Genomic DNA, 72089 nt, shown 5'->3' with positions numbered 1-72089 from the left:
CCTCACACCCCCGTTTTTCAATTTCACGTATTTTTTTTCTCTTCTAAATCTAGAACTGCTCAAAAATCTCTAGTGAGTCCAGGCTGGATATATTTTTATTTTAAGAAATTTATCAGATGAATTATAATTTATTACTGTTTACCTCCAGGGTATTTAAGCATAGTCTGGTCTTTTTTAATCTTACAAGTACGTATCCTGTATCACTGGGACACACAAAGATGCAGCTTGTTTTGTGGATAGTTTATATTTTCCACTAATTTTGACTTCCTATTGGTGTCTTAGTTTTTAAAAATAGACTTATTTGGAACCCATTTTAATAAATCCTGCCTTCTAAACATGTCTTGCTTGTGCTCAATTCCGAGGGCCATTTTACTGTTCTCTTTTTGCTTTTTAACATTCATTTCGTGTCACTGAATAGCAAACTCAAAAAAGGAAAAAACCTTTTGCTATCAGGATAGTAGAAAGAACATTAGGTTCAGAATCAGGAGTCCACTCTTAAGCTTTTTGCCTCATACGTTATTTTTTTGGATTAAGGCTTTGCCTATCCCTCATTCCCCATCTAGAATCAATCATCTCTCCTCTTTTCTTATCTAATACTGAGAAAATGCATAAGACATTTTGCAAAGCACTATGAATGCCTGTGAAAAAGGGCATTATGTAAATGTCCGGTCTTATTATGCTGGAATTTTGCCATTACCCTGTATGCAAAAGGATAAGACTTAGAATAATATTAGCTTCCTTCAACTACCGGTGCAAGGATCTTCAGTTCCAAAATACTAGGAGTATGGTATCTTGCTTTTTTTGGTTCTTGTATGGTAGGACCACAGCAAAGCTCCAAGACACTATTAGATTTATGCCGTTATTTTTGAATGGTGATTATTGTCATTATTATTATGTTTCCCCTCTTTGGAGAGGCATGGCAATAAAGAGAATTGAGGACAGGATCTTCTGTCTTTGCTTATTTTACTTTGATTAACGAAAAGGCAGTGGAGGAATGGATCCTGACTGAGGTCCAAATGGTCCAAATAGCTCAGTTTATTAATGGGGAGGGGGGCGGAGATGCAAAGATGTTGCATAATGCAAATGGAACTTATATAAGCATCAACACTGTGTAAGATATAAGGATGTATACTGCCTCCAGAATCACTAGAAGGTACAAGGTGGTGCTAAACATTCCTAGGCATAAAGGAGTCAGCAACCTACATCAAGCAACTTAAGGGCACATGAAAACCCAGTCAGTCTCAGAATACCTCTTGCTTCTTTAGTGCCACAGTCGGAAATCTTCATTTTGAGACCCATTCCATTAAATTGCATTTACAGTGGATTATTCTATTCAAAACCCCTGCATAAGACTGGGCATCCCTACATAAGACTAGATGCTTATGTTGAATTGAATTTGCAACTAACTTACTGTAAGTATGAATTGATTCTCAAATCTTTGTAGAAAAGATGACTTTTAGATGGGGTCTTGAAGGACAAGTAGGGGATCACAATCTCTAGTGCTCTTTGCGATAAATATATACAAGTAAAGTAGACTAGATACATCGCAGTAGGTGCTAAGATGCTTTTGCAACTGGGTAAGAGTAATGTCTACCTCATTAGTTGTTACAGGCCTGATGAAATGGCCAAACAAAACTTATCTAAGGTCCTGTAGAAATCCTCGGCCACCAGTTTGAGACCCTTGGTTTAAATAGATGGAATAGTAAGGTATTACAGATTGAAGGAATAATATGGGGGGGGGGAAGTTAATGTGAGTTGCATGCTGCGTAAGAGAACTCTATTGGCATTGATTAATTTATCGCAGGAATTGGCAATATTTCAGAAGCAGCAATAGAAGAAATGACCTCTCTCCTTTTGAAGAGATAGAGCAAGATCTTATAACCTAGAGTGAGCAAAGGGCATCTTAATGGCTCAAGGTTTCAGAAATATGTCCCATAAATATTTCACTATTAATGCTAATACATTCTTCTTTAAAACGCAGATGTCAATCAGAAAAAAATTAAATCAGATCACCTTGTATAACAGAGCTGATGTTAACCCCAAAGAGGGAACAGAAAATTATATGGGGGAGGGAGAAGAGGGAAGTTTAGAGCTTGAGGCTTGGGTGGAAGTCAAAACTGTAGGTGTGTGCGAGAACTCTGGCAGGGTGAAGGCAGTTGAGGAAGCCTGCAGGTAGTGGGGGTGGATACTGCAGAGAGGGAGGAGGCAGGCTTTGCCTACTGTGCAGTTTTGCCTAGGGCAGCTAATTGCTTGTGCCCAGAAAATTGCCTCTGGAAGCCTTGGGCAATATGCAGTAACTTTTCCCTGATGCCTAGTTTATCAGGTTAAGTTGAAATTTGGTGGGGAGGAGAGGGGTAATAATGAGCTAAAAATTCCTGAGCTGAAAGAAACCTCAGAGGTCACCAACTTTTCCAGCAAACTATCTCTGATGATAAGAGAGGGAAGTTGAATTCTCAGAAATCTCGGGCCTTAGTCCAAAGTAACCCACCACAAGTGGAAATATCTTTGAAATCTCTTGGTTTATCTTAAAACTTTGCATAGATTTTGTTTTGATTAAGCATAAACATGTTTGTCTTAACACAAAAAGATTTTAAATTGCCATACCTAACTCACCAATCTCTAAATAAAATTGTCTAAAGTCATACCCCTGGTATGTCAAACGGCTTGCCAAGACGTATAACTAGTGAGGGCCAAAGACAGAATATGAATTCAGGTCTCCTGACCTATCTCAGCCATGTTACCAAGGATGATGATTAATAACAGTGTAACCAAGGGTGATGATTAATTACAGTGCAAGATGAGTGTCTGGGGTCTTTGCTTTATAATTTTTTCTAGGATTGATTCTGATATGAAGAATAGAGTAAGGGAAGGGATCTAACATTCACTGAGTCCCTATTATGTGCCCACACTTTGTACTGGACACATTGTCTTTATTTTCTCTCAATTTTATAGCAACCGTGGATTAAGTTATTCTCATCATACAATATAGGAAGAATAAATCCTGAAACTAACAAATTTGCCTATGGCTAGCGGTAAGAGGTAGTGTTAGAATTTGAATCCAGGTGTGTCTGACTAGGCCACAGTGCCTCTCTCCCACTGATGTTTATCAAATGTCTACTACATGCAAGGTACTATGCTAGTTACTTTAAGGATATAAACAAGGAGCTCTTGATTATCCTTTTTTTCAGAATTTGTAGTCTAAAGAAGGAACCCAATAAATTAGCTGGTCATCTTTGCTTTCTATTTAATGTGTCAATTTGATTTTTAAAAAGTAGATGAGATCACTCACAGCCACAAAAATTGGAAGATATTCTGCATGTTCATAAATTTTTTTAAAAATTAGGTGGTGTACTACACATGGCCAAAGGCTTTTTTATTAATATAACTTTGTATGGCATACAGAGCAATATTCCCTACTGTCCTAAGATATTAATACGTTCAGCAAAACAAAACAAAAACCAGGTGTTAGCAATATTTTCTTCAAAAATGCATTAAAAAATATATATGTACGAAAAATACTAAGCACATTTCTCTTGTTCTTATTATGCAAAAGTCTGTCTGTCTTTTAGGAATGGTAGGCTATTCTAAGAGCAAAAGAATTTGCATGTTACCTGAAGGATAAATGCCTGGTGCTCAATTTTTTGGTCAGTGCAGAGCATAGTTTTATCATCTTACCAACTTATTCTAAACTTTGATGTATGTCGACTATTTTATGATCTTCAGTCTTTATTATGCATATTTGTGGTATAGATCAAATTTTGATTATGTTTTATAGCAGTTACATTTTCCTTGAGACTATTTTTATTGTCTACTCTAATATAGATGTCTATTATATTTCATGAGCTCATGTTGATCTTTCATCACCACAATTATAGTGTGTTTTGAGGTCAACTTGTTTTGGAAATGTTGGCCTAGAACTTGCTGCCAAACTAATTAGTACCACATTCTGATTGCCAGTTTCTCAAAGGATATTCTGATCTTTGTTATTTGGTTTCCTTCTTTTTGAATTTTGGGTACGTGATCAGATGGATTTACGGTATCCAATGCATATAAGTCTACAATGTTAAATGCACATAAATTCAATGCACATAGATACACTTACATACTTGATAACAAGAAATATATAACAAGAGTTTTTAAAGAAATAAATTGTATGTAATACGTATTTAACTACAAGAAAAACTACTCAATGGGATGATAATGGTAAGAACATAAACCTATAAATTGCAAAAATATTTTTGGTGTTATAATAATATATAAAACAATAAATAATAATATTTTATTGGTATGAGAAAAAACACAACCAGAAGCTAAATATTCCATAGGATATAAGCAAAAATAAACTCGTGAGAATATTTATATAGAATTAAGTACAAAACTGGACTATAATTTTCATGAGGCAATTGTTCATTGGTGTGTTCTCAGCACTTGGTATAGTGTCTGACACATAGTAGGTGTTCCAGATATATTTTTTGGGTAGATAACAAGATTATTTCAACTCTGAAGTTCTTTCTCTAGTTGTCCATTTCACCTGCTAACTTCTTAGGTAAATTATATAACTTATACCCTTGGAACATAGTGAGGCTAAACCTGTGTATTATAAAACTCTTGGTAATACCACATTTAAAAACAAAATGTCATATGTAATAAATATATCTGGGTAAAAAATATTTTTAGAAAGTTTTATTTAAAATATTTTATATATGTTTATTGCCATATTTCAATAAATCATATGAAATTGCCATTCTTGGAGGTTAAAAATTGAAAATTTCCTATGATTTGATCTTAGTTTATGAATTACTGACTAGTGTGTATCTCCAGTTTCAAATGACGGAACATTGAAACTTGGAGAAAATATACTTTAATGTTCAATAAAAGCGTTCTTTGCTTCCAAATGCCAGGGACTGAAAAGTGATTTCAGAAATCAGAACAAATATTGTAGCACTTTCATTAAAATAAGTGAAGCTGACACCTTTACTACTAACTTTTATGGTTAATCACAAATCTTCTGCCAGGGACAGTGGAATGACCATCTGAATGGTCAGAAAGAAACCTTAATGACCTTAAATATTGATTACATTAATACATAGCGTTCCCTTCCATTTCTGACATTAAAACAAACATTATCAATTATTATGGTCAAAAGAGTGGTAGTCATTTATTTCATAACTTAAAATATAAAAACAAAGTGGATCTATAATATGTTTTTAAACACATTGCCAGTAATGATAAAAGGCAGTGAAATTAATTTTGATCATTGATTATTTGAATAATTTTACATCCCTAAATGATTACAATTATTTGTAAGACCCCCAGAGCCACAGTAGTGACTATGGGCAAAGTCCAACATAGGAAATGTAATAACTCCTTGCTTCTGTTGTCATATATGTCATACATAGCTACTTGTGGACATTGTCACAAGAAAGACCTCAGGGGAAAAAACTGTCAAAGATGAAAAATACAAGGGAGATAATTAAAGAGGTGCAGACTGCTACTCCTACCTTTTAGCTTGTAACCAACGTTCCTCCTTTCTTCTTCCAGTCTCTGGTTAGCAAGGGAGGGTTTAGGCTGAGATGACGCAAGAAGGATCAGTTACCTATACTTGCTAGTAAACCATTCCAGTGTTAGTGGGAAGAGTGAGTGGGTGATGCTCTATATTTTGGTCACTGTAAAACCTTGCAGACATTATCTATGCTTCTATTTACATCTACATTTTTAAAAATAGGGCCATATGATATATCCTGCATCATACCCTGCTTTTTAAAAATTAAAAATATATATATTATGAACTTCCTTCTTCATCGTTATTTTTATACAGCATTCTTTTTAGAGTTTCTTAAAATTCGATTGCGCATGTAGTACTCCACAATTTATCCAACCAGTCCTATATTATTAGTCACTAAAAGTTTTTCCTAATTCACTTTTTTGCTATTAAAAACATTGCAGTTAAATCTGAGCATAAATCATTAATTCTTTATTTAGGGTAAAATCCTAGGAGTGGAATTTGCTGGTTGACAATGGGGATATTGAATGATTTCCTGGAGAAAATATTTAGCTCCCAAGAGCAGAGATATGAATGAGATCAGAGGCAGTAGGAGGCACCATTTCATTCTACGGGAGCTTCTAAAGAAAGTCTAACCTAGGCTGCTTAGGAATATGAACCAGAGTACCACCTTGGTGACAAAATCAAGTACACAGGGCCCTCTGACTCACAGGAGGAAAAAAAAAAAGAAATATTAACTGGATATTAAAGCATATATTTGTCACCTTGTACTTCAATAATTATTTCAAACTAAGGCTAGAAAAATAGGTAGGTGAGGAAATCTGGAAATGGTTAACATGTTTTGAGTATTTATTAAATGTCAGGCAATGCTCTAAACACTTTCTGTGTCTTATTTCACTTTAGACCTGCCATAATTCTTAGAAGTAGGTAAGGAATGGAAACAAGAAAAGTTAGAAAACTTTTTCAAGGTCCCACATCTAGTACTGTATGTGGCAGGGTCTGGAGTCTCTTAATACCCATAAATGACTGCCTCCCGTCCCACTCATGGGCTGTCTTAGGCAGACAAGCTGGGACTTATCAGTATACAGAACATATGATATCTTTCTGAACCCTCCTACTTTTCTCTTTTTTAAAAATTTTAAGCTTCTATCAATTTTTAATTTTCTTGCTAGTAAGTACAGTGATTATAACCTTAAGTATTTTAACTATTTGCCACTAATTATGGATGTCATTTAAAAATGTATCTGTATTAATTTTAAGGTACTACATCAACTGTTGCTATGATTTAATTACTAAATTCTGAGAGTTGGTGTAAGTAAACAATTCTTTGTATATGATTGTACTTGATCGGGACACTGCTTGCTGATCATTGAATAAATTACTTATGTTCCAATTAGTCTGGAAGTCTATCAGAGATGCAAAGGCCCAACAGGGAAGACTATGGAACTGTCTATTCTAGGAAGTTAATACTGCAACAGGTTTTGATTTCACATTATATACAAATTTTTATTATAAATAAGTACCTGGGAGTGTTCAGGTCAACATTTTTAAGTAAATAAATTCTGGAGCTTTTTTTGGGTCCCTTCCATGTATTTATGGCGTCTGTTGTTATCCCTCAATACACCCACACACCTCCACATACTTGTGCTCTTACCACACTGTCACTATCCAAAAAGGTAGCCACTAGCCACATACAGCTATTTAAATATTAATTGAAATTACTTGAAATTAAACAAAATTTAAAAATACAGTTTACAAGTTGCAATCACCACACTTTTTAGTGCTCAATAGTCACATGTGGTTAGTGGCTACTGTAGTGGATTGTATGTAGGACATTTCCATCATCCCAGAAGCTTCCATTGTGTGTTGCTCTAGAATATAAGCTGCAGAAAAAGAGGAATCTTGTATCCTCAGTACTTTGAATTTGTCTGGTACATAATAGATGTCAACTAAATATGTCTTGAATGAAGAATGAATGAGCTTTCAAGAGTAACACTGAGATTAATATGAATGAACTTTGTAAAAGTAAATGGCCATTACGGCTACTGGAAAGCAATATGGCTTTCAGAGGGAGGATGACTTCTGTTCATCTGGGTAGAGTTTTTACCCCCGTTTGTGATTTATTATTCATTTTGTTTGTTTACTCAATAAACACTCAAAAATAGGTCTAGTTGTAAAGAGGATTTCAACAAATTCTCTCATCTTGAGAGATGGCTTCTTTGGCTTATAAACAAAAACTTTTAGTAGGGATTCATTGAGAAGTGGGAGGAGGGTAGGTAGTGGATGTGGGTTGGATATTATCTTCTATGCATATAGCATGTGCTCTAGATGTCTAAAGAGACAGTGTTATCAATCTCACATCTTTAGTAATCATTTCTCTATGCTTTGATTAATGTAGGTGTAAAATGTGCCTGATGTAGGAGCATGTGTCTGAAACATTCTGAGACAAGAAGAGTCAAAAAGTATTTTAATTTTAAAACGAACTTTCAGTCGGCTAAAAAGGAATACAATTATATAATATAATAGGTAAAATATGCTACTGCATTAGAAAAGAAACTATGGAAATATATCTTTGTTAGATTTGTAGAACAGAGTCAGTATGTTTTAAAACCATTACATCTTGGCCATAAGTGTCCTGTTCTGTTTTTCGGTCATCACAATGAGGTTAAGATGAAAACTCATGAGTGTCTAGTACTTTGCTTAGTATATGAGAAAAGTAAATGTTCATGTCTTTTCTCCATCTCATTCCTGTTTTAATACTCAGATATATGTCACAGCTCTTACAAGAAAGCTTATTACTGGTACTAGAACAGGCACATAGACCAATGGAACAGGATAGAGATTCTGGAAGCAAAACCTCAATTTCTCAACCAACTCATCTTCGACAAAACCTCCACTAACAACCACTGGGGACAGAAGAACTTATTCAATAAATTGTACTGGGAAAACTGGCTGACCACAAGTAGAAGATTAAAACAAGACCATTATCTTATCATCATACACAAAACTCAATGCTAAATGGATCAAAGACCTAAATGTAAAACCTCAAACTATAAGAACCTTAGAAAATACAGGGGACACCCTTATGGAAATTGGAACTGGCAACCAATTCCTGATCAAGCCCTAAATGTCCATACCATAAGAGATAAGATAGATAAGTGGGACCTCATCAAACTAAGAAGCTTCTGCAAAGCAAAATAAACCATTAAGAGAGTGGGGAGACAGCTCATAGAATGAGAAAAAAAATTTGCCAAATGTATATCTGCCAAAGGCCTCACATCTAGGATCTACAAGGAACTCAAATGTTCCAAAAAGAAAAAAACAAATAGCCCTATTTTTTAAAAGTGGGCATAAGACATGAATAAACACTTCTCAAAAGAAGTCATACAAGCAACCAACTGATAAATAAAAAAATGCTCAGCCTCACTAATCATCAAAGAAATGCAAATTAAAACCACACTGAGATACCACCTAACTTCAGTCAGAATGGCCATCATAAATAACTCAAAAATAACAGATACTGGAGAGGATGTGGGGAAAAGGGAACACTTCTACACTGTTGGTGATAGTATAAACTAGCACAATCTCTGCGGAAAACAGTGTGGTGATTCCTAAAAGATCTAAAAATTGACCTTCCATACGACCCAGCAATCCCCCTTTTGGGAATACCCAGAGGAACTCAAATCACTCTATGAAAAAGATACCTGCACATGCATGTTTATTGCAGCATTATTCACAATAGCAAAAACATGGAACCAAACATTCTGCCCATCGAAAGTGGACTGGATAAAAAAATGTGGTACATGTACCTGATGGAATGTTACACAGCCATAAAGAAGGACAGAATTATGAACTTCACAGCAACTTGGATGAACTTAGAATCTATAGTACTGGGTGATCTATCACAGAAACAAGGTTCTGAGTACCACATGTTCTCACTCATAAGTGGGCCCTGAACAATTATCATAATACTATAAGAAAAAGATTGGCGGTAGTGGGAAATTGTGTGTGGGGGGCACAATTCATCAATAAGGGTACCTGATCTCAAACCAGGCAAAGTGGGACCAAAGGGAAGCCCAAACTTTACCTGTATAATGACCAATTGTATACCTAATCCTGAATTATACCCCACATCTTTAAAACAAAAATAAAAAATAAAAAGATAAAAAGAAATAAGGAAAGTTCATTGATTAGCTAATGGAAAATTATTATTGATTAGTTAATGGAGAATGATTCCTTCTGTGATTGAAAACCTATCTTTTCAATCTGACGAGTAATCTAAAGACCAGTTCTGAATGGGTGAACTTGAATAATATTTATGTTTATATACTTATAATAACATTTTCTATTATAAAATTGACCAGAGAGTGGGGTTATGACACTGCAGAACTACAGTAATCATAATTAGGTCTGATACACTGTATAGATGTCCTATGTACTATTACAAAATTGAAATATAGTATTTCCAAATCATAAACTTTATGGCTTTAGCATCATTGCTGTTATTTTTACATGTAATTAAAATGGATGAAAATATGATAAACTAAAAAGAATAAGACTTTGTTGCTGTAAATGCTATAAAATAGAATGAAAAGGGGTGAGAGAGAGAGAGAGAGACAGAGACAGAGACAGAGAAATAAAGATTAGAAATGCTAGAAGTATGCCTGATTTTGGGAATAATAATAAAAAAAAGAACCTAGAGAGGGTTCAGAAGTTTGGTTAGACTCTAGATGAGTTTCTCTAATTTGTCAACACAGAGGGACATCTCAGCATTTCTGTGCTGTGTTCAATGGCCAGAAGCCAATGCCTGGGTGATAATGACGTTCTGGTAGGGGTGAGTTGCTTCATTCCCACTGGGTTCTGATGAGAAGCAAGAAAGGAGCATGAGGGTAGTAGCACGATGATTCTTGGATGAACAGTGCCTTGGTTAAAGTGACCTAATTCCAGTCTCACCAGTGTAGGAGAAAGGGAAGTTCTTTGGCCATGTCCAAAACAGTGAGGAGGTGGGAGTATTGTTTGGGGGTTTCCCTGCACAGTTCACCTTTTCCAGAAAGTGAGTCTTCTCCATTAGAGTCAACATTTCTTTGGAAAAGTCACCATATTCTCCCTTGTTCTGTGTGTTTTTCTGACATGAATGGGAGAAGACTGTGAGAAGAACAAAGCCAGGAAGAAAGGGTTGGGAAAAGAAAATGGACAAAAATGGCATTAAGGGACATTTATGAGAATTCCAGACAGGCCTGGAAATCAAGATTTCCCCCCCATGGTCCTGGTTATAAAAGGGAATCTGGTTTACATAATGAAGTAAACTTGAAAAATGTGCTCCCCATAAAAAAATCAGATGCCAGCCCCTTCTGTGTCCAATCAAAAGAACTTTCTTCCTTTCTCCTTTGAGAGAAAGGAGAAAGGAAGTGGGTGTGGATAAAAAAGAACTGGTTTTTGGCAAGGGAGGGGAGTTGGGATGAGGGTAATTAGAAAGGAGAGAAACAGAAGAGGAAGGAGAAGGAACCTGAAAATCATCTGAGTTCTGAGCAGAGATTGCAGTCTTATTAGAGCCTCCTTTATCTCCATTTTTCTTCCTCCCTTTTACTGCTTCTCCCTTTTTCGTTCCTAACTCCCTTAAGCATGTGTGCAGAGAGGGAAGTTGCTGTGGCAGCTCTCATCTAGATTCTTTCTGTCTTTGACCTCCAGATTCTCAACCTAGGAAAAGCTTTGAGGATCCTACAGGACTTCTGGCCCTATTTTTTCTCTGCCAGGCATGCAATGTGCCTTGAAACTGAAGAAAGGAAAAGGATTCATGACATTATTTTGCTGACCCTGTTTTACCTCAACACTTAACCAAAAGGTGGGTAGGAAGACAGCGAAGAAATAAAGGTTGTACATATAAACAACTATTCTGTTTTTGAGAAAATCTTCACATGACAATTTTCAAGTTGGATAAGTAGGATTAGCACTTTATATTGCATCAAGCCATCTGTCACTGTAGGTTCAGTAAATCAAATAGCAGATCTAAAAAATCTCTAAGTGATACATTATTCTACAAATGATAAGAGCAATATCTGTGATTTGGGGGTTTCAGAAATCAGAAATATGAGGTCAGAAGAGCCAATATCCTGATGGTCTAGTTACTTTGCCCTAAAATGTAGTCAATATGCCACTATCAGACCAATATCCCTTAAATTTCTTTTGTCACATAAGTTCCCTATTCTAGATATTTCAACTTACCTTTTTTTCAAATATTTTCTATCTTCCTACACAATTTCTTGAATTCTGACAGTTCTGCAAATTTTTTATTGGGCTTTCAAAGTCAACTGTGGTTTCCCACCATCCATCTATAAGCTCTGTTCCTATATAAGCATATGCCTATAGATACACGATGGTCTGCTTTTTAGTCTTATTGCCTTTTCTGGGCCTGATCTCTTTTCTCTAGAATCTGCTGCTTTACCTACTCCATAATAGCTCAATATCTTGGCTGAAATCCTTTAACTACAATGCAGCCATCCCTGAATGTAGCCTAACTGATACTTCTCTCCAACCTTCTATAGCTCTGAAAAGATTACATGTCCTAGATTTTAATTCTATATACTTGCTCACTCTTAAGTAATATAACCTGTAAAAGAGCCCTACAATCTAAAAAGTATAACTGTGTCTGGCATAGTTACCCAATAAATATTAATTCATTCATTTTTTCACTTGTTCTTTGTTGTTACTTCATAATGATTGCTTTCTCCCCAACAAGGGTGGCAGCTAATAGAAGAAAGTGACCATTTTGTTTCCTCTTCTGTCCACATCAGGGCCTGGTACCCTGGAGAGCACTCAGTAGATAATCAATAAGTACTTATTGACTAATCGATTGATTGATTGACTAATGCACTTTGCATTTGGATTCCAAGTACAGAAGCCCTTGAGGATGTCCTGGTTTTCTTCCAAATGATTTGAATTTGACCTCTACTGCACAGTAGAAAGTTCATTGGTCTTTTGCAGATGGGAAAGTTGAATTACAAAGAGAGGATTAAAATACTTTCAAAGTCAAACAGGAGATTAGTGATAGCTACAAACTAGAATTAGAGGCCAAGCATCCTGACTGACAGTCCATTGAATTTAGAGTCATTGAACTGTGCATTTTTTTCTGACAGAAATAGCTTTTGTCCATCTGTTAATCTTTGATATATAAACATAGTATGTTACTATCTGAGTCTGCTTCTCTTTCTTGTTTTGTTTATTTTTTAGTGACTCTTCTAGGTAAAAATATATCTAATTATCCATCATGGTGTGCTTTTTGTTTCTTAGTTGATGAACTGTGCCTATGTGCCCTTATGTTTCTGGTGTCCAGCACAGTTCCTGACATATAATAGATGGTTAATAAATACTGGTTGAACAAATAAATACTTATTTATTTCAGATAAAATCATCTTTTTAGAACACTGAACAATTAATGTGCCTAAATCTTCATTATAGCATTGAGGAGAGTTAAACATCTAAACTTATTTAATTCATAGCAACTTATTCTTAATGCTGAATCATAATTCCTTTGCCTAGTTATGGTCCTTTAGGAATTAAATAAGAAATTAAATCCACTTTAGCATCATTTTTTATTTGATTCCTAAACGATAGGTTAAACTAGGCCTTAATTTCCACAGGTAAGAATATAGCACTTACATATTTAGGGAAAGAAAATAACTTCTCCCAGCTGAAATAAGAGGTAATTTAAGGAGACAGAATTATTGGCCCCAAGTTAGCAAAAAGACATTTTAAACCTGACTCATCTGTGCCTTATGGATTTCGTAACTGATGATTAGCTTCTCTTAATCAGTTGAACATCCATTTAAGGACAAATTGATTAGCTCCTTGCATAATTAACAGAACATTAAGTACCATCACTTTGAATTGAAAAAAATTGTTTTGATTAACAGCAAATATGTACAATTTAACGTTAAGACATTAAATGGTGTTATCTCAAATCATTATTAATCTGGTATTTTTCAAAATGTTAAGGAGGCATTTGCAGCTAGCTCAATCACCAATGTTTGCAATTCCCCCCAAAAGTGCAATTTTTATTTCTCTGGTAGGCATTAAATTTAATATACCATTTCCACAGAGAATGAGAGCATAACACATAGATAATAACCAACATTACTATGTGATCAAGTAATCGATTTGTATTAACTCTTTGCTTAGTGAAACAGTAAACAATGTGGGTCTGAGTTACAGGACAAGAAAAATAATTAAATATCAAACTTTTACAAATCATTTCAAATGAATTGGTGAATTAGAAGAAGATTGCCAGGAATGTTAAAATGGAGAGAATGATTATTAAAGGCAACTAGAGCAATACAGGACAAGATTCATGAGCCAGAAGAAATTACAAAGTTGAACAATGTATAAATATAAAAGAGTGGAAACGAGCAAGACATTAGAGAAATGAAAGATGCAGAAGGCTCTCCCTGCTGAAGACAAGTCCAAGGAGCTATTCAAATGGGGAAGAACAACTGGGGAATGGATCTGACAATCCACAGGGGGATCAGTAATGCTGTTTAAAGATGTGCTATGTCAGTAGTCCATAGGAAATTGTATTAAATTACACAAACACATAATTAAAGCTAAACCTTCAGAATGTTAGCACCATTCTGAACCAGATGGTAGTTGATTCTGACTACACCTTGGGCACTGAGGACCTAATTAGTCTTTGCAAGAAAGTGTGCAGGTGCCAGTCAATTCTGAAGTTAGTGTTGGACAGGACAGGTTGTTAATGGATATACTGGAATATTTGAAATTGATGAGGCCTGAGACATGTTTCAAGCGCTATTTGCAGAATTTAAGGAAATTAGAGAATATGGAGGAAATTTGACTTAGGCCTGTTTCTGAAAGTAAAAGTATGTGTTATTTGTTTGCCTTTTTAATTTGTCATCTCAAATATCCCATTTCAGTAAAGATTAGTTTAAAAGAGAACTGTTTTGTAGGTGCCAATCAATAGGATACTGCACTATTAATCTAAAGTGACATGTGATTGTATGATATTATTATATGATACCCATTCACTGAGGGATGTTAGGAAATGGCAATGTAAACTTTACTTGAATGGTGGTAGAGACCTCATAATTCCTGAGAAACAGTCAAATAACTTGAGTTCCCCAATTTCTCAAAAGTTAGTGTTTAGAAGTTTTGTCTTGCTAACAAGTTGAAAATGCAGATTCTTAGGATCATCCTCAGTGATTCTGATTCAGTAATTTTGGAGTGGGAACTGGAAATCTGTGTATCTAACAAATACTGATAAGAGCTCCATGGATGATCCTTTGAAAATCACACACAAGCAAAGAATTCCTTCAGAGTAAGAACAATTTTTTATTTTTATAATTGCTTCAGGATCTAATGTGATGATGATTGGCAATGTTTAATAAAAATTTGTTGAGTGAATAAGTAAAAAATGGGTAAACTTTACGTCTTATGATTATTTCTCACTTAATATCAAGTTATTTTCACTTAATATCAAAGTATTTCCAGGTCCTGCATTGTTTGCCTAGAAATATAAGTCTTGAGTTCTTTACCCTAAACAACAGAATCATGTTTGGTAATTGATGTTCCTGTGCATTTAATCATTCAACATTTAAAAATATTCACTAAGTTCACACAACATCCTCAAGATTGGTCTAAACACTTGGGATGTATCAGTGAAATAGGCAAAGATCTCTCCCACATGGAGCTTACATTCTGGAAATCTGAAGTTTAAATTATTTTCTGGAAATATAATTATGTGCTATAAGTTCTTCACACCAAAGAGTTTCTTATAGAGTCTTGAATTAAGTAAAAAAAATTCATTTTGGCAACTTTTAAAGCTCACTGAGGAGAAGAGAGATTGGCTTAAAGCACCAGGGAGTTTTATTTTTGCACATAAATATTTATATGTGTAAAGGGGTGTGTGGTTAATTATAAGCGACGGGAGAAGAATGACAGATGCTTAGATCCTCTGTCCCCACGGAGAGACAGACCTTGCTTGTTGGAGTGTAGTGGCACATCGTGTGGTCTGTGTACTGAATCACTGATTTAAATATTGCAGCAGCTGGAGTGCAAAGTATATCAGCAAATACTACAGGAAGAGGAGTGTGTGTGTCCTGAATGCAAAGTAAGAATAAAATAGGTTTGCACAGTCACACTGAACAAGGTTGTGGATTGCCCTTTTTAAATATATATTTTTTATTTTCAAAGGAGAACTAGTGATGGGTAACTAGATTGTTCAGGAAACACAGGTTGGACACAGTCAGGTCAATGAGTAGAGGAACTGGTGTTGCTTCCTAAACCCTAAATTTCTATTCCCTGCAGAGAGGGAAAGGGAGAAAGAGGGAGAAAGGGGGAGAGAGGAAAAGAGGGGAAGAGAAAAAGAAGAGGGGGCGTGGGGGGGGAAGCTTTCCCTGGGAAAACCAATTCAGAGAATTCATCTTCATAATGAAAGCACCAAACCAAACAGGTGTTGTCTCTACTTCAGTGCTCATGAGGAAAATGAGAAGGAGAAACTACAGTTTTCTTTAGTAAATTTAATTTTATTGCCTCTACTTTTGATGTGATATGAGGTTCAAAATTCTCTTCCCAATTTTCCTTTAATAAATAATGCATATAAGAGTTTTCTCTTTTACACAGACCACTCCTTACATCATTTATTATTTTCTCTATTTTCTAGATTTGGAATCTGAAACATAGAATTCAAATGATGTTACACAGACTACTCATTTAGCAAGTAGCCGTATAAACACTGAATACAGGTTCTCTGACTACAGACTCATACTGCCCTTCTTACTCTTACTCCTTATGTGTGTGTGTGTGTGTGTTTGTTGTTGTTGTTGTTGTTGTTGTTGTTATTGTTGCTATTGTCTCTCCTTTCCCTTTATAACTTCCAAAGTCAGAAATGACAGAAAAGCTGGAGGAGTGTGACTGGGGGTGGGAGGTGAAAAATGGTTCATAATGATGGGTAGAGATTTTTCTACTTATAGAGATAGTGTTGAAAAGAAGGAGGAAAAAATAAAAAGCAGCTTTAGCAGAAGTGTGAATTCAAACAGTAAATGACTAGATCTATTTCATACTTAAAGCAATAAAATAGCTAAGAACCTTAACTCCTTGTCACAATAGTCTAGATCTCTACAGTGTTCCCTGTACTGAAGATTTCACATTATTTGGTGAACTTCTTGAAAGACCACCTGACTAAAAAGCGTTTCCCAAAGTTTCATATCACAAGAAGAGCCACATCAATCTCAAACTGAAAATGTACATGATGGTCATCAGAAATTCGGACCCAGGGTCATTCAACTTGAATTCCTCGCAAGTCTGATTCACAGCTCACCATCCATGTTGATGCCAGTGAGTTTTGTAACATTCATGTGGAAACAGCAGGGAACAGTGAGCTGGATCTCATCCTGCCTCATGCCTCATCAACCAGATGGTTGGCTGTATCCAAGCCAGTAATGCTGATGTCAGAGGCGAGAGAACACAGCTGGATTTTCAGGTTCAAGAGGAAAGAGGGAATCTATAATGCTTAAAGTTTGGGAGGAAATTGCCTTTGGACTAGTGGATAGAGCCAACTAGAACTGATGGAGAGTTTTTAATGTTAAGTCCTGCAGCAACATTTCTGTGTGTAATTGCTTTTTGGGCCATGGTAGGATTTGAATCCTCTTTATCGCACACCTGCTAACAGGCCTACGGGTGCCAGTCAGTAAGCTATTGTGTACCAGATCTAGAGGAGATTTTAGCACTGATATGTTAGACTCCCACCAACTCCTGGCTGCTACTACTACTGTGTATCTTCTGTTACCCCTGGGTTTCTAGCAACTAGCTTGAAACCAAAAAAGCACAAGGATGGAAAAACAGCTTAGAAGACCAGTTCCTAGGAACTTGATGAAGATTGTATTTCTATGAGTATATTGGTATAATTTTGTCTGTTGATTTGGATGTGAGAAAAGTAACGCATATCCTGTTTTTAGGCTTTACCATACTAGGGCTACCAGGAAACCTAATTGCTGGCATATGGGACAGGGGAAGGGGACAAGGCTATTTCCCCACCATGGCTTACACAATGTTGGAAAAAGGTCCTTGGGTATTTATTCTATCACAGTTACTGCTAAGATAGTCATTGTCCAAGCCTACCCGCTCCATTTGAATCTGAACAGTCCCTTATACAAATTTGGTCATGACTTCAAAGGCCATGGAATGGGGCATCCATGTGTTGCCATGTTATCACTTTTGGGCCCCTGCGTGGAAGTGGGGGTCCAACCTGAAAAAACAATATTCCCCGTCCTCTTCAAAAGCCTGCAACTCTGTAGGAATCTCTCTCTGTCTCTCTTCTCTCTCTCTCTCCCCCTCCCCCCTCCCTCTCCTTCTCCCTCTCCCTGTTTCTCACTGCCTCTCACTTCCTCCTCCCCTCCCTCCTTCCACCCCCGTCCCCACCCCAGAGTTCAGGCCATTAATTCCTTGTTTGTCAAGTACCAGATTCTTCCCAAATAAAGATATAGAATGAGATTGAGGTGATGGAAGGGGTTGCCTTCAAGAGTCTCTTCTAAAAAACAGATAAGCTTCTACAATAATTTCCACAAAGCAAGGGATACTAATCACAGGGACATGATTATTCTTCTTGGAAGGGAGGTAGAGGACGAAAATTTCCCTTTTATTCTTTGTATTCTCCTACAGCAGCAAGAACAAGGTAAAATTAATATCTCAATGAATCATTCTGCCACAGAGAAGTAGGTGACTTGTAGGTTATAGAGGTTCTGTAAAGACTTGTGGGCTATGCACACACTATCTGTGATTGAATCAGGTTTGGGAATGTAGGACCAGTGAATGATTGAGCAATGATTTGCAGATGAGTGCTTGATCCAGGAAGGTTCAGGCAATACTTCACTGGGGCAATAAATGTGGCATTGGATGTCAGGAGGGTAACAAATCCAGGGAGGGAGGATTATTCAGTCCTAAATGTGAAGGACCAATAAGCAGTATTTCTGTTGCCAGGAATGCCTGCATATAAGTGTGCATAAAATGCTTAAGCAGTAATCCCTTTGTGATGCTGCAAAAAGACAGTTTCTCCCACTGCTGCTGCAGCAAAAGGGGTGCCATGGATTTTAACCCCCAGGAATTAACCTATGTAAATGACTTCTGGGTAGCAGGGAAGATTTTTTCAAAAAGCACTCAGCCCAGAAGTAGCTCTTTTCTTGCCAACAATCTGGGTGATTTATACAACTGTTCTCACTGAAGAGTACAGAGAGAAGGAATTTTGCAGCAGAACGTGATGATAGAACTGGAGGCAAGAGATGTCCCCTGAAGTTGTAACAATTGCAGGGAAGCAGAGTGGAAAGATCAGTTGGAACATGACAAAGACATGTATTTTAGCTATTATCAGGGCACTGATGAGGTAGAGTTAACATTTCATATCTTGGCTACATAATTATTATTACTACCTATTATTTGTAAATAACAACTATATGCTTATTGTACTTAGAAATGCTTATTGTACAAAGACTTACTGTACAATAAAATAAAGAAAAAATAACAATTAAATGGTTATTCTTTTGCTAAGTACCTATTGTAGATTTTTAAAATGTTGATTTGTCCCCTCACTGTGTCTGTACCACTGACGGTGCCCTCCTACACTGACCCTAGGCCATGTGACTTGTATTGGTACATGAGAAAATAGCAAATGTGACATAGACTTGAAAAGTGCTTGACTGAGCCGGGCTTGGTGGCTCAGCCTGTAATCCTGTGCTTTGAGAGGCTGAGGTGAGTGGATTGCCTGGCCCCGCGGGTTCGAGACCCGCCTGGGCAACTTGGTGAGACCTCATCTCTACAATAAGTCAAAAAAATTAGCCGGGTGTGTAGTGCACACCTGTAGTTCCAGCTACTTGGAAGGCTGAGGCGGAAGGATTGCCAGAACCCAGCAGGCAGTCTGGGCAACAGAGTGAGACTCCAACTCAAATAAAAAAAAAAGAAAGAAAGAAAAGTGCTTGACCAGTGGAGTTGCACTGTTGCTGTTTTTTGATGCCTGACCAGTCATGTGAATGAACCCAAGCTATCCTGTGGGAGGACAAGAGACATATGGTTCACTTACCTCCATTATCAGAGCCAACAATGAATTGAACTCCAGAAGCAGGATGAACCAGCTGATCAGCAACTGACTGTATATACCGAAGAAGGCTGCGTTGAGACCAGTTGAAGAAACCCCAGGGAAGCCCAGCCCAAGTTGTGACCTACCCAATTTTGAGCAATTTTTGTTGTGCAGGTTTGTTACACAGTAATAGATAAGGATATAGCTCTTTACATACATATAGCTCATTTAATGTTCACAACAGTTTTATAACAGGTATGTTTATGATGCTCATTTTACAGATGAGGAAGCAGAGGCAAAGGGGAATGAGAACATAGACCAGTCCCACACAGCTTGTAAATGGTAGGACGGAGATCGAAACAGCCTAATTCTAATGTCCATGCACTTAACTGCTATGCATGATTAAACATTAGCTTAGGTCTTAGTTGTTTATTAAACCAGCAAAAAACACCCACCTTCAAAAAAAGTTATTTTCTTTTTAAAAAATCGCTTTATTATGTATGATTATTATATAAGTATGACTGGCACACAGGACATTTTGCTAACTGAAATACACCAAGGATGGACAAATTCTATGTGATGCCACTTACATGAGGAACTAAAGTAGTCAAACTCATAGAAACAAGGAGTAGAATGATGGTTACCGAATGATGGTGACACAAAAGCTATACATTTAATGTATACAACTTAATGAGCTTGAAGATAAGTATACACCTGTGAAACCCATGACCACAATCTATGCCATAAACATATCCATCACCTCAAAAAATTTCCTCTTGGATTCTTTATTTATTGTTATTATTTTGTGACAAAAACATGACATAATACACCCTCTTAGCAAATTTTTAAATGTCCATTACAGTATCATTTACTGTAGGTACTATGCTGTATTATAGATCTCTAGGATGTATTAATCTTGTATAACTGAAACTTTGTATGCTTGGACTAATACCTTCCCATTTCCCCCTCACTCCAGCCCCCAGCAACCATCATTCTACTCTTTGTTTCTATGCGTTTGACTACTTTAGATTCTTCCTGTAAGTGGTATCACATAGCCGGGCTCGGTGGCTAGCCTGTAATCCCGCACCGTGGGAGGCTGAGGTGAGCGGATTGCCTGAGCCCGTGGGTTCGAGACCTGCCTGGGCAACTTGGCGAGACCTCATGTCTACAATAAATCAAAAATCAGCCGGGCGTGGTAGCGCATGCCTGTAGTTCCAGCAACTTGGAAGGCTGAGGAGGAAGGATCACCGGAGCCCAGCGGGTCGAGGCTGCGGTGGCCGGGAGCGGCCACTGCACTCCAGTCTGGGTGACAGAGTGAGACTCCAACTCAAAAAACAAACAAACAAACAAACAAAACAACAACAACAAAAAAACAAGTGGTGTCACATAGTATTTGTCCTTCCTTGGCTTATTTCACTTAGCATAATGTCCTTCAGATTAACCCATGCTATTCAGTGGTTCCTTCTTTATTAAAGGTTGGGTAATATTCTAGTGTGTGTGTGTATGTGTGTGTGAACCCTTCAGGGAACTTCTGGCCACGATGGATTAACAAGTACCATATTCACTCACCTTCCTTAAACAACTATAAAACTGGACAAAATAGATGAAACAGTAAGTTTCAGGCAATGGACAACAGGTGGAACAGAACAGTGATCCCTGAGCTGAGGAAGACAAATGAGGTGAACCCTACAATTGTAACAGTTTATTACCTAGAGAGAGTTTCTAGAGTGTAGAACAGGGAAGGAGAACTCAGACCAAGATTAACAGACTGAGTTAAAAAGACAGAGTTTGGAGTTTAGGCAGACTATGGCTAGAATTCACAGGGCTAAAAACAGGAGCAGCTGCACAGAGAGAAGTCTTCAGGTATCTGCAAAGGGAACACTTGAGTCTTTTGGTTGAGAAATTATCTGCTTATGTGTGTAAGAAAATTACCTAAATTCTTGGAAATAATCCTGAAAAGGAGTAGATAGATCGCATAGGCCTGAAAATAATTGGTGTTCTCACTAGCCAGAGTAGTATGACCTCCTGATATAAAGGGCCTAAAGTAGAATTCTCAGAAAGGTACAACCTTAATTGTGGGACCAAATTAACCTTAGATGAAAGGGTGCTTAGCAGCTACACTAACAAAGAGAAAAATTTGAAATGATCAAACTGGTTTCAAGTAACTCAACTGTATCTCAGAGCAAAGCCTAGCAATAATGAAAGAAGCATGACAAATCTATCACCCAACAACATAAAATTCCAAAAGTTCCAAAAGTTCCACATTCAGTAAAAATCACCAGGTATCTGGAGAAGCAGAAAAACATGATCATAATCAGGAGAAAAATTAAAAGGTGCATACTCAGAAACAACAGAGATTATGGAATTACTCAACACAGATATTAAAATAACTATCTCCATATTTTTGAGAGAAGGGGAGAAAAAGTATTAAAATGATGAGAGAAAAGAAAGATAAAAAGACCCAAATTAACTTCTAGAAATAAAAAATACAGTATCAGAAATGAAAAGTAAATTAAATGGAATTAATGGGTAATTAGAAATTTGTAGAATAAAAGATCAGTGAAGATATCACAGTATAAATGTACCAAAATGCAACTTAAAGAAAAAAAAGTCAGTAACAAGAAAATCAGTGGTTCACAGAACACTATTGTTTTATTGTACATATAATTGAAGCCCAAGAAGGAGGGATAGATATATATTTACAGAAGTAGTAGCCAAAAATTTTCTAAATATGATGAACCCTGTAAGTCCACAGATCCAAGAAGTTCAGGGTATCTCAAACAGAAGAACAAAAGAAAAACCACACAGGCACTGTTGAAATTCAGTGATGAAGCAAAATCTTAAAGCAGCTACAGATAAAAGACTTATTAGATACAGAAGCATAAAGATGTTAATGATAACCTACTTGTTAAAAAATGCACATCAGCTGGGCTCGGTGGCTCAGCCTATAATCCCGCGCCTTTGGGAGGCTGAGGTGAGTGGATTGCCTGAGCCCGCGGGATCGAGACCCGCCTGGGCAGTGAGACCTCATCTCTACAATAAATCAAAAAATTAGCTGGGCATGGTAGCGCGCACCTGTAGTTCCAGCTACTTGGAAGGCTGAGGCAGAAGGATCGCCGGAGTTCAGCAGGTCGAGGCTGCGGTGGCTGGGAGCGGCCACTGCACTCCAGTCTGGGCGACAGAGTGAGACTCCAACTCAAAAAAAAAAAGCAAATCAAAAGAAGTGGAATAATATCTTTATAATATGAAAGGGGAAGAAAATCTGTCAACCTTGGATTGTATACCTAACAAAAATATCTTTCAAAAAATATAGGCCAAAATAAAAAGTTCTCATAAAGACAAAAAAACAGCAAATTCATCACCAAGAGACTACACTGCAAGAAATTTAAAATACAGTTATTTAGGCCAGGAGCAATGACTCACGCCTGTAATCCCACCATTTTGGGAGGCAGAGGCAAGAGGGTTACTTAAGCCCAGGGATTTGAAACCAGCCTGAGAAACTTGGTGAGACCTTGTCTCTACAATAAATCAAAAAAATTAGCCAGGTTTGATGGCACACACCTGTAGTTCCAGCTATTTGGAAGGCTAGGATGGAAGGATCGCCTGAGCCTAGCAGGTGGAGGCTGCAGGAGCTATGAGTGTGCCACTGCACTCCAGCCTGGGCGACAGGCAGAGTGAGACTCTGACTCCAATAAAAAAATAAAATAAACCGGGTTCGGTGGCTCAGCCTGTAATCCCGCGCTTTTGGGAGGCTGAGGTGAATGGATTACCTGAGCCCATGGGTTTGAGACTCACCTGGGCAACTTGGCGAGACCTCATCTCTACAATAAATCAAAAAATTAGCTGGGCATGGTAGCGCGCACCTGTAGTTCCAGCTACTTGGAAGGCTGAGGCAGAAGGATCGCCGGAGTTCAGCTAAGTTGAGGGTGCAGTGGCCGGGAGCGGCCACTGCACTCCAGTCTGGGCGACAGAGTGAGACTCCAACTCAAAAAAATAAAATAAATAAAATAGTAAAATAAAATAAAATAATTTAAGTAGAAGGAAAATAATACTAGATGGAAATATTAATCTTTGTGAAGATATGAAAAGAACTAGAAATGACAAATATATAAGTAAATAAAAGACCTTTTTCTTTTAAGGGTCTTTTTCTTTTACAGGGTTATACAAATCTCTCAAAAGATGATTATTTAAAAATGAGAACAATTTTGGGGGTATTAATAATTTATACAGAAGTAGACATAGCACCACAATACATAATAGACAAAAAGGGAGAAGTAAAAGTATACTATTAAGATTCTTATGATATACATTAAATGGTATAATATTATTTGAAGGTAGATGCGATTAATTATAGAGGTTTGGAACAAACAATTCTGCTCATCAAAAGTGGACTGGATAAAGAAAATGTGGTACATATACATGATGTAATATTATACAACTATAGAGAAAACAAGATTATGGACTTTGTAGCAACTTGGATGGATTTAGAATCTATAATATTCAATGATCTATCACAGAAACAAAGATCTGAATACCTCATGTAGTCACTATCAGCAGCCCCTGAACATTTATCATAATACTATAAAAAGGGATTGGCAGTAGTGGGACAGTGCTGGTGCCGGGGGTGGGGGGGTGGGGTGTGGGGCGGGACATAACATCAATAAGGATACCTGATCACAAACCAGGTGAAGTAGGGACCAAAGGGAGGCCCAAATTTTATCTGTATGATGACCACATATGCACCTAACCCTGAAGTGTGCCCCACATCTTTAAAATAAAAAAATAAAATAAGTGAAAAAAAGAAATTTAAATAAAAGCAATATCATTTGCAATAGTATCGAAAGGTATGTATATTTAGAAATATATTTAATAATATATATACTAAACCTGTACACTGAATACTAAAAAGCATAGTTGTGAACAATTTTTTTTTTTGTAGAAACAGATAAGTTCATTCTAAAATTTGTATAGAAACAAAAAAGACAAACAGCCCCTTTAAAAAGTGGGCAAAAGACATGAATAGACACTTCTCAAAAGAAGATATACGGGCAGCCAACAGACACATGAAAAGGTGTTCAGCCTCACTCATCATCAGAGCAATGCAAATCAAAATCACACTGAGATACCACTTAACAACTGTAAGAATGGCCATCATTAATAAAACAAACAACAACAGATGCTGGCGAGGATGTGGAGAAAAAGGAACGCTTCTACACTGCTGGTGGGAATGCAAACTTGTACAACCTCTCTGGAAAATAGTCTGGAAATTTCTGAAAGAACTAGAAATTGACCTTCCATATGACCCAGCAATTCCCCTATTGGGAATATACCCGGAGGAAGTCAAGTTATTTTACAAAGAAGATACCTGCACACGAATGTTTATTGCAGCTCTATTCACAATAGCAAAAACATGGAACTAATTGTGTTGCCCATTAAAGCTGGACTGGATACAAAAAATGTGGTACATATACACAATGGAGTATTGTGCAGCCATAGAGAACGACAATTATATGGACTTTGCAGTAACCTGGATAGATTTGTAGTCGATCATACTTAGTGATTTATCACAGAAACAAAGAAGAGAGTTCCATATGTTCTAACTAATAAGAGGACCGTGAACAATTGTAATGCTATAAGAAAGCGATTGGCAGTAATGGGAAACCGTTGGTGGGGGGGTGGGATTGGCAGTTGAGGGAAACTGCTAGGGTAGGGAGGGGCATTCTTCATTAACAGGGGGACCCACATGGTCAATGTTTGTGTACCTAACCCTGAATTGTATCCCACATCTTTACATTAAAAAAAGAGAAAGAAACAAAAAAGATATAGTTTAGACAATCAGTTTTGAAAATAGCCGGGCTCAGCCTGTAATCCCGTGCTTTGGGACGCTGAGGTGAGTGGACTGCCTGAGTCCACGGGTTCGAGACCCACCTGGTCAACTTGGCGAGACCTCATCTCTATGATAAATCAAAAAATTAGCCGGACGTGGTAGCGCACGCCTGTAGTTCCAGCTACTTGGAACTTGCCAGAGCACAGCGGGTCCAGGCTGCGGTGGCCGGGAGCGTGCCACTGCACTCCAGTCTGGGCGACAGAGAGAGACTCCAACTCAACAAAATAAATAAATAAATAAAATAAAGAGCAAAATTGGAGGAATTATAATCTGTTTTGTAGCCACCTCCCTCAATGGTCTTAGCTATATCTTCTGGATAACTTCTGCTGCTTGTACAACAGGACTTGTTATGGAGACAGTTTTTTTCTTCGAACTTCATGGGGCGACCCCTACTGGCTTCCAACTTTTCTTCTGTAACTTCCTCACCTCTCTTAGCCTTCATGGAATTGAAGAGTTTGGACCTTGCTCTGGATTAAGCTTCAACTTAACAGAATGTTGTGACCGGTTTGATCTTCTGTTCAACACACTAAAACTTTCTCCACATCAGCAATAAAACTGTTTGTCTTTCTTACTATTCTTGTGTTCACTGAAGTAACAATATTAATTTCCTTCAAAAATTTTTCCTTTGTATTAACAAGTTGGCTTACTTTTTGACACCAGAGGCCTAGCCTTTGGTCCATCTCAGTTTTCAAATTGCCTTCTTCACTAAGCGTAATCATTTTCAGCTTTTGATTTAAAGTGAGAGATGTATGACTCTTCCTTCCTTGAACACTTAGAGGCCATTGCAGGGTTATTAACTGGTTTAATTTCAGTGTTGTGTCTCAGGGAATAGGGAAGCCGGAGGAGAGGGAGGGAGATAGGGAACAGCTGGCTGGTGGAGCAGTCAAAGCATACACAACATTTACTGGTTAAGTTTTATGTCTTATTTGGTTGCAATTTGTGGTGTCCCAAAATAATTACAATAGTAACATCAGAGGTCAGATATCACAGATCATCATAATAGATATAATAATAATTTTAAAAGTTTGAAGTATTGTGAGAATTACCTGTATTGTAAGTATTGTGACACAGAGACATGAAATGAGCACAAACTATCTGAAAAATGGCACCAATAAATTTGCTTGACAAAGGGTTGCCACAAATCTTCAATTAGTATAAAATGCAGTATCTGTGAAGCACCCTAAAGTGAAGTGCGATAAAATGAGGTATTAAAACTAGGACTTTAGTATGGACTTATTTTTCCTTTATGGTACAGCCTTGTGATTCTACTTTATTTATTTATTTTTTAGATTAGAAAATATGGTTTATTTAGAAAGTAAATTAGAGCAGGAGAGAGAGAAAGAGAATAAGGAGATTCACCTCCCCAAGGTAGGTCAGGGGGCCAAAGCCAGGAAACATGGCAGTGGTCACAGCTCCAAGAGCATATGGCCACACCAGAGGCCAGTAAGGCAGTAGCCATAGTTCTACCTTAAGAAAAGTGTTCTGCATAAACCTAGACAAATTAAGAACCCTTTATTCATACTATAAAATCGTACTTATGTTATAGACAAATTTTCCTAAATAGCAGCATTTCTTTAAATTACAATTTCCTTGGCATATTTGGTTTATTGGTCATTAGTTACTTGATGGAGAGTCTGGGAACCACTGCCAAATGCTGATTAATCAGAAATGAAGATAAAAAATTTCCGAAATAATAAAATAAACCACTGGGAACATACAACTAAATATATTTCCTTTTCCATACACATATGTATTCTAGGAGTGGATTGATTTGCGCTGGAAAGGTATTCTTCCTTGATAGTTAGGAGATGTATTTTAGAAGTTCTTCATTTAAAAGGAACTTGTCAGATGTTATTAAGAGAGTCACTGAACTGAACTAAAAACCAGAGACAAGATTCTTATTTTTGAAATGGGCAGACCAGGTAAATAGGTTACACCAGATGCTGTAGAAAAAGAGATGCTACTAAAATTTGACCAAACAGTTGCAACAGTTATTTTTATTTTATTAGGATCTTCAAACTTGAATGAGTTCCATTTCAGATATTACACGTAGAATACCTGAGTACTACTCAAAGGGGCACACTGATTAGAACCACAGTAGATGATTTAACGTCACAGAACAATAGTGAGGGATTAGTGAAGAAGATGTGATGGAGTTCATAACAAGTATGTTTTGAGTAAACAAAAATTGGCATTCTTGAATAGGATTCTACAGAATGAGAAAGACAAGAAGAGCTGAAAATGATGTGAAGGGAAATTGGAAAATAAATTTCTGCTTTAATAAGCCCCTATGATTAAATAACAATATATGTACACGATTAAACAAGACCCAACCACCAAGATGTTAGACTGATTCAGGAAAGTAGTTTTTACTGAATACTCCATTTAAAATAATTTTCCAGCTTCTTCTGCTTCACCAATCTCTTATTTTGTATTGTGTCACTGCTTTTCAAATCTAAGCGTTTGGTTTTTATCATTACGTTTTTCTTAAGCACACTTCCTTCTTTCTTTTTTTATAGACTTCTCCACATTTTGATTACTCCATCCCTGTAAGATACTTCAGTAATTTTCTTTCATAACAGTAACATTATTAACAGCAATAACAATAATAGCACCTGCCATTTATGGGCTTCACTTTTGCTAGAGAGAGTGCTAAAAGTGCTAAATGCTTTATGTGCTTTATTCTCATTTAATCTCTCAACATTCTAATGAGAAACTGAGGTTTAGAGAGAGTATGTGATTTAAGTGGTAGAGGCAGAATTTTAATTCGAGGGTCTGCTTGACTTCAGAGTCTTTGCTCTTTACCATTACATAGCACCTGCTTTCCCTGCAGGTTTTTAAGGCTGTGACATTCTTTGCTGTAGTGGGTTCATAGTCCCGAGACCATGGGATCACCTCTCTTGGCTGTGGAGGAAGGGCTCTCCAAGAGACTTCAGGCTTCTGTCATCTGATAAATGGGCAGTAGCGGTTAGATCCCTTTGTCTTCTTCTATATGATTCTTTAATTCATGACTATTCTCAGAAGATCTTTGGAAGGGTAGGTAGACAGTATTATTTTAAATCTCAAAGTCAGGTCAAGAAAAATAACTAGTCAAAGATTAGATGACTTGCTAGGGGAATGGAGTTTAAAGGTACTGAGCAACTTCCTCTAGGCTAGGCTATGCAGGAGAGAGAAAAACAAACCAGATAGGGTAATTGCCCACACCCCAGGATTCTTGTCTAATGTAGTTCAGAGCTAGAGCAGCTGGTTCTCTCTCCCTTTCCACAATACTTTGTTTCTTTACCACTAATCTTTGCCCCAACAGAATTGTAGTATTTTGTTTATCTTAGGGTACCTTGGGACCACCCCTAAAAGGCTACTGTACATACCGACATGTAGTAAATCAAGGTCTATGTTTCCATAATGGATGGGAAGAGAAGCCACAAAACAAACAACTCATTATGAGTTAAATCTGATTTTAATTCTCCTTAAAAAAAAAAAAAAAAAAAAAAGCAAATGGCATGATATTTTGGCAGCTTTTTGACAGCACCCACATTTGATTTGATGAGATGTGTGCTCCTATTTGAGTTGTGTCCAAAAGAGGGCAGACAGATGGAAGGCTTTTACAAAAGAAAAAAAAATTCTGGTTAATGTGAGCCAGGAATTCCTGATTTGCTTTTCATTTTTTTCTTTTAAAAAGCGATAAATAGGTCTTAACAGATGGGCTAACACTTGAGTTAAAAGCATCCTTTGAAAAATTACAAGCAGTGAATGCCCGTATACAGATGTAGAGAGTTCAAACACATGCAAATCACAGCAAACCACATGGAGTGAGACTAGAGAAATGGAAACTCTCAGAAAGGAAGTTTAGAGAAACACACACTCAGAGCTATAACACAATCTGCAGTGACCCTCCAACATAGATTTTCAAACTGTGAGTCATGACCCATTAATAGGTCATGAAATCAGTGAAATCAGTTGTGATCAGAATTGGAAAAAAGAGGTAGTGGTGATGGTGGTGGTAGTGGTGGTGGTGGTGGTGGTAGGGACAGAAACAGGATCTATTCAGAGTGTATTACATGTGGTAAGAATAGATGCTATTTATTGATGGCTTGTTTCTACACACTGTATACTGCATCATGATGTATTACTTACTATAGGTCATAGTCGATATATATATATAAAATATATATATATTTAAAAGATGCTGGCTTAGCAGATGACTAATGCAACTATGTTGCAACATGACTACATTCATGAATGGCAAAGCTTTATTAAGTAATGTTAACACCTGAGTTGTGCTTCTGAGTATGCCAAGTACAGTCAAGGAAATTTTAGTTGACTTGAGCAGAGTTGGTTAAGGGTAGCCTGTGAAAATGCCAGAGATGTCCCTGGCAAGGATGCCTGGGGCAGATTCAGAAGCCTTGTGCCTGTTGGCGTGAGGTGAACACCCAGAGAGCAGGTGATAAATTGCCTTTCTTTTTTCAAACTCAGAATCTCACTCTTATTAGCTCTAAAAGGATGGTATAATTAAGCATGTGAAAAGAACAAGAAACCCCAAAATCAAACATAGTGGAGAACAAAAAAAGTGACAGCTTGTTTCCTTGTAAATAATTCTTAATGCAAATAATAACAATGGCAATCTAACATTTATTTAGCACTTTATTGACTACTACTACTATGTTGTGTTTTACATGAATTCTCTTGTGAGACTCCTAGGAGACAAACACAATTGTCACCACCTTATAGATGAGGAAATGCATGTGAAGAGATGTAGGAATATTTGTTTAAAGTTACACAGTCATCAGTGGTGGTACCAGAACTTAAATTTAGGTTTACCACCAAAGCTTGAATCCTTCCTAACTTTGTATACAGCCTCAGTTGCCCTGATTTACTGCATTCAATTGCCTAGGCATAAAGGTGTTCTTTTACACCAGAGTAGACAATGAGGTCTCAGCTCTATAAATTATCCTTGTGTTTCTTTTTGCTGTCACTCTCCACATCTGGTTCATTAGCTCTTCACCCAAAATATGGGATATGCCGTATCCATCCACTTCTTTCCATTTCCACTGCTTTCACCCTAATCTAAGCCACTATCATATCTCATTTGAGGCCATAGAACAGTCTCCTAACTGTTCTCTCGGCTGTCATCACGCCGCCCTGAAATCCATTCTTCATGTGGCACTACAGGAATCTTTCAAAAACATAAATCAAATAACTCTTCCACCCAACACTGCACTGGGTTACCTTTGAACTTAGAATAAAACCAAAACCTCTTAGCATGCTGAAATCTACACAGACTGGTCCCTGCCTGTCTCCAGTTTCATCTTCTGCTGTCTTTCCATAGACTCTGACTTGGCTTAGCCTCGGGGCCTTGTATCTGCTCTTCTCTTTACCTAGAAAGTGCTCTGCCCAGATCTTAGCCAAGCTGACTTCTTTCCCCAAGCAAGAGTCTCCTATGCTATGTAGATGGGGGTACATTTTCTGACCCACCTTCCTCATGACACTGAATATCCTCTCACATTCCCTGCACCAATTGCTTTCGATTTACTTTCTTTGTAGCACTTAACCACTGTCTGAAAGTATTTTATTTATTTATTTTATTGTCTGTTTTCTCCTCTAAGCACCAAAGCTTTGGGAATTTGTCTATGTTGTCCTCGGCTATATCCCCGGCATTTAGAACAAGGCTAGCCTGGTAACATTATGGACTAACAAATATTTGTGAATGAATGAATAAATGGATGAATGAATGAATTTGCTTCAGGATCTTCCAAAGGGCCATATTCTTTTTCTCCCAAATTTTTATTTTTAATTAACAGACAATAATCACATATGAGGGGGGAACCCCAAATCCCTGGAATTATTTTTGGGGAGGGTGGGTTGCTTATAGTGCAGGCTTCTCCACTACATGAGTGTTCTTGGAACCCAGGAGCATCAGTGTACCAGCTAGTGTTGTTGTGAGAGGCTGCGTTCAGTCAGTGAATTTTTTTTGGAGATTATTTCAATGTGCTTTCCCATTTATTTCATGATGGGTTTGCAAGTGCACCTGCCCAAAACTGACTGTCAGCAGTTTTTGACCAAAATGGCATGACTTCCATGCCCCACCCTCCCTATTCACCAGATCTTGCCCCAAGCAACTTTATTTTTTTGTTTCTCCAGATGAAAAAAGTCCTCAAAGGGAAACATTTTGCCAGTGTGGAAGAGGAGAAATAAAAAGTGGCAGAAGAACTAAAAGGCATCAAAATTGACAAGTTCAAAAACTGTTTTGAGCAGTGGAAAAAGCATGTTGGTAGGTGTATTGCATCAAATGGAAAGTACTTTGAAGGTGACTGAAGTTTAAATATGTAAGATTAAGTATACAGTTTTTAATATATATATTTTTTAAATTTAAAGATGTGGAGTACGCCAGGCTCGGTGGCTCAGCCTGTAATCCCACGCCTTTGGGAGGCTGAGATGAGTGGATTGCCTGAGTTCGAGACCCGCCTGGGAAACTTGGTGAGACCTCATCTCTACAATAAATCAAAAACTAGCCGGGCGTGGTAGCCCGCGCCTGTAGTTCCAGCTACTTGGAAGGCTGAGGCGGAAGGATCGCCGGAGCCCAGCAGGTCGAGGTGACAGAGTGAGACTCCAACTCAAAAAAAAAAAAAAAAAAGATGTGGGGTACAATTCAGGATTAGGTATAAAAGTGTATGTCGTATAGGTAAAGTTTGTGCCTCCCTTTGGTCTCCACTTTGTCTCGTTTGAGATCAGGTAGTACACAATTTTTAATAAATAAATTTCATTTTATTTGGGTCCCTCCCTCATATATTCATGGGACACAATGTGATGTTTTGATATATGTGTACATTGTAGAATGATTATATCAAACTAATTAACATATCTATTGCCTCACATGCTCAACATTTTGTAGTAAAAACATTTAAAATCTACTTTTTAAGCAATTAAAAAATATACAATGCATTATTATTATTATTATGAACTCTGGTTACCATGCTATGCAATAGATTTTGAAAGCTTATTCTTCCTGTCTTACTGAAAACTTTATACCTTCTGCTCAGTATCTCTTCACTCCATACCATCTGGTGACCAGCATTCTACCCTCTGCTTCCATAGTTTTGGCTTCTTTAGGTTCCACATATAAGTGAGATCAAGCAGTATTTCTGTGCCTGGCTATTTCACTTGGCATAATGTCCTCCATGTTCATCCATGTTGTTGCAAATGACAGAATTTCTTTTTAAAAAACACTGAATTCCATTGTGTATGTCATATTTTCTTTATCCCTTCATTTGTTGATGAACACTTAGATTGATTTTATATCTTGCCAAAGGCCTACATTCTGAGGGCACCAAACATAGACAAGCAATGAACAGAGTGAAACTGGAATGTTCTTCTCTGCTAGTTGCATGTGGCATTTTTAAGCCAACAGTCCCATTTGGACTTTAGACCGGAACTCCTCTGGATGTGGCCTCCTCACTCCTGCCATATTTGGTTCTCCTTCCCCATAAGGTTTGTCATGACCCTGACATACTTGAAAGTGCTCACAATGTGGTGTTAGGACACAAGTTCTGTGGCCTCTCTGAATCTCAATTCCTTTATCTTTAAAATAAAGATGAAGATACCTAGTTGGGATGTACAGAGGACTAAATAAGAAAGCGTGTATAAGAAACAAATATTTACTATTATTATGACCAATCTCTTCAGGTACTTTGAAGGAATGAGAAGTGGATGCGGAGTTTTTGTTGTTGTTGTTGTTGTTGTTATTGTCGTTAATTCCAAACTCAGGAAAATGCCTCCAGCCTCCAAATTGCTTGTCAGAAAGTGGGCCATCATGCTCAAGGACTCATTTTCCTTTATCCCCAATCTAATTTCCTCCCTGTTTCTATCAATACTTCCTTCTCTTTATAAAGTAGGGGCACCGCATTTGAACTCCTTTATCATTTGAGATCTGGCGTGGGACCAAGGAATTTGATTAGATGAACTATTATGCCTAGAGCACAGAGATATTTAAAAAATATGTCTCCTTCCTTTTCCTGAGGAAAATCCAACAACCTTTCCCCCAAGATGCCCCTGCTTTTTAGTGCCCCATAAGGCTCTCCTGCACTGTGTAGATCTGGTTGTTTTGGGGGACTTGTTGACCCTCAGTTGTTACCACCTTCTTGTAAAGATTCAGAATGAAAGAGTAAATCCTCCTACAGTCCTTCCCCACCCAGCATTCCTTGTATGATTTATTATTTTTAAGTTTTTTTTGTTTTTTGAGTTGGAGTCTCACTCTGTTGCCCAGGCTAGAATGCAGTGGCACAATCATGGTTCACCACAGCCTCCAACTCCTGGGCTCAAGTGATCCTCCTGCCTCAGCCTCCCTAGTAGCTGGAACTACAGGTATGCGCCACCATGCCTGGCTAATTTTTTGATTTTTTTGTAGAGATGAAATCTTGCTATGTTGCCTAGGCTGGTCTCGAACTTCTGGACTCAGCAATCCTCCCCATTTGGCCTTCCAAAGTACTGGGATTACAAGTGTGAGTCACAGCGCCCAGACCCTCATATGATTTCACAGTCATATGAAATCTCATATGACTCCACCTAGGTACATCAGCTGTTCTACTTTCTTCCTAACTTCTAACTGGCTGAAGTAATCACATGTTTTTCCCAAACCAGGAGTCCTCCTTCGTGCTCCTATCTGAAAAGGCACGTGTATTTTCCCTGGCTTGCTTTGCACTTTTGCTGGTAATAAACCACCTTCGTTCATTATGATTTTTTTTAATAAACTTAATTTTCCCATCCTTTCCTCCTTTCTCATCTAATTATTTATCAGCTGGACTACTGAAACGGCCACTCAGTGGTTTTCCTGCCTTTAATCTCACACCTCTCCAATCTCACTTGTTGTTATTGTTATTATCTCATCCCCCCAGAACCATCTCCCAAATTTCACAGTGATAATTAGACAGTCTGGGAAACAAATTAAAGCCAGAGCAATAGAGTTGGTGAGGCATGGCTCCTACCTTTCTCATCCATCTCAAAGGAGCTACTGTAAGTGTGCTAACCATAGACTGAATAAGAGGGTAGTGCTCCAGCAGACCAATTCCAGGTCTGACTGTATACTAAATTGCTGGTTAACCTGGGGAGCCCACATCATGTCTCTGAGCCTTAGTATGCACATCTGAAACAATGACAATAGCAATGGTTAAAATTTCTTTTGAATTTACTATGTGCTAGGCATTGCTTTTAGTGCTTTGAATGGATCTACTTATCATTCCAAATGCCCTTGCAAGTAAATCCTACTATTGTCTGCATTTTGACAGAGAGAAATACCCATCAAAGAGAGGTTAAGGAACTAGTCTAAAGACACACAGCTAGAAAGTGTTGGGACTATGATTCAAACCCAGGCAATGTTTCCAAAGTCTTCACTTGGATGCCATCAAAAGGAGTTGAGTTCAATGAGCTTCTGGGGTCTCTCTAGCTCTAAAAATACCTCAAGTTCATGTGCTGGAGAAGGCTGGTTCCCCCAACAAACAAAGGATAGGCGCAGAGCTATGTGAAGGTGTGACACTGCAGCCAGTACAGTTCATCCTCAGGCAGGGAACACTGTCTAAATATAGAACCTCCCTTAACACTGGAAGGTCTGAGTAAACTGGGTTAGTCGCTGGGTGAGGTGCTAGAGGCAGAGTGAGCAAAAAAGGTGCGCCAGCTGCGCAGTGGTGCTGCCTGACAATGTAGGGCAAGATTCCTCCCTGAGCTCTGCCCTCCGTGCATCACTGCTTTCACCACGTCCTTAGCAGGATTATATAACGCTGATTAAGGTAGATTACTTTATGAATCAATCTGCCTCTCAGAGAAACAAGGGCATTTTGCCAAACCGTGTTCCACTGGGATGACAATTTCATGCTTTTATCTCTTTCCAGTTGTTTGTCAGTTGCAAGAGAAACTCTGGCTTGCCTCTGATCCAGGCACAACTGGACAGTCTTTGGGCATATATACCTCCCAACCATGTTACCTTTCTCTACTGGCTTGCTCTTTGGAAGATGTTTCCAGATGCCTGAGATACTCTTGTGAGTTGAATTCTGTCCCACTCCCTCAAACGATATGTTGAAATCTGAACACCTGGTAGATGTGAAAGTGACCACATTTGGAAACAGGGTTTTTGGATATAGCTCTGGCTCTGCTACTTACTAGCTCTATGACTGAGGTGCAAATCATTTAAGCTTTCTGAGTTTTTTTTTAATTAAAGAAAAGGACTATTGTAAAAATATTGCCTTGTCTCCTGCATAAGATTGTTATGAGGATCAGTAATAATTTACGTTTACATAGCACTTAAATGTTTACAAGCACATTCAGGTAAAAACTATCTTATTTGTTCTTCCCAATCACCCTACAGGGTGGGTAATTTTCTTGCTCTAATGTTACTGATTAATGCAAAATTTAGAGAAGGTGTCTATTTGCCAAAGACAACACAACTAGTAAATATGGTAAATATTAATGTCAGGGGTTTTTTTTTTTGTTGTTGTTGTTCCCTGCTCTATCTGCTTCACTGTGTAGTGCTTAGGAAAACACTTGGTCCATAGTAAATGCTCAGTATGCATTTGTTAAATGAATAAAAGAAGGAGTTTCTGTTTTATGACACTAAAACATGTGAATCTTTGAGAATACTTCAGCTGAAAGAAGATTAATGTATTAAGTAAAGTATACAGTTCCAATTATTCATTTATGTACCAAAAAAATATTTGTTGAATGCTTGCTAGGTGCTGGGCATGAGTCTAGGTGTTGACGTATAGCAGTGGCAAAATAGACCAAATCTCTGTTCAGGTAAAGTTTATATTCTAGTTGAGAAGATAGTAAACAAACAAACTTCTGTCTTGACATGAAATTGCTATGGGGAGAAATTGCTGTTAAGCAGGGTAGTGGGGGTGGAATTATGGGATGAGAAGAGGGGAGGAAAGAGCTATTTTACATAGGGTAGGTAGTCAGGAAAGGCCCCTAAAAGAAAGTGACCTTTGAGCAGAGATGTGAAAGAAGTGATGGGTGTCTAGGGAAAGATTATTTCAGGCTAAGGAAATAGCAAATAAAAAGTGTGAAAGTTTGCTTGAGACTTTCAAAAAATAGCAAGGAAACCAGTGTGGGAGAGGGGGAGAGTTGAGGTCAGAAACTTATAGGAGGCCTGATTGTATGATCCTGGTAGACCATTGATAAGTATTTGGCTTTTACTCCCAGACAGGGAGCCTTTGGAGGGTTTTGCACAGGGGGCATGTTTTAAAAGGATCATTATGGCTGCTGTGTGGATAAAAAGTGGGGGAGGACGAGAATGGGAGTTGGTAAACAAAGGCTGTTGCAATCATTTAGGCAAGAGGTTGAGTGAGTGAGAATGGTCAGATTCTGAATGCATTTTGAGGATAGAACTGACAGAATTTTATGATTCTTTTGTATATGGAGTATTAGAGAAAATGATATGTTGCGAATGGCTCCAAGGTTTTTGATCTGAGCAACTAGGAGAACAGACTTAAGAGTTATTAAGACAGTGAATTCTATAAGAGAAGCAGGTTTTGGATAAGGGTAGGAAAACCAGTTTAGTTTTTACATTTTAACTTGAGATTCATTGTAGAGTTCCAAAGCAGAGATGCTGTGTATGCAAATGAGTCTGGAATTCAGGATCCAAGCTAGAGGTAAAACTCTGGGAATTGTTATCATATATAAAATAGGTAAGTCTATTAGACTGGATGAGATCACCTGGGAGCGAATATAGACTTAAAAAATAGGTTCAGAATTTGAGCTCTGGAGCATTCCTCCTTTTGGGGGCCAGGAAAACGAAAAGTAACAGGCAGAAGAGATTGTGAGGTAACAGCCAAAGAGGTAGGAGGAAAACCAAAAGGGAGTGGTGATGTAGAAGACGAGGGAAGATACCATTTCAAGAGTGTTTCAAAACTTACTACACAGAAAAGAGAGGAACCATTGCTAAAGCAACGAACTCAATTCACACATTGGTGACTAGTTAGTTAGGTGAGGACCCGATTGTTTCTGTTTAGTATGGTAATTTGAATGTAATTAACAAGTAACCTTGACAAAAGCAGTAGATGTAACAGGGGGGAAGAGTGTAGCTGGGAAAAGATCCTGATGGCAGTGAGTTCAGGAGAACGTGGTAGGACAGGAAGTGAAGACAAAGTACAGATCATTTGGAGGAGTTTTGCTGTGAAGAGGACAGAAAAACAGTATGGTAGCTATGGGGTAACTTGATGTCTAGAGAGAGGTTAGTTGGTTTGCTAATTTTAAGGGGAAATACTAAAGCATGCTCATGGTAATTATCCTATAGAAAGAGGAACCTTGATTATATAGGGGATAGAGAGAGAACTGCAGCAATAATGTCCTGGAGTCAGTGAGGGAGATGAGATCCAGTAAACAGAGGGATCAGCCTTAGAAACTAGCACAGAGGGATTCACTCACAGAAGGCAAGGCAAGAATATATGGGATATAGACTCCGGTAGGTTGTTAGACAAGTGAGAGCTCGCAGAATTTTTCTGTTCCATGCTTATGTTTCCTTGGGAATGTAGAAGCAAGGTCATTATCCACAAATGAGGAGGGGAAATAGGTGTGACATTCAGGAGGAGTGCAAGAGTAAATGGATTGAGGAAATATAGTAGTGGGATTTTGAGGCAGCATGTGTAAAAATGTTAAGAGATTATTTTGATGAGTACTAAGATTTGAAATTTCATACATTTGTTGGCAGCCCACCCATGGAAGCCATACTGTAGATTTTGCGATACAATGAAGAACTCTGACCTCCAGGAATTTAAAATCAAGTGCAAGTGACAAATAGTAAACCCTTGAAAGCTTCGAATAATAGTTTAAGACAATAAAAGAGATAAATGTAACAAGGAAGCATATAAAACTGCTGCACCGATCAGGTGCAGTGACTCATGCCTGTAATCCCAGCACATTGGGAGGCGGAGGCAGGACGACTGCCTGAGCCCAGTGGTTCAAGACCAGCCTGGGCAACTTGATGAGACCTTGTTTCTACAATAAATAAATAAATAAATAAAAATTAACCAGGTATGGTGGCGTGTGCCTGTAGTTCCAGCTACTTGGATGACTGAGGCAGAGAGATCACCTGAACCCAGGAGGTCAAGTCTGCAGTGGCCATGAGTGTGCCACCGCACTTCAGCCTGGGCAACAGAGTGAGACTCTGACTCAAAACAAAACAAAACAAAACAAAACCCTGCTACATATGTTTAAGAAGTTCAGAGGAAGGAGAGAGGTGATTTAGAAGTGATAATGTTGAGCCTGGTAGAAAAGATTAATTCAGAGAGGAACAAATGATGTTAAAGGAAATAATACAAACAAATACCAAAGCCTGGAGGGAAAGAAGCAGAGATATATCATTATCAAGCTGGGTTGCTGGATAAAATATAGGACACTCAGTGAAATTTGAATTTCAGGTAAACAGCAAATAGTTTTTAGTATAAAAATTTATATTTATATGAAATCAAATATTAGTGGGTGTCCTTTAGTTTTTTTGCTAAATCTGGCAACTCTAGCACCAAGATTAAGGGAAACCAAAAGAACGTAAATGGAACCAATGGAAGGGAGAATTGCAGGCATGAAAAGATGGTTAGTGGTGGCTGATTATTCAGTAAAGCCATGAAAATGAAATTTTGTCATTAGAACACTATTGATGACATTCGACACGGCAGTGAAGGCAGAGACCCAAGCAGCAGTTATGGACCTCTCAGTAGAGAGATCTGGCAGTGAAAAAGGAGAGAAATAGACAGTCTAAGTTCAAATGTGGAGATGAGCCCCAAGCCCTGGGCTCACAGCCACTGAGATGCTGTATGCATTTAGATAATGTGTGAACAACAAAGACCCTGTCATTACGATGCTCTGTAAGGGCCAGAGATTGGCTAAACAATGAGGTCACAGCTTAGCTGGCTTGGTACTCTAGGACTCAGGTATCCTCTGTTGGGGAACAAGGCACATTCTTGCAAACAAAATATTAAAGATAACAAAAGGATGGAAATCTTATTGTTTTCAAAATGCTTATTTTAACTCAAGAGTACACTACATTCAGACACTCACAGACGGAACCAGATTGTGAACTTCAGATTATAAGTCACTTAACAGAATACATTTTTACCCAAGGAAGCCTGCCCTGTACTGCATTTTACTTCCATGAAACTGGGTAGAGAAAGCATTAGAGAAATTCCACGGGAGTCAAGCACTGTTTTGGAAAAAGGCAATGACAGAGTTTTTCCTGCGTGGCTGCTAGAGTTAGGGAGCTTGGTCACTGAGGCTGGCACGTCCAAGGGCCATGCACTATCTCTGGGTGGAAGTGTTAGTATGACAATGACACAAACTTCTCTAGTACTGTTTTATCCTTAGGGACCTCAAGGTTCTGTAGTACCATTACAGAATATTTATTGCTGAAATGTCTAATCCCAGGAAGAAAAGGTGGCAGCTTTTGGAAGGGGTTTTAAAAAAATGAGGGTCAACAGGGTGATCTTTGACAATAACTGCTAATGGATTAGGGTCAGGGACAGCTCGGTGCTCACAGACCTTAAAAATATTGTCATCTATCTTTCTCTCTGAATGGAGTGTTCGTTTTGCCAGTTCCTATAGTTAATTAGATTGTTAACTCTATTTATAGCAGCAAACCTTTCACTGGCATGTAGCAAATGCTGATTGGTAATCAGGGGTCTCTACTGACTCAGGGTGGAATGAAATGTAATTATTCAAATTAGATTTAGGCCAAGGTCCAATGACCTCGCGGGCAATATCCTGATTTTGCAAGCACTAGTTTCCATACTCTATGTTTCTGGAGGATATAGAGATTACATTTTTAGGTGCCTTTGGGTGAACAGTGATGCTGAGTCTAGTCATCCCCAGCATCCTGGAAAGGACTGCACTGTCTTCTATAAATGTACCTGTGTACCTGCCAGCTCATGACATAAAATCAACCTCATGGAGTAAATCATTATACAAAGTAGTTAAAAATGTAGAATTTTAATAGCGAATCAATGAAAGTTAATTTTCATGAATGCTATTAGGGAGAGTGTTCACTGAACCTGTCTCCTATTATATATTGCATTATTCTATACTTTGGGAGAAAAGCTAAAATCTTATGTAGGTGATTTTTTTTTTCTTTTAGCAAAAGACATTGGAATGGCCCAATCCTCTCTATTAGATTTGACCAGTGTCCTCCTCAACATTTACTATTTAGGTCTTTGGTGAGAAATAAGGATACCCTCAGGGTGAGTAGGGTGGTGGAAAAAACTTGAGAGGAATTCTCTGGTTAGCTTGCAGCTGCTCTGAAGAGTGGGACTTCCTTCAAACACTGATTGAGGAGTCAGGTGACACCAGCATTTGCTGTCTCCTCAATGTACACTGCATTAGATATATGTTATCCTAAGTTTCTGCTATGTTTGGGCCTCCAGAATACTTCCGTCACCCCCCAAAAAACTAAATACTTTTTGTCTGATTGGATTATGTCTCTTCTGGACATTTTTTTTTTTGAGTTGGAGTCTCACTCTGTCGCCCAGACTGGAGTGCAGTGACCACTCTCGGTCACCGCAGCCTTGACCTGCTGGGCTCCGGCGATCCTTCCGCCTCAGCCTTCCAAGTAGCTGGAACTACAGGCGCGCGCTACCACGCCCGGCTAATTTTTGATTTATTGTAGAGATGAGGTCTCGCCAAGTTGCCTGGGTGGGTCTCGAACCCGCGGGCTCAGGTAATCCACTCATCTCAGCCTCCCAAAGGGGCGGGATTACAGGCTGAGCCACCAAGCCCGGCTTGGACATTTCATATAAATGGCATATATGGCCTTTTGTGCCTTGCTTCTTTTGCTTCTTTCATTTAGCATGATGCTTTCAAGATTCATTTGTGTTGTAGCATGTAACAGTACCTTATTACTTGTTATGTCTAAATAATATTCCATTTATGGATATAGCACATTTTATATATTTATTCACCAGCTGATGAACATTTGAATTGTTTCTACTTTGTGGTTATTACCAATAATGCTACTATGAACATTAAAACAATTTATTTATTTATTTATGATTGATTGAAAAATGACAAACTTATGTATATAATGTGTGATGTTTTGATATATGTATACATTGCCTACATTGTGAAGTGATTAAATCAAGTTTATTAACATATCTATCACCTTACATACTTATCATCTAAGTGAAGAGAACATTAATAATCTACTCTCTTAGCAATTTTCATTATTACAAATATGAAATGATAACATATTATTATACTTAATAATAACAATTTATATTATTATTAATTATAGTCATCATACTGTGTAATAGATCTCCAGAACTTATTCCTTTCACCTGATAGAAATGCTATATCCTTTAGCCAACATTTTCTCATTTCCCATTCCCCTCCCATCCCAGTTCCTGGTAACCACCATTCTGCTTTCTGCTACTATGAGTTTGATTCTTAAGACTCCACACATAAAAAGATCATGCAGTACTGGTCTTCTTTACCTGACTTATTTCCCTTTGTGTAATGTCTTTCGGGTTTATCCATGTCGTCACAAATGACATGATTTCCTTTTTTTAAGACTGAATAGTGTACCACATTTTCTTTATCCATTAATTCACTGATGGATAGTTGATTCAACTATCGTGACTAAATCTGTAATGAACATGGGCGTGCAGATATGATTGATTGATTTAAACATATCAATTTAAATTTCTTTGCATATATACCCAGAAGTGGAATTGTTAGATCACATGACAGATTTATTTTTAATTTTTTGAGAAAATTTCATACTGTTTTTCTTAATGGCTATGCTAATTTACATTCCCATCAGCAGTGAAAAAGAGTTATCTTTTCTCTACATCCTTGTCTACACTTATTATCTTCCATCTTTTAAATAATAATCATTCTAACAGGTGTCAGATGATATCTCATTGTGATTTTAATTTGCATTTTCCTGATTATTAGTAATACTGAGCACTTTTTTCATATACCTGTTGACCATTTGTGTCTTCTTTTGATGTGTCTACCCAGGTCCTTTTTACAATCAGGTTGTTTTCTTGCTATTTAGTTGTTTGTGTTTCTTATTCTTTTTATATTAACCCTTTATCAGACGTATGGTCTGTCAATATTTTTTTCCATCCCATAGGTTGTCTCTTCACTTTGCTGATTATTTCCTCTCTGTGTAGAAACTTTTTAGTTTAATGCAGTTCCATCTGTCTAGCTTTGATTTGTTGCTTGTGCTTTTGGGGTTCTATTCAAGAAATCTTTGCCAAGACCAATGTCAAGAAATGTCCCCATTTTCTTCTAGTAGTTTCATTTCTTGTATTTAAGCCTTTTGAGGTGATTTTTGTATAAGGATGAGATAAGGATTAAATTTTATTCCTATACTTGTGAATGTTTAGTTTTCCTAACACCACTTTTTGAAGGGACTGTCCTTTCACTATCTTGACACCTTTGTCAATAATCAGTTGACTGTAAATGTGTAGATTTATTTCTGGTCTCCTTATCCTGTTCCATTGGTGTATATGTCTGTTTTTGTGCCAGAACCATACTATTTTGATTGCTATAACTTTGTTGTAAATGTTGAGATCGGGTAGTACAAATACCTCTAGCTTTGTTTTGTTGTTTGTTACCTAAAGACCGATGTAGTAGTACTGCTTCATTCTTTTCGTTCAAGATGCTTTTGCTATTTGGGGACTTTTGTGTTTCATATCAATTATAGGCTTGTGTTTTCTATTTTTATGAAAAATTACATTGAACTTTTGGTAGAAATTGCATTGTATCTGTAGAATACATTTGGTGATTTTTACAATATTAATTCTTCCAGTCCATGAACACAGGCTCTATTTCCATTTATTTATGTCTTTTTCAACCTCTTTCATCAATGTTTTGTACTTTTCAGCATATGGATCTTTTACTTCCTTGGTTAAACTTATTTTTAAGTGTTTTTAAACATTCTTTTGTAAAAGTGATTTTTTTTTTAGTTTCTTTTTTTGGATAGTTTTTATAGGAATGCTACTGATTTTCGTATCTTGCAACTTCACTGAATTGTTGACTAGTTCTAACAGTTTTTTGATAGAGTCTTTTGGGGTTTTCTATGCCTAAGATCATGTAGTCTATAAACAGAGACTATTTAACTTCCTCCTTTGAATTTAGATGCCTTTTATTTCTTTTTCTTGCTTAATTTTTCTGGCTAACAGTTCTAGTACTAGTTAAATAGAAATGGTTAGGGTGGACATCTTTGTTTTGTTCCTTATCTTATCAGGAAAGCTTTTAACTTTTTATTGTTGAGTATGGTGTTAACTGTAGGTTTGTGATATGTGGTCTATATTGTGTTGAGGCACATTCCTCCTACACCAAATTTATTGAGAAACTGTAATCATGAAAGGGTGTTGAATTTTATCAAATGCCTTTTCTCAGTTTACTGAGATGATCATATGGTTTTTGTCCTTCTTTCTGTTAATGTGGCATATCATATTTATTGATTTGTATAATATTGAACTATCCTTGCATGCTGGGGATGAATCTCACTTGACCAGGATGAATGATCCTTCTGTCGAATTTGATTTGTTAGCATTTTGTTGAGGATTTTTGCACCTATATTTATTAGGGATATTGGTCTGTGATTTTCTTTTCTTTTGGTGTCCTTTTCTGGCTTTGGTATCAGGATGTGATATGAGCTCAGTGTGTAAGTTTTGGTGGAAGCATATCTTTTCAAATCTCTTGGACATGTACTTAGGAATGGAATTGCTGGGTCATATGGTAATTCTATGTTTGACTTTTGAGGAACTACCATAATGTTTTTCATAGTGACTGTACCTATTTTCATTCCTACCAGCAATGGTGAGGTCTGTTGCTTTTTTTTTTTTTTTTTTTTTTGAGTTAGAGTCTCACTCTGTCACCCAAACTTGAGTGCAGTGGCTGCTCCTGGCCACTGCAGCCTCAACCTGCTGGGCTCCAGTGATCCTTCTGCCTCAGCCTTCCAAGTAGCTGGAACTACAGGCACACGCTACCACGCCCGGCTATCCATTGCTTTTTAATTCCAAATTTCTAGGAGACAGAGTCTGGTTGTCCCATCCTGATCTAAGTATAGGTTCCCTTTGGGTGTGGTGTGTATTCTGTTCAATATAGTTCAGTATGAGGGTGAGAGAGGAGTATGGGAGTAGTATGAGATACAGTACTGTATGCAAAAGGCCATTGTGTAGAAGTTCTCAGAGAAGCAGGGGTGGTCTGGGCATTTTGAATTTCTCCCTTCCTGTCTAACTGCCTCCTTACACCTAGCCTACCACCAGTCTTGAATCATGGAAGCGGTCAGTTGATGATAATTTGTTATTTTAAAATTGAACTGAGCCTTAAACTTTTCTTTAGGACAAGGCACAAAACTCTCTAGTGGCTAGTAAAAAGTAACATGTTCACTTTGAACAGATATTTCTTTCATCAAACCTGTGAGGCATATGAAAATTCGAATCCAATGTGGAGCTATTAACTGAAATGTGCAAGATCATAAAGTGAGTTAGTGACCATCATGGAATTAGCATTTGGAGCCTCAGTGCTACTGATTGGATTCTCAGGCCACTTGTTGGTTGGAACCTTAATTACAGTCCTTCTTTGTTATTTTGGGATTTAAATTCCCATTCTTTGTTCATTTCTTTGGGGAATTTGTAGGCAAAACCTCACTTACACTTTGCAAAATGAGTTGCTTTATAAAAATCCCAGAATGCAGCCAAGCCCATCTGTTTTCCCTTCTACATTAACTTATTTGTTGCAGTAAAGCCCCAGACAGTCCTCAGTGAGATGCAGTTACAGGAAAGAAAACTGATTATGAGGGAAAGATTTTAGGGTCATTGAGATTTATTCCCCCTGTATGCAAAGTCTGTGTAATGTGTGCAGTAGCCTGAGATCACCTTGGCAAAAGCATGGCTCACGTTTGAGAAGCTGATCATGCAGCCAGCACATGAGTGGAATAGTAAGCAAAGGATTCCCACTACAGAAGGTTTAACAATCAGGAGCTTAAGATACAGTGATGGAAATGAGGCTGGTTGTGCAGCATTTTAACTGAGCATTATTCTGGAGCATGTCTGCTAGTATTAAGACTCTCAAAAATTATTGATTTGAATTCAAATGAGGAGGATTTAACATTTGCCTTGCTTTAGTGAAAGTCAAGATAAATGTATACCAGCACAACTGAACCTGAGATAGACTCTCTCCCTCCCTCTCTCAATCCCTCCCCCCTCCTTGCCTTCTCTGTCAGAGAAAGAGAGAGATTGATTAAGTAATAGATGTAGAGACCTGAGTGTGGAAGATTAAATAATGATGGATAGTAAACCTTAGATAAATTGTATTTAATCCACATTATTTTTGATAATTTTTATTTATTCCACATTGTTTATAATAATTTACAATCATTCAAGGTTAGGTAGCTGAGTCCTTGTGGAGTGGTACTTCAAATGTGTGTGAGTCTGTTTCCCAGCTCACAGATTGTGGGCTGTGCTGCTTCTCCCCCACTGCTGTCTCCAAGAGGGCCTCCAGACACAGCAGGTGACACTGATGGATGGTCCCCACCTGGCTCTTTATTGAAACTTCACATTGTACACAGAAAGGGTGAGATAGTTGATGCCTCAGTCAGAAGTGGACAGCTCACAGGTCAATAGAAACTCAACCTGAAATTGCTGTCGCAGCAGCTTGTTGTAGCTTTTGGCTTTGATGTACAGCTACACTACTTTGTAATTCAGTAAATGCAGCTCTGAAGGACTGCTTCATTAGGTGTCTCTGTAACCAGAAGTTGGGTGATCGGGAACTCTGTGACCTTGGATTTCTCAATGCCCCTGAGATTATTTCTTCATCTGCCAGAGTGATGGGGCCAGGGTTGGATTTTCCTAACCAGGACTGACTGGGATAATGCATGTGTAAGTACTTTAAGAAAGAAAAGAAAAGAAAAGATATTGGCAATGCAATAAAGTTAGCCAGATCAGGATTCCCTCAAGAGCTTTCCTCCTTCTCGGGTGGGGAGAGGAGGAGAAGAGAACAGATATGCTTCTGAAGCAGGTATAACATATTTTGTCTCATTTAATGCCATCAGGGTAAATATTATCATTTCTATTTTGCAGATAACTTTTAACTGGGGCTCAGAGAAGATAAGTGACTTGCTCAAAGTTGTTCTGTCAGCGGGTACTTGGCAGAAGCAAGACTGGAACTGCATCTTGCTGTAAAGTTTTGAGTCTAAGGTAGGTGATCCTTACCTGATTGCTCAGCCCAATACATCCTTCTACATTAGCAACCCACCATCTCGTCTCCTTTACTTCTACCACTTACCTGTCATATGGCCTTGGACAAATTAACCCCTTAGAGCCTGGTTCCTTATCTGTAAAAACAGAATTAATACCACTCACCATGCAGGACAGCATGAGGATTCAATGGGCTGGTCTACATACAGTGTCTGGTCACCTGCCAGCACAGAAAGGGTGCCTCATCTTTCCCCACATTCAGGCCCTCTGCCTCATCCAGCTTGGTGCCTCTATGATGTTCTCTAAGTTCGACCTGTGCCTCAAGCCTTCCCTTTTCCCTTCAGCAAGAAGCATTAAAAAATGTCACCGCACATTATCTTTCCATTTTTACTGACATTAAAATCTTTTTTGAGAAACTCCCTTAGATATTTGCTAAGCTAGGCACCTAAACAGGTTCGCTGGCAGAGAATTGCTCTTCAGTGAAGGGAAAGAATGTGCCTTGAGCTGTTTCTCGGTGACAGATGATTCAGGGCAGAGATTTTTGACACCATGAATCATTTTATTATTTGTTTTTACATAGCTGAAAGCCATGGCCTCATTATTCTCTTCTAGTGCCCTTTATTAATTTCATTTAATATTTTTCAATAAGTAAAATGTTAATAAATTCTGAGATAGCATTGTTTCACTTTAAGATGATGACTTGGATGTACACATTTAGCTTCACTTTTTCCCACCCAAATTCCACTGAAGCTAGCCAAAGAAAGATGGAAAACATCTGCAGCAGAGCTAGAGAATGGAAAATGATGCCACCATTGGGCCAGAAACGTTAAGAAATGTCTATAAGATATAGTTTACCAAAAACTAGATTTAAGGTCTTCTTGTATAGTGAGAGAAACCCTTTGTCTTAGTTGGTTTTGTGTTGCTATAACAGAATAGCTGAGGCTGGATAATTTACAAAGAAAAGAGGTGGATTTAGCTTATGGTGCTGCAGGCTGGGAGGTACAATTAGCACAGAGTCAGCATCTACTCCACTCCAGGTGAGGGCAGACCTCATGCTGCTTCCACTCATGTCAGAAAGCAGAAGGGAGGTAGGTGTGTTCAAAGAGATTGCATGGTGAAAGAGGAAGTGAGAGAGGGAAACTGAGGGAGCCAGACTCTTTTTAACAGACGGCTCTCCGGGAACTAATCCATTTCCATGAGGGGAAAGAATTCACTTGCCCCCACAGGAAGGTCTTCATCTTTAGGAGAAACTCACCTCCATGACACAAACACCCCCCACTAGGCCCCAACTGCCAACACTGTCACATGGAGGATCAAAAGTCAACATGAGTTTTGTCAGGGACAAACCACTTCTGAATCATAGTAGTCTTGTTTTATGAATTTTTAATTCAATTTTGTGGTAGATTGAATTGTGTGCCCCTAAAAAATAAGTTCAAATCCTTATTTCCAGGACCAGGATTAATGAATGTGACCTTATATGGAAATAAGTCCTTTGCAGATTTAATCAAGCTAAAATGAGGTCATACTGGATTAGGGTGGGTTCTAAGACAATGGCTGGTGTCCTTATAAGAAGTGAGAAATGTAGACATGAACACACAAGAAAGAAAGCCATGTGACAACAGAAGCAGAGACTGGAGCCAAGGCAAGGAATGCCAAGGACTGCTGGCCACCTGCAGAAGCCTGAGAAAGGCAAGGAAGGATTCTCCTAGAGCCTCCAGAGGGAGCATAATTCTGCCAACACCTTGTTTTTGGACTTCTAGCTTTCATATCTATGAGAGAATACACTTATGTTGTTGTGAGTCACCCTGCAGCAATTCAACACTAGTGAAGGAGAGCCACCTGAAAATAAGTAGATGAAGTCCCTTGGCAGAGGCCCAGATAATCTCCAAGTCCAGAGTACCAGGGCTCAAGCAAATGTGGAACAAATCTCCCTACAAATGACCTCAGAAAGCTGGATCTTGATTCCACATGGAGCAGCTGGCCAGGGTCCTCCTTCCCTGCTGCAATCTGCTCCATCAGGTAAAATAGAGACATTATTTCAGAAGGTTCCTATTGAGGAAAGTTGTGCTGGCAAGAGAAGGGGCTGATGTGAAGGACCAGAACAAACAGAAGAGCATTTGCTAAGCATCCAAGCAAACCTTCTCGCATATACTTTCTCCTAACATTGGGATACAAATGAAACTACCAATCTTGTCAAAACAAAGCAATAAAAATATGAAAATGTCCTTTTCTTCATTGTCTGGAACCAAACAGTTTGAGATCTATACAGTTTCTGATAAGTCACCTTTCACATTCTGAAACAAAAAAAAATGCAGACATTTATTCATTAACTCAAGTTTTTGGTTTTTGTTTTAAGTCGGAGTCTTACTCTGTCACTCAGGCTGGAGGGCAGTGGCACGTTCACGGCAACTACAGCATCGACCTGCTGGGCTCCAGCGATCCTACCGCCTCAGCCTTCCAAGTAGCTGGAACTACAGGTACTTGCTACTGTGCCCAGCTAATTTTTAATTTATTGTAGGGTCGAGGTCTCACCAAGTCACCCAAGCTGGAAACTCAAGTTCATATTGAGCACTTACTATATGCCAGGCATTATACTAGGACAAGTGTTTTATTCAGTGGTAACATCATATGCAAATATCAGAAGGCAAGGACAGAAAGAGTATATGGTATGGTTAAGGAGTTGCAAGAAAGAGTAAATAGAAAAAACCCAGTGGACCTGGAAAATTTTTAAATAATTACCCAAATTATTCAAATAAAGAAGATCAGTCGAGCAATCAGAGGAAATGACCCTCTGAAATGGACTTATTCCAAAAAAAATGAGAAAAAGAAAAAACTTGGTAGAATCAGCAATTCTTTTTATTATTTCAATGCAAGATTAGAGAGGACCCTGTACTTATGAAGACAGCACAATCTGAGGCTGGGAAATATTGCCATAAAATCAGAAATGTCATCCTTAAATTAAAGTTTTAAATAAAGGTAGCAGATAGAAAATTGAATGCTGCAGTAAATTGAATGGGTGAATGAGATGATTAGGTTGAGAAATCCTCCCAGAACACAGAGGAAAATACTTACACATAACCATATACATGTGCAGGAGAAATGTAGAGAGCATAAATCCAGCAGATCCGACACTGGTATAATAAAAATATCAAAAGGAGAGAGTAGCTAGAGAAAAGGCAGCAACAATAACAACAAAATAACAGGGTAAAGGTCCTAAACTTACAGAAATACTTGAATCTTCAGATACCTACTAGTAAAATTAGTGTTTAGACTCCTACACTGAGTTACAGCCTAATGCAGTTTCTTCCTGCACTCAAACAAAAACAAATGAAACAAAACAGATTACCCAGAGAGGGGAAAAGTAGGTGTTTCAGCATACTGCTTTGCCATCACACTAATTGCTGGAAGACAGAATGTGATATATATATATATAAAATTTTGAGGGAAAAGTCTATTACCCAAGAATTTCTTATTCAGTTTTTGCATGAGGGCAATAGAAAACCTATTCTCAGACAGTCAAGAGCTCATAAGATGTTCCTTTTCTTGAGAAAATTTCTTTGAAGAAGTTCTATAGCAATTCAAGAAAGAAATCAAAATAAATCATTCAAATCAGAGTAAGCCAGAGTATCACAGAACTTTTGCAAAGAATGAATCAGTAAAGTTTAGTACAAAATGTATATACTTGTACAGTTGTTGTTGACATTATGAAATTTAGCAAAAATTATTAAAAATGATAATATGGATCTTTTTTTTTTTTTTGGGTTGGAGTCTTACTCTGTCACCCAGACTGGAGTGCAGTGGCCACTCCCGGCCGCTGCAGCCTCGGCCTGCTGGGCTCCGGTGATCCTTCCGCCTCAGTCTTCCAAGTAGCTGGAACTATAGGTGCGCACTACCACGCCCGGCTAATTTTTGACTTATTGTAGAGATGAGGTCTTACCAAGTTGTCCAGGCAGGTCTCGAACCCGCGGACTCAGGCAATCCACTTACCTCGGCCTCCTAAAGCACTGGGATTACAGGCTGAGCCACCGAGCCCAGCAATAATATGGATCTAAAAAGATCGTTTATTTGGATAAAAACTTGGGAGTGTAGAGAAAGAGAGAAGGAATGGATAGAGTCTCTGCAAGGATATGAATTCTGTCTGTTTTGTTAACTGTTTTATATTCAGGCTTAGAACAGAGTAAGTGCTCAATGAAGGAATGAAAATCTCTATAATCAATTAGCATGAAAGACTTTTATGAATAAATAATAAAAACAATATAGTAGAAAGATGAAACAGAACCACAATTTATAGGCCATTTGAAGAAAAGAAAAGTCAATAAAAGGGAAAAGGACAGATGCTCAATCTAGCTAGTATCAGGGAAATGCAAATTAAAGCAACAAAGATACACCAATTCTCATCTATCAATCTGATTGTTAAAGATCGGTATGACAAAGAGAAAAAAATCAAGGGTATCCAAATAGGAAAAGAGGAAGTTAAGTTATCCCTCTTCGCAGATGACATGATCCTATACCTTGAAAACCCAAGAGAATCTGTCAAAAACCTCCTTGCACTGATAAAGGACTTTGGCAAAGTCTCAGGGTATAAAATAAATGTGCAAAAGACAGTTGCATTCCTATATACCAACAATAAACAGACAGAAACCCAAATAAAAAGCACAATCCCATTCACAATAGCCACACCAAAAAAAAAAAAGAAAGAAAGAAAAAAAGAAATACCTTGGCATCTTCCTAACCAAAGAAGTGAAAGACCTTTACAATGAAAACTACAAACTACTGCTCAAAGAAATCCAAGAAGACATAAACAAATGGAAAAATTGGAAGAATTAACATTGTTAAGATGTCCATCCTACCAAAACCAATCTACAGATTTAATGCAATACCTATTAAATTATCAACATCATTTTTCTCAGACCTGGAAATGACAATACAGAAATTCATATGGAAACATGAAAGATCACGAATATCCAAAACAATCCTTAGTAAAAGAAACAAAGTGGGAGATGTCACAATTCTAGACTTCAAACTCTACTATAAAGCTACAATAATCAAAACAGTCTGGTATTGGTACCAAACAGGCATATTGACCAGTGGAACAGAATAGAGATTCCAGAAGCAAAACCTCAATTCCTCAGCCAACACATCTTTGACAAAGTCTTCACAAACAACCAATGGGGAGAGGAGAAACTATCCAGTAAATGGTGCTGGGAAAACTGGCTGACTACATGCAGAAGACTGAAACAGGATTCCTACCTATCACCATACACAAAAATCAACTCTAAATGGATTAAAGGCCTAAATGTAAAACTGCAAACTATAAGAATCCTAGAAGAAAATGCAGGAAACACCCTTACAGAAATGGGAATAGGCAACCAAGTCCTGATCTACTCTCCAAAAGCAAATGCCATGAAAGATAAGATAGACAAGTGGGACCTCATCAAACTGAAAAGCTTCTGCAAAGCAAAAGAAACCATCAAGAAAGTGGGGAGACAACCCATAGAATGGGAAAAATATTTGCCAACTGTGTATCTGACAAAGGCCTAACATCTAGGATCTACAAGGAGCTCAAACGTGCCGAAAGGAAAAAAGCAAACAACCTTATTTAAAAAAATGGGCAAAAGATATGAATATGCACTTCTCAGAAGACATATGAACAGCCAAGAGATACATGAAAAAATGCTCAGACTCACTAATTATCAAAGAAATGCAAATTAAAACCACACTGAGATACCACCTAACTCCAGTCAGGATGGCCATCATCATTAACTCAAAAAACAACAGATGCTAGAGAGGATGTGGGGAAAAGGGAACACTTTTACATTGTTGGTGGGAATGTAAACTAGTACAACCTCAGTGGAAAACAGTGTGGTGATTTCTAAAAAATCTGAAAATGGACCTTCCATACAACCCAGCAATTCCCCTTCTGGAAATATACCCAGAGAAACTCAAATCACTCTATAAGAAAGATACCTGCACATACATGTTTATTGCAACTTTATTCACAATAGCAAAAACATGGAACCAATCATGCTGTCCATCAAAAGTGAACTGGATAAAGAAAATGTGGTACATTTACATGATATGCAGCCATAAAGAAAAACAAAATTATGAACTTTCAGCAACCTGGATAGAATTAGAGTCTATAACACCAAATGATGTATCACAGAAACAAAGATCTGAGTACCACATGACTCACTCATAAGTGTACCTTGAACACTTATCATAATACCATAAGAAAGGAATTGGCAGTAGTGAGACTGCCGGGGGGCAGGCACATAACATAAATAAGGGTACCCACACTTTATCTGTGTGAGGACCACATATGTACCTAACTCTCATTTATACCCCACATTTTAAAAATAAAATAATTTTTTAAAAAAGATCAATATGACAGACAAAATTAAGTGCTGGTGGCTATATGGGGAAACAGAAACACAGTCCATTGGCAAGACTTTAAATTAGTACTAGAAATTTGAAAAACTTGGCAATATCAAGCAAAATTAAAGATGTGCATATCCTATGATTCAGCAATTCCAAATCTAGGTATACACTCTGAAGAAGCTTGCAAATGATCCTCACATGAGCTCCTCTAAGGTTGCTCATTAGGTATTGTTTGTAATAGTGAAAAATTGGGACAACCTAAATGTCCATAAAAGGGAAATAAACAGCAGTTAATTTGTGCAATTAAATAATATACGTCAGTTAAAATTAGTGATTGCATTTATGTCTCAACTAAATAAAAAACATAAAGTTAAGTAAGAGAAGAGCAAATTCTAGAATAGTGTGGACAGCATGTTGGCATTCCACGTACAGTTAGTTAACAGACTCTCAAAATCATACATGCATTACTATGAATTGCATATGCCTACATAGATAACTAGTCATAGTAAGAGACAAGATCTAGAAGGAGATATGCCAAGTTCATGATAGTGATTGCCTCTGAAGAGGAAAGGCAGGAGAGTTTTGAGAGTGTGGATTACAACAAAGGACTTCATCTATAGTGACTTTATCTATAATGGGCTTTATCTATAGTGTTTTACTTCCTTGAAAGAAAAATTCCGAAGCAAAGAGACAGAATGTTAATATTTGTTCATTCTGAATAGGGGCTATATGAAAGTTTGTTTTATTATTCTTATACCTTATTTTTAAAATGTTTCACACTCCCCCAAAAGTATAATAAACATCTAACCTATGTCTCTGTAACAATGATTCCATTAGAACATTGCCTGATGGGTTTCTAGAAAGGAGGCAGTAGGTCCGTGTAACTTCTGAAATGATAAGAACAACAACAATAAAACTCATGTATGCGCTGTGTATATGCATGGTTCTTTGGAGAGGGTATGACACTATCCTCTTCAAAGGCATTTGTAAATGTGTTTGGGCGGATTTTTATTTGCACAAGAGTTGAATGGTGTTACTAGTATTTAGCATCTGGGATCAGGGATGCTAAATATTCTGCAATTGGAAGCTCTGCTCCAAACAATAAAGCAGTGATCAGCTCCAAATGCCAGTTACATCCCTCTGAAAATATTGAGTTGGGACTTGCATTCTGCTAAGGATAACAGAAAATCCTACTATTAGTGGTTTAAACACATAAGCTCTTTCTTTTCCTTATGTAACAGGAAGTCTGGCAGTTGTTGGCATTGGTTCAGTGTCTCAAGGATTTAGGGCCCAGTTCACTGTGTTTCTATTCGTCTTACCCGCATAGGCTTGCAATGGCTATTGAAGCTTTAGTCATTAAGTCCGGTGTCCAAACAGAAAGGACTGGAGAAGGAGATGGCATTATCTGTATTTGGAAAGCAAGACGTTTCCAGAAATCCTCAGTAGACTTCTACTTAGGTCTCATACCACATGGCCTTACTTGCTGCAAAACAGTTTAGTTCATGGCTTTGCAATCTTTATACTAGAGGAAGGAAAGGAAAAGAGAGTTTGAAATGGGTGCTAAGTAAACTAACCCATAGTCTTTGCTGCAAAAGTGAGTAGGTTAAATTTTCTCACTAAAATGAGAAGAGTGCGTTTATCAAGGTTCACCCAGGAAAACAGAAACCAGTCTGAATATTTAAAACAAAATAAATTTAATGCAGGAAATTGGGTACACAAGGGATGGAAGAGCAGAGAAGCAAAATAGAGGACAATGAGGTAGCCCAGAGATTGCAGCCTCAGGAAGCCACCTGCTCAATACTAGAAAGACAAAGGGAGAAGGCGGCATTACTAGCGTTACACAGCAGAAGATGGAACCAGAACAGGCCCCCCTGTCAGGAGCTGGAGCCACTGAGGAGCTGCAGCTATTGCAACAAGCAACTTGCGAGGGGTAGGGGGAGAGAAAGCCTGGTTTTTCCCTTTTTCCTACTGGTTTCTTTTATTGGTCAAACCTAGCTGGAAACCAGCCAACAGAGTCTAGAGGGGCCCCAATGTGAACTGAGTAAGAGTAAGAGAAGGACTAGAACTAAATCAGAGGGCAATGAGGTCTAGGACCAAGCACACTGGGTCAAAACCACAAAACACACCTGGATGTTAAGTGAAGAAAGATATGAACAATAAAAGTAAATCAGAGGTTACAAAATTGACATAAGATGATGTTGAATTCAAGGCTCTGGCCATTAAATGAGATGAAGAAAGGTTCCCTCTCTCCTTCCCTTCCCTCCCCTCTCCCCCCCACAGGTGCAATCCATAACAAAGACAGAGGCACCATTGAAGCTCTAGGTGCTAAGTAGTAAGGCATCGAATACATCAACACCTTAGAAATACAAAGAGAAATCCTCAAGAACCATAATTACAAGGGGTGACTTTAATCGCTTTGATAGATCAAGCAAATAAAAGCAAATAGGAACATTCAACAATAGTGCATATTAAGACATATGGCAGCAGCCAAACCTAAAATCAGAAACACTCACAGTTTTAAGTGCTTTTATTACTACACAAGAAAAATGAAAATAAGTGGATTCAATTATGGCCTCAATTCAAGAAGACATAAAAACACAATATAACTTAAGGAAAACAAGAGAGCGAAATCAATAAAAATAAAAACAGAAATCAATACATTTAAAAGGAGAGTGAAATTGATAAATTTACCAAATGCTTATTGCAAAAAAGATCAATAAAAGACATACTCTTGGAAAATATTATCACAAAAAAGTGAGGAAAAGCCCCAAATACAAAGCATTAAGAATAAGAACAGTAATATAGTCAAAATATTGAGGTCAAATACATTGTAAGAGCTATACCGTGTATAACTTAATCCTACTACACTTGAAAAATCTCAGCGGCAAGGATGATTTTATAGTGAAATTTAAAAATTACAAAATTATAAGAAGCCTTATTACGGGTCATGAGGTCCAGCAGTTATGCTCTGCCATGGTACCAGTCCTTCTCCTGGGATGAAATGTAAATTCAATGTTCTGAACCATTTTCCCTGTTAGACTTTAAGCATTTTGAGGGTAAGCACCATGCCTTATTTGATTTTCCTTTCCAGTATCTAGCTAAAGGGTACACTGCAGAGGCTCAGGGGATGTTTATTGAAAAAAAATTTTCTTTCCTCTCTCCCTTCCTTTCTTTTTCCCTCTGCTCTTATTTTCCTCCATTATTCCTTTCCTTCTCCAACACCCTAAAGAATATCCAAGAAGCAAGATGCATTAAGCTTAAGCTAAAGAGCACCTATTTATGTCATTCTTTACATCATATAGATTATCTATTCTCTATAGAACCCATCGCCCTCCCATGGAGACAAGCACGAAGGCCCCAAGTGGGGTCTACAGAGGGCTTCTCTGTAAGTAACACGGCTTATCAAAAGCTGCCCGCCAGGAGCTAGTGACTCAGACAATAGCCCAGCAGGCTCTGGCTGTTGCTAGGAAACGGTTCCCTCCTGCAACCCAGCACCACACTTGCAGGTTGTCCCTGATAACTTAGAGGAAATGAAGAGCTGTCAGAAGAGATAGAGAGAAAAACAAAAAGCTAAAATGAAGAAAGTAATTCTCCCAACCCAGCACTAAATGACAAGTATCTACGGGGATTAGAGGCAAAACTAGTCACAAAAGAGGTTGGGATCATTAACAAAAAACACTTTTGCTCCTGCTACTTTTGACGTTGTAAATGTGCTGTGAGAGAGAACACAGCCAGAAAGGTGTCTGTTCTACAGACAGTCTCAGAGCACAGTCTTGGGACTTTCTGGAACTTTGGCCCGGGAAGGGCCTGGGGAAGGAAGGGAGGGTTCTCCCTCAGCGTCCCTGTCCACACTCTGGTTTGGAGCTTTCTGGCTGTCTGATCAGCTGACTTTTGCAAGTGAATATCTGCTTGGACTTACAGCTCACCTTTGACCAATTACAAGTCAGTGTTGCCCAGACACATCCAGAGAGGCAGAAAACAGCAGAAGGAGAATATCTTACAGCAGTGGTTCTCAAATGTGATGGGGTTTCAGAATACTGGGGGTTTCTAAACATGGATTGCATGGCCTATCCCCAGAGTTTCTGATTCAAGTCCTAAGGTGGGGGCTGAGTATGTATGTTTCTAATTAAGTTCCCAGGTAATAATGGTGCTGCTGGTCCTGTGACCACACTTTGGAAACTTCTGCCCTAGTCTTTTGGATCTTGCAGGGAGTTGACAAATCATTTAACTGATTAAATCAAACAAACAAACAAACAAACAAACACCCCAGAGGTCCAAGGAAGGGCAATGGATGGCCCAAGGTCACTTAGCTACTGGTGTTGGGCGCAAACCCAGGCTTCCCGAATTGAACACCAGGGATTTCTCCACTACAGAATGCGCTCCAAGCTGTGCTGTTTTAAAAATTCTCCAGAAGACTCCAGATGGCTGCCAACAGGGGTGGTCCTACCAAGCGAATGCCAAGTTGCTAAATCCAACCCTGGTAGCGACAGCTTTGGATGTGAAGCCAGCGACAGTTTGCAAAAGCCTTTGTGTTCTTCGCAGCGTTGTCTCTCATCTTCCTAAATACTGTAGATAGAAAAGGAAGCATGTTGAGGAGGAGCAGACACAGCTAAGCGGGGCTCCGACACGTTTCCACAGAGGCATGTCTCCAGAGCACGGCTGCCAAGCTAGGGCGGCTGAGGGGAAGCCCCACGGGCTTTGGACTCAACCCACAAGGCTGGGGCCCCTCCCGCCCGCCTCCCCACCCCCAGCCTCTGTATGTGCCAAGGTGACTTCGGAGATATATTTGAAATGTAAGAAACACACGTTCTTTCCACTTTTGCTTGAACATGGGCCTCATCAGCCATCTCGGCTGAGCATAAACTGCAGGGTGCATGAAGAACTACAGTCAGCTGAACAACATTTGGCTAGCAAGGCCTGATGGAAGCGGAGCTAGAATGAGTGTGGAGTGTGCCTTGGCTCCCCTGGTCTCCCCTTTGACCATTTCAAGGCTCTTCAAGGCCTTCCACTTCTCTTGCCTGGTTCGATTTCTGTTCCTGTGAGAACTGGCTCTTCATTTAACTTCAGCTAAACTTTGCTAAGGTCTGGCATGATAGAGCTTGTTTGCCCATGGGCCTTTTAATTTTAATAAAAGACATTTGCATATTAAAAACCCTCTGATGCTTGAAAAAAAGACATGAAGCCCTAATGATGAGATTTTGAGTGTGATGAGGTGTGTGTGTGGTGGTGGGGTGGGAGGGAGGTAATGATTCAGAGTTGGGCCATTCCCCAGCAATCTTCATATTATACCTCACAGGTGGCCACAGCTTGTCTCTTGCTAGGGCCAAAGCTTACCTTGCATGTTGACTATACCGACAGGCTAATGCCTTATGAACCATGGCTTGTAGTTGTAGTACTTCTGTTCTCACAAAAACTTTGTGTCCACTAGATGGCATTCAGACAGAGCTGGTGGACAAAGTCTTATATCTTAGCTTATGGAGGTATAGAGAGATCCTCCTTCCTGCCAGGGTTTTAGCTTTGTTCACATTGTCTCTGCCTCATGGGGTAAACTATCAGTGTTTGTAACTGCTATTGAGTGATTACAGAAATATATGCCATTTTATTTAGGTCTGGCATTTTATAGTTTTCAATGTGTTTCACATTTAGTATTCTCTTTGACTTCACTTCTTGAATTTGTAGAAATTATCATTATCATTTCTATTTTACCACTGAGAAACAGAGGTCCAAACATGTCATGTAGAAAGTAGCAGAGCTAAAACTAGAACCTAAACTTTTTGATTCCTCATGCTAAATAGACCATATTTCATTCAAAAACAGTAAACCAGGAATGGATCATAGAAGAGACAGAGGCTGACTGACAGAGTGGGGAGAGAGACCTTTAAAGAACTAGGGTTGGAAAGTGAATCTGGTCAGCATGTGAAAATATGGGAAAGGGCATATTCGTGGTGGCAGCCCTCCCTCTGGTGAAACTAGTGGAAGCCATGATTTGTGTGCCTTCGGCCTGGTGGGGTGACAGCAACATAGTGTAGCCTGTGACTTTCAGGAAGGCAGGAGATTAGGAAAATGCGGGTTGGGCTGGCAGAGAAGAAAGATGGTATTTTAAATGGAGCAGAGGATTCTGTCGGTCACCTCTGAGATTCTGCTCATGCATTCAAGTTCAGAGAAGGCGAAGAGGCTGCTTCAAAATCGCATTTCAGTTGGGAATGCAAAAATGACTGTGGGCATAGAGAAGGACTTGTCCTGACTGATATCTCCCAGGAATTATATGTATGTCTACTCACTGAATGCTTGATGTTAAGTGTTATACAGTGTTGTATTTCATTAATATTGTCTTGTCATAGAGTGCTTGTCCTATATTCCAGAGGTTCCCAGGAATACTTGGAGAAGGGACGACATGAACCAGCAATATCCCATGCATTTAGTTACTCCTGGGAAATTAACATAGCAATAATGTTGACTAAGGGGTTTAGAAAAGAAGGAAGGTGTTTCAGGTGTGCGAATTAGCAGGCACACAGGTACTAAGGTGAGAATGATTTTAATTTACCAGGAAGAACAAAATTCCATGCCTTATCAAAGTGGAGATTTTGGGAACAACAGAGGTAAGGTGGATAAGTAACTTGAGCCTGGAGTATAGGGTTTGGTGTGCCACATTGCAGAGGGCTGCCTTGAAGGTGGCACTGGGGCAACACTGCAGGTTTTCAGTGTCACTCTAGAAAGAATATTCCAGCAATGCACAGCCTTGGAGTGGGAAGAGTAAGGAGAAAAGACATACAGATACTGGAGAAATTTTTATATGAGGTAATAAAGCACTGACCTTGTATAGAAATGGAGAAATTTGGATACGGAAGATACTAAGACGGGTCACTGAGAAAGACAATTGTTTGTTGAACGTGCTGTCCCCACTGATTTTCCTGTTATTCTCTTAACCTCACATTCTTGCTGCTTGCTTTCTCAATGTGGTCTCCTGTTGTCTTAATAGAACAGTAGAGCTCTGCTCATTAAAACTGTGCAGCACATTACAAGTGTCACTCATTTTAAGTAACTGAGTTTATAGCACTTCAAACCTGCCAAGTCGATAAATTAGGCACTGTACTATTTTGCACAATCTGGGTCTCAGATTGTGGGAATTTTGAAAATTGGCAAATCTTGTGGCAAATGGCGGCCCCTGCTGGCAAAGATGGTATTACAGGCCAACTCTAGTAGTGTAATGGCCCAGAACAAGAGGCACAAAGCGAACAGGCTGCAGGAGCTGGAAGGCTTGAGGAGTGGGATCCAAAGGCTTGGGAGAAATTAAGACATCCTGGGGAAAGACGGGAAAGGTAATTGGTGATGACCAAAAAAGTTGAGGAAATCAATTCAGAGAATTGTTAAAGACCAAATATGTGTCTATCAGCATGCTAGGTGCTTTGAACAATATAAATGTGATCTCGGACAAGGTTCCTGACCTCACAGGCAATGATACATTTAGAATAATACGTTTTATTTTTGAGTCAGGGTCTCACTTGTTGCCCAGGCTGGAGTGCATGATCACAGCTCACCACAGCCTCAGCCTCCTGGGCACAGGCAATCCTTCTGCCTCAGCCTCCCGAATAGGCGTGCACCACCATCCTTGGCTAATTTTTTGTAGAGACGAGGTTTCACTGTGTTGCCTAGGCTGGTCTTGAACTCCTGGGCTCAAGCAATCATCCTGCCTTGGCCTCCCAAAGTGCTGGGATTTCCAGCATGAGCCACTGTACTGGCTTAGAACGATACGTTTTAAAAATCTAAATGTTGCAAAAAGTTCCTTTAGGATAACATTACAACTAGAATTTCAAGAGTCTGACTACCCTCCCCAAATCTTCTTCAACAATAATTTCTGTATCTAATGCATTTGAGGATTATTTTCTTGGGAATTGTTTTCTCTGTGAAAACACTTTTTAATGTCATACTGGAGATTGGTGTGTGTATGGCGGGGTGGGGACGACATGGATTCACTTTACAGCCCTTATTCTAAAATGAATACATTCTGTAAGTCAAGTTTTCCAGACTATATAACTCAAGGAAAATGACAATAGTCTTCACAAGTTCTGCTTACAGATTCTCAGGGAGATTGATGTGCAAGAAAGCTCCATAGTTGCTTATTTGTTTGTATTCTACCTTTTTTTTCCAAAAAGAATTTAAGACAACTTTAAGACAGACATGGTCAGCAAATTGTAAGGAACTTGTATACGAGCTACAGGAAGGGATAAATGAGACCTGAGACATAGCAACTACCCTGAAAGAATCTGGTTGGGAAGACGGGAGTTGACCTAAAAAGTCAATGAATAATAGAAGGTTATCTATCAAATAACATAGTTTCTGAAGCTGAGGACTAGGTCAAAATCCTGGTTCTGCTGTTCTCTAGCTGGGTAACCTTGGGCAAGTTATATAAACTGTCAATTTCTGATATGCAAAAGGGTGATAATAATAGTACCTGCCTCATAGGGTTGCTGTGAATTTTAAATAGGTTAATATAAGAAAGCAGTTCATAGAGGCTGGCATATAGTAAGCTCTTTATGTTAGCCACTATTATTATGAAAAGTCCTAAATGCATATTCAGGAATCTCTGCAGAAGTTAACTATAAGTTCGTTTGGGAAATTTGACGTAAATAAATAAATAGTATTTGAAGAAAGAAACTCAGAAAGATGAGCTGGGAGGTTTACCAGGAAGGTGGTCGTGGTTCTGAGAAGCTGAGTCTTTGGAAAGAAGTAGGATTTACATAAGAGAAGAGACAGGCAGAATAGCCTGAATCATAGTGCAGAGACAGAAACACATGTAGCCTGTCCAGGGATAGGGAGAGAGGTTGTTCTGGTTGGAGCAGTGTCAGCACAGTGGGGAAGCAGTCAGAGCCCTAAGCTGGGGTGATCATGGAAGGCCTTGAACACTGGGCTAAGTCAGAACTTCAGAGTGAAGACTCTGAAGACTTGGGAGCCACAGATGAGGTTTGAATGGAATTGTATAGCACATTAGGAAAATAACTTGGTGCTTAAGGGTGAAAGAGGCAAGATCAGGAGACTGGTTGGGGTCAAGTGAATGTTTGACCAGAGGTACAATGATGAGAGTCTGGACAAGGGGAAAGACAGAAAGATGATAAGATGGACTCGAGGACCAAAGTGTGACCTTTTTTCTTTTCTGAATTCCTAACTAAGAGGCTTAGAGAGTCATGCCTGATAAGGACTCATCAGATGGGGTTTTATTACCCTCTCACCTATATGTGAAGCCTGTTTCCAATCTGACTCTGCCATAACCCCGGACAACAGATAAAGAAGGGAATAAAAATATTTTATGATCCTACAAAGCCGTCTCTTGGAGACGCCCAGACTCTGGGCACCCTGTCCTCTACTGATGTCCAAAATTCCTTAGATAAGAATTATAAATTACCAATCTAGAAATCTTTGAATCCAACTATAACCTGCAAACCCCCACTTAGAAATGTCCCTCCTACCGAGGCCGAATCAATGAAAATTTTACATATATTGATTTACGATTTTTATAATTTCTGCCTTCCTAAAATACATATAACCAAACTGTAATTCAACCACCCTGGACACATGTTCTCAGGACCTCCTGAGAATGGGTGTCCCCAGGCCTAAGGTCACTCATATTAGCTAGAATAAACCATCTTAAAATACCTTACAGCATTTGGCATCTTTCCACCAACAATCCTCACTAAGGAAGACCAGATGACATCGAGTGTAGGGGCCGAGGGAGGGGGTAGGGAGATCCTCTTGTTTGAAGCTGGAGATGCCGGAATAATGGAGATGTCATCAAGTGAGGTAAGGAGGATGTGGCTGGGGATGCCGCAGATGATGAGTTTTATTCTAGACATTTTGATGTTCAGGTGACAGAAAAACAAAAACAAAAAAACGAACACTCATCCTGTCTGGGCAGTTTCCAGCAAGAGTCTCAGACAAATGGCCTTAGCTGGTCTAGGGCAGAGGGCCCCTTGAGTATGGAGTCCGTCCCTACACAAAAACCCGAACCATTTTCTCAACTTTTCATTTTTGTGTATATATAAAGTCATTACAGGACTAGTGATTTCACTGCTTTTAGACTGAGTCAAAGAGCACTTGAGCAACATGCAGTTTCCATCGTGGTTAGCTCTAAGTCTGGCCCACCCATCCTGGCTGATTCCCATTTAGCCTTTTGTGCTGACTTTCCACCTGAGGACCCCAATGCCTTGCCTTCCAATTTAGCATTAATATTAATGATGACCACCGGAGCAGAAAATCAGACCAGCATGCAAAGACATAGATCCGCTCTGTGAAGAAGCATGGGTTTACTTTCACCACGCAGAGGTCTTGGGAATGTTTTTCTCCTTCAGGGTGGTGTCTCGTAAGTGATGAGAACTCCTTTCCTCAAGTGAAAGGCTGATGCCATTAGAGGTGGTTTGTTTTTTGCAACCTCATTTAGCAGAGCACTAAACAGTGGTTCATTAAGCTGTAAGCAGCTGTGTAGCGGCACCAGAGACTTCTGAGGGCACTGGGCTGAGATGGTGGCTTCACTGTTTAACTTCTGGGTCTGAGGCCATTTAGAGCTCTGTAGGAGGAACAGACGGAGTAGCGAGTGCAGTGAAATTGAACATGGCCAGATTTTCCCTAACATTGAATTAAGGCTATTGGCCCTGAGAGCCAGAAATAGTAACAATATTACACATAAAACAAGATGGGGTACATTTTGCAAAGGATCACTTGTTTTCCGTTTCAAGGTATGAGTGGTCAGATGTAGTAAGGATTGGATGTAAAGTAGAAATAAAAATTCTAATCTGTAGCTTGGTCCCCCCACCCATCCCTGCCAGATTGTGGTTAAATGCATTTCTGCATGTTTTAAGTTTTTACCTTTTTTTTTTTTCCCCTAAATGGTGTTGTGGATAGGTTCAAAATTATCTTCAGGTTATGGTATTTCTCCAATGTGCAATCTGTTCACCTGCTCTTTTTCCATTTAGAAGTCAGCAATGCCCCCAGTGGCAGTGAGCACAAATAGCTCAATATGCTTTGAGTCATACTTTCCATTTTTATAACTTTTGCTTGTTTTATAGTCTAATTTTAGGCTTGACTTATTTTTTTCCTCTCTAAGTGATATATTAATAGAATTCACAATTCACAATATAGCAGAGTCAAATATTCATTGAGTGACTGTTTCATAATCATAGTAGGCAGGAAAGAGCCCAGGAAGAAAGCTGTTCCTAAACTTTGGTGATGCCATTGTACAGGTAGGATAGCCACAAGAGTAAGGCACTCTCAAGTTCTGATTCGATGTGACCATATGCAAGTTACTTAAATTGTCTGTATCCCCGCTTCCTTATCTGCTAAATGGGGGAGTATGACCTTTACAGAACCATCGTGAAGAACGAAGAAATAACACTTAAGAAGTACCTAGCAGACTACCTGGCATATTAATAGGCCCTTAGAAAGTCTTTACTGAAGAAATGAATAACTTCTAGGGAACATTTTAGACGACATGGACAATCTTCCAAATACAGAAATACAGCAAAGTGTCTGAAGTGCCTTGCTGATGACATGTCCATCATGGCACTAGATACATATCATGATCCCCTCTTTCCATATACATTTTTTCATTGCAAGATTTGTAATGGAGAACTTGGCTATCTCCTCAAATGATGTGAAATATTTTTCTAAAGGTGAACTTGAAAGGATTTATTCTCTGCTTTTGATAATATGGGCCAAAATTGTCCCGGGAAGGATATATTCCAACTTGCCAGAGAACTTAAGATGGCTTAAAATGGCGAATAAACAAAAAAGAACCAATGTGAAATGAGCTGTGTGAAAACTTTGGTGTCTCAGCAGAGGCTTTGAGGATGACATTGTGGTGTCATGGATTGGACTGCTGCCTCCCTGAGGGCCACCAGGGATATGTATGTTCTCATGGATTTCCCAGACCATCTGTGGGCTCAGCACCTCTAATCACAACAAAGAAAGACAATATAACGGTCTGACTTCTGTTTTAGGACTTAATTAATTTTTCTTCACAAAATAGAGAAGTAGAGTTATTTTAAGGAAAGAAGCGGAGCTTCATGTGGAGACTGCTGTTAGACAACGTGACCTTTCTTATCAATTATCCACGACTCAAGCAATCAGAGAAGAGAGACAGACTTAGCATTAATCAACAAACCACTCGATAAATAAGGCAAAAATGGAAGCCCACAGAGTCCTTGTGACCAAATATTCTCTAAACCTAATGTTGGCCGTGCAAATTGAGCAAGTGTTCCGCTGGGACTCCATGAGCTTCCGAGTCAGCAAGTGCATCCAGAACAGTATAATGTTATAATGTAACTGCCCTCCCCCTCCTTTTTTAAAGTCTTGGCTTACTTCTCAGTCATGCTCTTTTTTGGACCCTAAATCTTTTTTTTTTTTTTTTGGAAAGCAGGATTTATTGAGAGGACAGAAAAGCTCTCAGAGCAAGAGAGGACCTGAGGGGGTTGCCTGAATCCTAAATCTTAATTCACATGGCTTCTCAGAGGGAGAAACATATCATTGTGTAACACTACACATACACAGTAAAAGCTGCGTGTGGTCTTAAGCGACCTTCATTTTAGCAGTCACCTGTCTGTTTTCTAACTGCAGCTTTGAACTCTTGGAGAGGGTTATGAGGCTGAATTCAACTTGCAGCTTTACTCAAGTATGACAATGGGAAGCTCCTGAAGATGGCAGTAGCACTTTAAATTTCACCAGCCTAGGAAGGACCTGCGGTTAACACACCAGAAATCAAATGGAGCCGGCAGTTTCCTGTTTGTCACCCTTTCACTCCCCTCCAACATTGTCAGCCACTATTTCAGATTTCAACTCTACCTCTTTGAGGCTTGAATGACGTAGACCATGGAGAGAGGGACTTAAAGCACCAGAAATGTACATTGAATCTTATTTTTATCAAAGAAGGAGGAAATTTTTAAACCTTTCAACACTCTCCCTACTTTCTTTCTAAGTGTAGATTCTCTCTAACCTTGAGTGTGAACTTGAAGGAAGAGAAGGAGAGACTATAGATCATACGTTGATTTTTAAAAAAATTATAATAATCTTCTCTGGTTAGTTATACCTTTAGTCAAAGAATGAGCAAATTACTCCTTCTGCTTTCTGTTGTCAGAAATGCCCATTAAAGAAAACTAATTTTTATTCTGTAATTGCTGAAAACTGAGTAGCAATGCCTGTGTGCAAGAGATGTCCTTAAGTATAAGTCTGAGGTTTCAACATTTGGTTTGAAAAGCTATATTTTTTTATACAATTTTCGAAGTGGAACTGAAGATCTAAAACATATTTTCTAGGCTATCACATCTACATTTATCATTATCATAATTAGATATTGAAATTGCAAAGGCAATCTGAGCTTATATAAAAAATCAAACAATTCATAAATATATGTAGAAGTTAATAGTCTTCTTTTCTCTATCCTATTTTGTCAGGTAACTGTTAAATATGTTCGAAAATTCTCACCAAAAAAAGAAATGAGTCTGTAGTGTACACATTATTGCACCTGTCTCTGCTAATAGATATACAGTAGACTCACATAACAGTCAAATACTATTCCATGGTATAGATGTAACTCGGTTTTTTCAACCATAGCTCCTGTGATAGGCATTTATGCCACTTCCAGTTTTGTCATCATCACAAACAATGCTGCAGTGTCACATAGACTTTTATCTACTCAAGCTTTCATTCCTATAGGCCAGAGTCCCTGAAATGAAATGTTGTGCAGAGAGTTTTGTGCTCTATAAATTTTAGTGCTTACTGTGAGATTACCTTCTGGAAAGGCTGAGACAATACATAGATGCTCATGTGTCCACATCCTTATCAGTATTTGCTATTACCAATATTTATTTATTTTTTGCCAACCTGTTGAGTGGAAGATGGTATCTTGTTTGAATTCACATTTTCCTAGCAAGACTGCATGTTATAGTATCTAAGAGCATAGACTTAGAGCCCAGCTGCCTACCTGCATGCTGTGTGACCTTTGCAAATTACTTCTCTGTGTTTCAGTTTCATCTTTCCTGAAGACAATGGGAAAAATAATTGTACTTACCATATAATATTATTGGGATTAATTGAGTTAATGTCGTAAAGAGTTAGAATGGTACCTGGTGCTAAGAGCAGTGCGTGACACATAATAAGCACTATATGAACTAAATAAATGCATTCTAGTAACAGTGGACATTTATTTATTTATCAACTTATTATTTAATGTCAAGGGGTACATGTGCAGGCTTGTTACATAGGTATATTGCATGGTGGTGAGGTTTGGGCTTCTACTGAGCCCATCACCCAGGTGGTGGACATGGTCCCCGGTGGGTAGTTTTTCAGCCGTTTTCCTCCTCCCTCCCTGCCCCCTTTAGGAGTTCCTAATGTTGTTTCCCTCCTTGTGCCTATGCGTATTCAGTGTTTAGCTCTCACTTATAAGTGAGATGCACTATTTACTTTTCTGTTTCTGTGATAATTTGCTTACAATGATAATCTCCAGCTGCATCCACGTTGCTGCAGATGGCATGATTTTGTTCATTTTTATGACTGCGTAGTATTCTATGTTGTATATGTACCACATTTTCTTTATCCAGTCCACCATTTTTGGGTATCAAGGTTCATTCCATGTTTTTGCTATTGTGGATAGAGCTGTTATAAACATGAGTGCAGGTGTCTTTTTGGTAGAGTGATTTATGCTCCTTTGGGTATATACCCAGAAGTGGGATTGCTGGGTCAAATGGTAAATCTATTCTTAGTTCTCTGAGAAATCTCCAAACTGCTTTCCATAAGGGTTGACCTAACTTACATTCTCACCAACAGTGTAGGAGCATCTCCCTTTCTCCCTAACACCTGTTGTTTTCTGACATTTTAGTAATAGCCATTCTGACTGGTGTGAGATGGTATCTCACTGTGGTTTTGATTTGCATTTCTCTTATGATTAGTGATGTTGAACATTTTTTCATGTGTTTGATGGTTGCTTCTATGTCTTCTTTGGAAAAGTGTCTGTTCGTGTACTTCACCCACTTTTTAATGGGGCTACTTTTTTTCTTGTCTACTTGTTTGAATTCTTTATAGATTCTGAATATTAGTTCTTTGTTGGATCATAGTTTGCAAATGTTTTCTCCTATTCCATTGTCTCTTTACTCTGTTGATGGTTTCTTTTGCTGTGTAGAAGCTCTTTAGGTTGCATATGTCAATTGTGATTTTGGCTGCCTTTGCTTTTGAGGTCTTGGTCAATTCATACCTAGGTCAATGTCCAGATGATTGTTTCATTGACTTTCTTTTAGGATTTGTATAGTCTGAGGTCTTAAGATTTAAGTCTTTAATCCATCTCGAGTTAAATTTTGTATATGGTGAGCGGAAAGGATATATCTTCATCTTTCTGCGTACAGTTAGCCAGTTTCCCCAGCACCATTTGCTAAATAGGGTGTCCTTTCTTTAGTGTTTGTTTTTGACAACTTTGTCAAAGATGAGATGGTTGTAAGACAGCAGTTTTATTTCTGGGTTCTTAATTCTGTTTCATTGTTCTATGTGTCTATTTTTGTGCCAGAGCCATGCTGTTTTGGTTACTGTAGCCTTGTAGTAAAGTCTTTAGTATGACAATGTGATGTCTCTGGCTTTGTTCTTTTGCTTAAGATTGATTTGCCTATTTGGGTTCCTTTTTTGCTTACATATTAATTTAAATATTGTTTTTTCTTGATCTATGAAAAATAATGCTGATAATTTAATAAGGGTTACATTGAGTCTATAGACTACTTTAGGCAGTACAAACATTTCAACAATTTGATTCTTCCAATCCACAAGTATGGACTGTTTTTCCATGTGTTTGTATCATCTTTGATTTCTTTCAGCAGTGTTTTACAGTTCTTGTTTTAGAGATCTTTCACCTCCTTGGTTAGATATATTTCCAGGTATTTTATTTTTTGTGTGACTTTTATGAATGGGATTATGTTCTTGATTTGGTTCTCAGCTCGAATGCTGTTGGTGTATAGAAATGCAACTGATTTTGGGGCATTGATTTTGTATCCTGAGACTCTACAGAAGTCATTTATAAGTGTTAGAATTCTTTTGGTGGAATCTTTTGGCTTTTCTAGATATAGAATTATATCATCTGTGAAGAAAGATAATTTAACTTCCTCTTTTCCTATCTGGATATCTTTGATCTCTTTCTTTTGCCTGATTGCTCTGGCTAGGACTTCCAGTATTATGTTGAATACAAGTGGTGAGAGTGGGCATCCTTTGTCTTGTTTCAGTCTTAGTGTGGACGTTTCCAACTTCTGTCTATTAAGTATGATGTCTGCTGTGGGTTTGTCATAGGTGCCTATTATTATTTTGAGGAATATTCCTTTAATCTTTAAATGGTTGAGGGTTTTTATCCTGAAGGGATGTTGAATTTTGTCCAGTGCTTTTTCTGTGTCTATTGAGATAATCATGTGGTCTTTGTTTTTATTTCTGTTTATGTGGTGGATTGTATTTATTGATTTGCGTATGTTGAACCAGTCTTGCATCTGAGAATAAAGCCCATCTGATCATGATGAATAATATTTTTGATGTGCTGCTGAATGTGGGTTGCTAGTATTTTGTGGAGGATTTTTGCATCTATGTTCATCAGGGATATTGGCCTGTTGTTTTCTGCACTGTTGTGTCTTTGCCATTTTTTAGTATCAAGATAATGTTGATTTTTAGAATGAGTTGGGGAGGATTCCTTCTGTCTCAACTGTTTAGAATAATTTTAGCAGTTTTGGTACCAGCTCTTCCCTGAAAGTCTGATAGAATTCTTCTGTGAATTCATTGGCTCCAGGGTTTTGTTGTTGTTGTTGTTTGCTAGGTAGTTTTCTTATTGCTTATTCAATTTCATGGCATGTTATTGGTCTGTTCAGGGTTTCAGTTTCTCCCATTTCAATCTTGGGAGGTTGTGTGTTTCCAGGAATTAATTCATTTTGTCTAGATTTTATAATTTCATGCATACAGATGTTTATAATAATCTCTGATGATCTTTTATATTTCTTCTGTGTAAGTTGTGATGTCACCTTTTTGATTTTTGGAGCCAATGAATAATTTTAGCTGGTACCAAAACTGCTAAAATTATTCTAAACAATTGAGACAGAAGGACTCCTCCTCAACTCATTCTACAAAACCAACATTATCTTGATACTAAAAAATGGCAAAGACACAACAGTGCAGAAAACTACAGGCCAATATCTCTGATGAACATAGATGCAAAAAATCCTCCCCCAAATTTTTGAGTGTATTTACATTTATTTCTACTCTGATTTTGGTTACTTCTTTTCTTCTGCTGGCTTTGATTTTAGTTTGCTCCTGTTTTTCCAGTTCCCTTAAGTGATATGTTAGATTGCTTATTTGAACTCTTTCTATTTTCATGGTGTGGACATGCAGTGCAATAAATTTTCCTCTTAGCACCACTTTAGCAGTGGGTAGACATCTCTTTACATGTTTATTAACCACTTGCATCTCTTCTATTTAAAATAAAGGTCAAAATGTTGACTTTTTAGTGTAAAAAAGTGAATGAATTATTTTCACTTTTGAAATCAGATCATTTCTAGGGAAAAGCACAACAATTCCCATTCCCTACCTCCCTTCTTTTGAGAAATACTCTTCTGCTTGGAAATGCCAGATGTAGAGAAGAATTTTACTGAAATATTTGAATAAGAAAGAAAAATAGAAAGGTTTTGGGAAACAGAAGCAGAGTTTTCTAAATAAAAGAACATTTCAGGACTAACCCCTACTAATATAAAAAAAGACTTGACCTTTTCTTACCTAATAAGTGAGGCCTCAGTTTACCTGGGAAGAGATATAAATCCATTATGGGCTTTTCAGAAAGAAAGAACAGAGACAATTGGAAAGCAATTTAATTGCTAAGATACAATATTACAGATGAAAAATTGTCATTTGATGTTTCAAATTTCAGGATAGCTTACATTTCCTATTTAGATTATTAACCACACACCTCTTTTCTCAACTGGTTATTTTTCACTTGGATTTGTCCTCTACAGGGAATCTTGTATTATTTATCAGTCACATAAATCTAAAAACACCAGCATCAGGCTTGCTTAAATGTCAGAGAAACTATTTCTTGTGTTCTTCCTCTCAGCTTCTATCAGCAACATGCTCTTTTAATGTTATTTTCCTACATCTTCAGTACGATGGAGAGATGCTCTTTCATCAGGCATTGGTTACCGTCTGTTTCAGTTAAATTCAAATTTGAGCAGCTATATTCCACTTCAAAATTACAGGAGAGAAAAAAGAGAGGAACAGAGAGAGTGGGAGGCTTAATGGAGGAGGAATAAGGTAGAAGGAGGAGGGGGGAGAAAAGGAGGGAGAGAAAGGAAGGGAGGGAGAGAGGGAGGAAGGTGGGAGGGAAGGTGAGAGGAAAAGAGGATAGAAAGGAGGGAAAGATTTTTTGAACCACCCTCCTTAACCTTGTGCAGTATTCTTGGGCAACATCAAACTCATTTTTGCTAAACCTTAGAAATAATAACAAGCAATGAGAATGTTTGTGGAAATGTCCCCCACCCCTTCATAATCTCAATTTAAAACATCCTGATCGACTACCAACATCTCCTATTTTCCAGCTTATTCCCTCTAATATGTGGACTCTAGCAGCTCTTGGACCCCTGCCCCTGCTACCTTTGCACTGATCATTACTGCTCTCATGTCTTTGTGCCCCTCCTTAATAGGCTGACTTAGTCTCTTTAGGCTGCTATAACAAAATACCTTAGCGTTTGTTATTATTTATTTTAAAATTTTATTTTAGAGTTGTGGGGTACAAGTGAGGGGTTGCTACATAAGCTGCATGCAGGTGAAGTTTGGATTTCTAGTTGGCCCTCTCTACCCCTGGTAGTGGACCAGGTACCCTTTGTGTTGTCATGTGCCCCCTTCCCTGCTACCTTCCTCCCTCCCTCCTAACTCCCCTAGTAGTGCCTGGTGACTACTGATCCCTCCCTTGCACTAATGTGACTAGTGTTCAGGGCCTGCTTATGAGTGAGAACATGTGGTATTCAGTTCTTTGTTTCTGTGACAGTTCACTTAGTATAATGGTTTCCAACTGCATCCAAGTTG

Source organism: Carlito syrichta, unplaced genomic scaffold, assembly GCF_000164805.1.
Source record: "Carlito syrichta isolate Samal-C Ts95f unplaced genomic scaffold, Tarsius_syrichta-2.0.1 Scaffold311835, whole genome shotgun sequence".
NCBI lineage: Eukaryota > Metazoa > Chordata > Mammalia > Primates > Tarsiidae > Carlito > Carlito syrichta.
This window is presented reverse-complemented; position numbering follows the sequence as displayed.